We start from the raw sequence: 66665 nt of genomic DNA on the forward strand, positions 1-66665 counted from the left end.
CCATCATCAACCCTGACTGGAACTTTGAGAAGATGGGCATTGGAGGTTTGGACAAGGAATTTTCTGATATTTTTAGACGAGCCTTTGCTTCAAGGGTCTTCCCTCCAGAGATTGTGGAGCAAATGGGTAAGTCTTGTAGATCAGGAGACTTCTATAAATGAGGATAATATATGAATTGTTGAAAATTACTGTATTTGTTTCTGTATCATTTTGTGTATAAGATAAAGATGTACAGGTTACGTGTAATACGTTGCTGTGATATTCTGATATCTCAAAAGTGGAACTGAATCTTCAAAATAAAAAAAAATTGTATAAATTCATAATTTTTACTTGTGGGACTATAGTTCCATTTTAAACGGTGCCCTAATAGAGAAGAAAATGCAGTCTAGTATTGTGGTCAAGGTGGCTCTGTTCCTGTCCTGGAAAAGGTATAATCTACCCTACTTATATCCAGGTAATGGATCCAGTGTATCTTTCACTCCTGACTGGAGTCCGAACTTGTACTTGCTTATTATTATTATTATTATTAATAATAATAATAATAATAATAAACAGGATTTATATAACGCCAACATATTGAGACTGAACTTTTCTTTACAATTACCACTAACACGAGTTGGTGTCCTTTACACTTTGCTCAGCCACCAATACCAAAGTTAGAGAAATAAATCGTGCACTGCTCGCTAAACACTCTCCAAAATACACCTACCTCTCCATGAAACCCAAATAGCTGATCTCCTCCTCTATGCCTCCCTTTCCTAGATTGTGGAGCGCAGGTTACTTTTCCTGACCACCAGCTGCCCCTTTATTTTCTCCCAACTGTGTCTTCCACATTTGTGTGCCAGATATCTAAATCTGCAAGGGAAGGAGAGCCATCGAGGACACAGGCAGGGCCTGTGTTAGGGCCCTCCCTGTCCCTGGGATCCTTCACTCCCTGGCAGCTGCTAAGGAAATTATTATGCCCCGGAAACTGTTACCTGTAAAGAAAAGTGTAAATACTCTTTTGCTGCCAATGTCTTTGTTTCAAAAGTATCATCCCCCAATTTCTGCTGGGAAACAAAATTTTGAGAATGTTGATCTAATTTGTTCCCTATTTGAATGTTTGATTGCTTCCTTATATCCAAGAAGTGGAGGAAAATCTGCTCAAAGGATAGCAGACGGCAAGAAAAAGACATCGTTTTAGCTATTCTAAAAACAATGTCTGAGGAGTGAAAAAGTTTTGGCTTTTGATGCACTAATTAGTTTTAAATGCAAATATTTCTTATATAAATGTTGGGATCTAAGATAGGGGTCCTGTGTGTAGTGCATCTGATATATGCAGTATAACACGCTGTGAAATCTTTAACCCTTTCACTTTATTTTAAGTAGACGTTAAATGACTTTCCCAAGCCATGCTGAGCAATCGGGTCTTGTATTGTAGATTTTATCCCCTTCTTTGTGTTTTTTAAACAACACCTGTGTGCAAGGGAAAGGTCACAATCTACCAGGATTAGACTGGGATGACAGGCAGCTCCTTCTACCAAAACACACCTGTCAGCACAGCTCGGTATTAAAATGCCCATAGTGCATGGATGGCAGCTTCTCTTCCCTATCAAAGTTCATCAGACTTTGCAGACCATAGAACAGTGTGTAATTCTTATCAGTTATAAAAAATAAAACAACAAAGTATTTTGCAAAACAAAGAGGTTGTGTTCTTTTTAGTCTCTCTGCACATCTGAAGTGTCCCTCTCCTGAGTTTGTTTGGTCATTGGTTACTGGTTTTCAACATTACCATGGGCAGCACAGTGGCTCAGAGGTACGTGTCCTGGCAGTGCTAGGTCCCAGGTTCAAATCTCGGTCAGGAGACTATCTGCATGGCATTTGCAAGTTCTTCTTGTGTTTGCATGGATTTTCTCCCTCATCCCAAAAACATGCAGTTCGGTTAATTGGCTTCCCCCAAAATTTACCTTAGCCTGTATTAAAAAAGACTGAGGTAGGTACATTAGATTGTGAGCTTCTTTGGAGGACAGCTAGTGACACGACAATGGACTTTGAACAGCCCTGCGTAATATGATGGCTCTATATAAATACTGTGTAATAATAACAATTACTAGACTGATTATACATTGGGAGATGTAATTGTTAACTTAGTTTAGCCTTACCCTTATCTTGACTACTGCCTAGTAGGCCACTGACCTGGAACAAGGTCATTGCGGCTGCAATCTGAACTTTAATCCTGCTTGTTCCTGGTCAGTGGCCTGATAGCCAGGATGGAAGCTCTAGAGCCTGCACCTGTAGGTGTAAAGGTCCATATAGACTAGATTTTTGTCATGGTCATTTCGGGTCATTCACAATTCCATTTGATCAGCACTTCCATATCACTTATTAAAAGACCATTGACAGGAACAGTTTTAGTACCTGAAGGGGACAGCCCTGGCTTGTTCTATTGTTCTTCATCTTCAAATAATGCAACATCGTGCTTGGAGAGGACCAGAAGTATGGGAAAATCACAGGGAATCTTATTTCTTGGCAAATGAAAAATATGACCAAAGTTTTGCTTGTTATAAACTTTTTGGAGAAAATAATGATTTGTATTCAGTGTAGGCTGATGTTATGCTTTGTCCTATAGGGTGCAAACACGTGAAAGGCATCCTTCTCTTTGGACCTCCTGGTTGTGGTAAGACCCTCATGGCTCGACAGATTGGCAAAATGCTGAATGCTCGTGAACCTAAAGTTGTCAATGGCCCTGAAATTCTAAACAAGTATGTCGGAGAATCTGAGGCTAATATCCGAAAACTGTTTGCTGACGCTGAAGAGGAACAAAGGAGAGTGAGTACCATTCTCACTGACTAATGCTAAATGAAATTCAAGTAAACCCTAAGCTTTGTTTCTAATATTTATTTCATATCTTCTCCATTTTTGGACTTTAAATATTCCATTTATGATTTTTTGTCACATCTATAAAAATCTGTTGATCCTTTCCAAACTGTAGTACAAGTTAACACTGTTTACTTTTATAGTCTATGCCTGTTCTAATTTGTAATATCTATACATTGTTATTGTTAACGTTCTTCTTAGCTATCTATATGAACTCCTCCCAGACTCCTCCCTTCTCTAGAATGGGGTAGGGCCATGGCTACAGGTATGTAAAAGTAGAAGTAGTATTAGACTGCTATATATGTAAAATGTATAAGTGAACATAAGTACAATGATATCTTAGTGGTAATTTAAGCTTTATATACTGAGGTAGCTATTATATAACATAAACTGTCCAGCAGGCAGAGTGGGGGTCCCTCATAATGACCACAACCCCATGAATGCCATAGAATGCAGGGATCCCACAAATACTTCCCCGATATAGCCAATAAACTGCCAGGTGATTTAACTCTTCAGAATCTCATTTGCCAAACACTAAAATATAAAAATACAGCATAATATAAATAATGAGTTTGTTTTAGAGCCGAAAATGGCTACTTTAATTTTCAGTACAAGCATATCGCTGATTAAAGCTTAAGTCATTAATAAACGTGTGTTTCTGATCCACTTTTATTTGCTTACAGCTTGGTGCCAACAGTGGGCTGCACATTATTATCTTTGATGAAATAGATGCCATATGTAAGCAGAGAGGCAGCATGGCAGGCAGCACCGGCGTTCATGACACTGTGGTTAACCAACTGCTATCTAAGATAGACGGTGTGGAGCAACTTAATAACATCCTGGTTATAGGTAAGATTGAAGTTAGTAGAAAGTGGCATCTCTTTCAGGACTGTGGCAGTTTTATCTCTATCATTCTTCTTCTGTGTGCCCTGTACAGGCATGACCAACAGGCCGGACCTGATAGATGAGGCTCTCCTGAGACCTGGCAGGCTGGAGGTCAAAATGGAGATTGGTGGGTGTGATTTTTTTATTTATTTTTATTGGGGATTGAACCCTTCCTCTGTTTCCCCATTCACATGTCTGTGCTTTCTGGTCTTTTCTAGGACTGCCCGATGAGAAAGGTCGCCTGCAGATTCTCCATATCCACACCGCTCGCATGAAAGAACACGGTCTACTAGCCGTGGATGTGGAAATTCCCGAGCTGGCCCAGGAGACCAAGAACTTCAGTGGAGCTGAGTTGGAAGGACTTGTCAGAGCAGCCCAGTCCACTGCCATGAATCGGCATATTAAGGTGGGACATGATCTGTGACTTGTTTTGTTGTGTATTGACATTTGTATTAGCCATATTCATAAACAAGAAGCCAGCCCTTGCCCCTCTGTTTAGAAATAAATAGTTAAAGTAAACATCTGAGGGGTTGCTAGGGTTTCTACAATCTTGGTCCCATATGACATTGCCACAGATATGATTTGCATCCACCTGATTAGCAAATATTGCGTTTTTTTTACTAACAGAATATTTTTTGGATATTGAAGTTTTGTTTCTCAACAATAATTAAAATGATAAAACAATATTAAACATTTGTGCTATACATACTTCCAGAAGATAGATTTCCAGAAGTGGATTTTGGTGTGTCTTCATATAACAACTGTACATTTCAGCAGTGTGGCCAGTAAAAGCTTTCATCATGGGAGAAGAGGATAGGTGGATAGTAAGCCTTATGGTGTGGCATAAGGGAGAAAAACAAAGCTCCTAATGTGTCAGGCACCTCCCAGTGCCAGCTGCATGGAGACCCAATACTCTAATATTATTAATATTAATAAACAGGATTTTTATAGCACCAACATATTACACAGTGCTGTACAATAAATAGGAGTTGCAAATGACAGACAGATACAGACAGTGATACAGGTGGAGGAGAGGTTACCTTGTCGCAAAGACTGGCAAAACTTATCCTGCTTTAGCCAATCAAGATATTTTGTGATGTTTGTTTACATTACAGTAAGGCCAAGCATATTTATCCAGCACATACTGAATGTAGATTTGTAGAAACAAGTGCACCAGAGATATAATTACTATTCAGAAAAACAGTTTACCTTGGTCCGGTTCCTGGCACATTTCTGCTTGTCTGTGTAGCTTTGTATGAGGGATGAAGTGGCGGTAAATTAATTTTGCTAATTAAATTATAGTTGTGTAATTAAAAAATTAAGGTTGAATTTAATGTTGGCATTTAGAAAGCGCTTTCGGAGCGGCAAGGTTTACTAATACTGCCCCAGTCTCTTCCACACTCTTAATCTTCCCAATATTTCAACACCTGACAATATCTACCCACCGTGTGGGATGTGTAACCACTTGTTTGACCTTAATAGCTGGCATGGAGTCTGTCTGCGTCTCTTCTGTTCCAGATATGATTCTCAGTCTTTTTTTTTCTGTAGAATAGGGAACACAGTGCAAAATCTCCACTTAGTCAGCTACCTGCAGCATATTGTAGGTATAGTGGATTCCAACCAGCTCTTGCTCTGTAGATATCAAACTTGGTAACACCCCGTGCTCTAAACAGGAAGTGCTTTCCTCCCTATATATCCTTATTAGACATGTAGGGCGCTTAGCTTAGTTTGTTTTCCTTTTCTTTTTAATATTACTACTTGCAAGATTTACCCATTTTATTTTCGTCCTGAGATGATTTAACGTCACGACAAGCACCTCTATTGACTGGTTCATTACAAATGTCCCCTCTCTTCCTAGGCTACCAACAAAGTTGAAGTTGACATGGAGAAGGCAGAACGCCTGCAAGTAACAAGGGGAGACTTCTTAACATCTCTGGAGAATGACATAAAGCCTGTAAGTGTACTTTAGACTTGAATTCTGATCGGTTCCCCCCATTAATAAGCAAGACAATTTCCCTTATTTATTTGCTTGATGTGCCATTATACTCCTTTTTAGGCCTTTGGAACCAACCAAGAGGACTATGCAAGCTATATCATGAATGGTATCATTAAGTGGGGAGACCCTGTCACCCGTGTTTTGGAGGACGGAGAACTGCTTGTTCAACAGACAAAGAACAGCGACCGCACACCACTTGTCAGTGTCCTGCTTGAAGGTATTCACAACTTTATTTGAAGGTACCGTGTGTGATCATGTATGTAATTGGCAATAAATGTTGTTCATTTTGCTGACCTCTGTTTGTTCTTTGGTAGGTCCTCCTCATAGTGGCAAAACTGCACTAGCTGCTAAGATCTCTGAGGAATCCTGTTTCCCCTTTATCAAGATCTGCTCACCAGAGAAGATGATTGGCTTCTCAGAGACCGCCAAGTGTCAAGCTATCAAAAAAGTAATTAGCCTCATCTTGTGATTTTGGAGTGCATTGAAGTTTTTACCTAAAAAGATGAAATGAGTATAAAGAAGATGATTTACTTAAGAAGAAGTGATTCTTTGCTTTAAATATCCAATATTGCATGACCATAAAAATAAAATAACTGTCCTTTCCTTCACTTTGTAACATATTATACATTATTAATTAATTCATGTGGTAATATTTATTATGTTTTTTTTTTTTTTTTATTTCTTCCCAGATATTTGATGATGCTTACAAGTCCCAGCTGAGTTGCGTTGTTGTAGATGACATAGAAAGGCTGCTAGGTAAAACTGTTTGCACCCTTCATTCTTTCAAAACACAACATCAGTGAACTCTTTTGGTTTAATATTTACCGATCCTTTATTGTAGATTATGTGCCGATTGGTCCACGTTTCTCCAATCTGGTGCTTCAGGCTCTGCTTGTGCTCTTGAAGAAAGCCCCTCCTCAAGTATGTGGATACTCAGAGAAAGATTTCCATGCAATGTTGCCATTATTTAGTTGTTGCTACAATTGAGCTAACTATTGTATTGTCCTCAGGGTCGTAAACTACTGATCATCGGCACCACCAGCCGAAAGGACGTCCTTCAAGAGATGGAGATGTTGGATGCTTTTAGTACAACCATCCAAGTTCCAAATATCTGCACAGGAGTGCAGCTTATGGAAGCTCTGGAGGTACGCATATCTGGGGTAGCCTGGGCAAGTTCAGATTGAGGATTGCAAAGGGCTGGGAGGACATCCAGAAAGTATTAACACACAGCAGTCAATCAGGTTTTAATTTACTGGAGTTTCCTATCTTTGCACTTCCCTAGATAACCCCCAAAACAGAAAATGATTAACTTTAGTTCCTGAAGGAGCTTACAATCAATTCTCCCTGCCTTCATCAAACACAGTTTTTTCCTAGTTTCCGGTTAATATATCTGTGTGATCATTAGAGGATATCTCATCACTTTTATTAAGAGAATGTAAAATCAACTTTATATTAATTTTAGTGGAATCTGAACTCAGGACTAGGAATGATACCTTAGTTTGGATTCTTCATGGCTTGGTGTACCTAATCAAAGTCATTGGAAGAAAAATCTTGCAATTTGATTCTGGACATTTTTGGGAAGTAGACAAACTAGTAGTGACTTATTCTATTGAAGGAACTCATGTTGGAGTCACCTTCTCAAAGTTCCACATTTTCTTCTGAATTTTGGAATGGTGGCAGAAGCTTTGTCATTTTTCCCCTGTATCTAGATAAGTAAATAAATGATCACCTAATAGTGGCCCCTGTTCCTGATAACCTGAATTCTGGGGTCTGGAGTCTATTGGAGCTTAAAAGAAACCAATTCACACAGACTGCCTACATCACAGAAGACCCCACCTGTTTGCCATTGATGGAGACAGTGTTGTCCTCCCTTATCTTACCCCATCAAAATACAACAACTTTTGGAGAGGCAAAACCATCCCTCTGGATCTTGGCGGGTTTTCTTTTTCTCACTGCCAGCAACTGTTACCAGCCTTGTATTCATCCTGAGCCTCTTGCAGCTCCTGCTTCTAGGTGTGAAGAACTGAATCATTGCTGCTTCTTCATCACAACTTTCCTCCTCCCCGTATAGTAGCACCCACAGATGGTCTACTTCCTCACATTACTTGTTCCCAGTTTCTGGAATGTCATTGCCTTTTTTTCTTCTTCCTGCTTCATGTTATCCCTATCTCTCTCTTTGGTCATTGCAATTTTTTACCCACTTAAGTTGAGCATGAGTCTAATCATCCTGCATTCAGTCAATGATTTTATTATCAAATAATTTGCGCTGACTTCACATACAGTTTGCAGAGCTAAATCTAGACTTAGTAAAGAAAGGCCACACTGGGGAGAAAAGAAAGGCGGACAGGTCCTGCTTCTAGTTGGTGAGGCCCGACCATTTATCCTGCAAAAACTGCTCTTTCCGCATGCAGGGTTTTACATATCAGGACAATTACTTTTTGTATTATCTGCTGCTTAGAAGGTTCTAAGATTATTTAAATCTGACACCAGATGTAAAACAACAGATTCCACCATAGCATTATTTACAAAACTGAAGAGAGATGGAGAGGAAATGTGTGAAAAACTCAGTAGACCCCATGCTTTTAATAGCTTGTAGAATCACCTTTAGCAGCAATATATTGAAGTTATCATATTTTGTATGCTATTATCAGTCTCTCTGACATCATTGTGGAGGAATTTTGGCCCACTCTTCAGTTCATTGAGCCTTTGGGCATTTTTAAATGCACAGCTCTCCTAAGGTCCCACCACAGTAATTATATTGGGTTGATGCATGAACTTTAACTGGGCTATTACATCACCTTGCAACATTCTTTTCTTTTTAGCATTTTGTTGTAGATTTGCTGATGTGATTGGGATCCTTGTCTTGTTGCATGACCCAGTTCCGGCCAGGTTTTAGTTTTTATTCATATTGCCTGACATTTGAATATTTTGGTATAATAAGGAGTTCATGGTCCACTAACCACTTGACGGTTGGTATGAGGGGTTTGTGTTGATATGCTGTGCATTATGGCCAAATGACAGTTTTAGAAGTCTTGTAGTTTGTTCAGATGTAAATTTGCTTACTTGAGCCATGCTGCCATGTTCTCCCGGTAACCCCCTCCAAATAATCTATACTTGTTCAGTCTTTTTCTGATTGTTCTGTAATGAACTTTTACTATATTTACTGAGGCCTGTAGTGAACAGCTATTTACAATTTTTCTGAGCATTGCACGTGGGGTGAATTTCCTGGGATGTCCACTGCTGGGAAAATTGGCAACCTACTTGAACATTTCCACTTCTGAAAATTCCACCCTACTGTAAAATGATAGACTTTAAATTGTTTGGAAATGGTCTTTTACTCTTCTCAGATTTATGGGCAGCAACAATTCAGATTGTCGAACTCCAAAAACATTGGCTTTTATAGAGGGGGTCACACTTACTCTTGGTCAATAATCAAATGCGTTTGCATTACTTACCCTCCTAATACCCATTATGGAAGTGGTAGGGGTGTACTTTATTTTTTTTTTGCATATTTCTCCTGCATTTTGACTTTGTTTTTGTTAACTAAATAATGACAAGGGGCAATGTGTTGTTGTGGTATTTACTTAACTTTAAGTCTAATTACTAGATTTGTTTTTCTATTCTGTCCTGATTTGCAAAAACATAGAATTGGAAAAAAAAAAGGATGTACAGTGGTACCTTGGTATAAGTCCTTAATTAGTTCCAGGTCCTTGGAAATAAAGGAAAATGATGAATCTGTTCCCATTTAAAAAAATCCTATTGTTATTGGCATATTATACTTTGGCGGCTGTATAAAATAATTTAAACACTGCTTAATACTAAAATACAAAAACAATTAGATGAAATAAATGAAAATTTACCCTCACTTTACCTTGCTGAGAAGCGTCGAGTGCCTACTAGGATGGTGCTGAGAAGGGAGGAGGAGATGCTTATACCGAGGTACCACTGTACTTTCATTGTGTGTGTGTGTGTAATATAAGTCAATCGGTCATAGCTAGTGTAGATGTCAGAATTCATATTTGTAATTTGGCTGGATTTAGTGTTCTAAAAGCTGACTCTTGAAATTGTAAAAAAAAGACAACCCCTTCACTTTCCTTGTTCTTCTGTCCAATCCTTCCAAGTCTTTGGCAGAGGTTTGGTTTTTATTGTTGTACTGATTGGTGATTACAATATGGCACCATTCAGTGCAGTGATCTTCTGAGTCCAGGCTGTGTGATGATGCTGCATGGCTCTGTGAATGATGCGGGATGTCATTCAGCCCTAAAGACTAAGGACACTTAATGGTAGCAAAATCCTATATATTATGGTATTTTATTTGCTGAGGTTTTAACAATTACCTTTGTTAATTTCAGCTCCTGGGTAGTTTCAAGGACAGCGAACGCTCCGTTATTGCACAACATGTGAAGGGAAAAAAAGTTTACATTGGAATCAAAAAGCTGCTAATGTTAATTGAAATGTCCATGCAGGTAAGCGTACACAGAGAATGCTGCTATATAGTATAGTCAATGACAGAACATAATAGGATAATGCCATCTAGTGGCCAAATATTTTATTAACAGATATATGTATGCTACCTGCACTTATAATATTATAATCTCTTTGTTCTTCTTTAGATGGACCCAGAGTATCGTGTTAGCAAATTCCTTGCCCTCTTAAAAGAAGAAGCTTCGTAAGTATACAGGCTGGAATATGTGAAAGAGTGAATTGTTGTATAAATCAGAAATTGTGTATTTTTTATTTCAATCTGTTTGGGAGGTAAAATTACCAGTGTGCTGTGCTTTTGTCTTTAGCATACATTCTGTGTGTTTTATAGTGCATTAGGACAACATACGGATGTAAAAGGAGCCTGCCTACCGCTCCACACCATGCTGTAAGCTTCTTTTGTAGCCTGAAGTGCCTTTCTATATCCAAGGTTGTTGCTGCAATTTCTATCTTGTTTATTTGCTTTATCTCATTTGTACAAATGACAGGAAAGACTTAGAGTGAATTATTGTGCTTTATTTTAAATGTAATGATGAGCAGGCCTTTTCTTCTCAAAGTTCTTAACAGATACCCTGCTCACCTTTCCAGCGATACCCCAATATTTTCCCTTCATTGCAGCTGGGACTATAATGTTGGGGTTAAGTCATGTGACAATGCTTGAGGCCAGGTGATTGGTAGACACAATAGCGCTCCCATAGCTGGATGCACCCTGTATTGTCACTGGCTGGAATCGAGGAGGAAGTAGTGCTGAATGTTTTCTGATCCTGTGATTTTGTTCTGCATGGTGACATTGTCAGTTTAAAGGAACTTTGTTCTGTGAAGTCTGCTATTTCTAAAATTGTTCAATACCTGACTTTGCTTTCTGAGTAGCAAATGATAAATCCATATACAAATAATTGGGTGTGATCTGCATAATATTTGGTGACTAGAGAGTATTGAAGCCATTGGATTAGCAGCGTTTGTAGAGGTCTGTACTCAGTTGTTTTTTGTTATTCCAGAGATCCGAGCCATCGTGATTACGCCTAACTGGACATCCTATCGTTGTGGCAAAAGCACTAGAGGACGTCACTCCTTCAGAACCAGTAACATTCCACCCCCCTACCGTCTGTTCCTGGGAAGGTTAAAATCATGAAGCACACCACGGGCTCCCTTATTACTGGGACATGCATGTAACTAAGAAAGCTTTTTCAAAATGTTAAACCATCTCAGCCTCGCACATCCATTCTGCTACCAAATAATTTGAATGCACAAGGCAGCCACACCGAACCATTCGCTTGTCAGAGCTCTCCAGGGTATGTACTCTGTATTCTTTATTATGTTATAGTGGGATGGATGGACAAGGTGACCTTCTACCATGAAGTCATTTTATTCCATTTTTATTTCTGATGACTTCCATGTTATAGCTGTCGGATGTTTTTATGCACAAAACAAACCACCTTTCAGCAGCCATATTGGAACCCATGTACTTGAACCCACCTGTGGTCAATATGACTTTCCAGAGGTCACCGCAGTGGCACATATCCTTGATGTTTAATTACCTTGTGTTATTCACGCAGGGTTTATTTGTTAAAGAAGTGTCCAGACTGTACAGCTTCTAGATTTATTGGTGTTTTTGATCCGTGGCACTGTGTATTGAATGCAGAGTGTGTGAATATTTATTAAAAATGGCCAAAGCAAAAGCCATCACAACATATCATTGTCTTTAGTTCCTGCTGCAGTGGTTCTGAAAACGGTTCAGCCCCCCAGCTTGTACAGACAAAGGCTATTATTTTTAGGTTTATATTAAGTAATTTGTGTTAAAGTGTGACCATCACATGGGCTGTCATTTTATGCTCTGCTTTAGATAAGACTCCATAGTGATGGACACACTTTAAGTACTTGTTAGGATCTAAACTTACTTCGAGGTGTTGTGGGGTTGTTGTCTCACATTGCATGTTTCTATGGACTGAATATGCTCAAGTGGGGTGTAAATATGCTGTGCTGGATTCCCTTAGCCCGCTCAGATCCACCTTCCTCTCTCTCTGTGTCATCCCTCTCTCCCTTCTGTATTTCCCCTCTTTTATGGTAACTTGTGATGTGACCCTGTGGCTGTTCCCTCCCAACCCCGCTGCTTTACAGACACGTTTTATCCTCCGTGCCACAGTATGTGTATATTTTATTGTGGATTTAAGTTGAAATTATTATTCTGTGGGGTTATTAATGCTAAACAATCATTGCAATAAAGAGATTATTTATCGGATGTTGTGGTTTACAGTTTAGTGTTGTACGCCATGTTTTTGGAACAAAATGGAGTCTTGTATCATGGTAGCTGTGCTGGAAATGGTGGTGGTAGTAGCCTGAGCCTTTAAAGTGACTGCGCCATAAAAACAGTATGGGGGTCATTAAATATGTGGGGTCAGACCCATAACTATCCTGCTGTGAATAAGTGCCAGAACAGCTTCTCTAAATTTGCTTTAGGTCTTAAAACTTTTATAAAATAATAATTAAAATATGAGAGGTTAACAATGGCAGCCCCCATATATTGGCAGAAGCACTTTAAATGCAGGGTTTAGCATTTGAAATCAAGCAGTGACTTCTGACATTTCTGTTTTGGATAAACATTGCAAGGTGTTATTTGGTCCCTATTAGGGACAGCAGAATTGAGGTTTCTGGACTTCATTGTCCCCTCTGGCTTGTCTCTCCCTGTTGATATGAATTATAGGGAGGACAGCTGTAGGATGGAGAAGTTTTGGGTGGTTGAAGCGCCAGAAATTCTCGATTCAGCCTATTAGAATCTCTTTGCAAGTGAAAAATATTTTTGGTGGATAAAGCCTGCATACAGTACCAGATATTGCTGCTGGAATTTTCCACAGGTTGCTTAGATTACTTTAGGTTTAATGCCAATGTATGATTTCACAATTTGTTTTGGATATAGCAGAGAGTTTTTATTTTGGATATAGCAGAGAAGAGTTATAATCTCTCAGGTTAATATTTTTGGACAATTAGGGAAATTTCCCTTCCCTCATCTGAAAAGATAACTCTCAGATTTTGCATTTCTCTTTACTTTTTGTCATTCATCTCCCCAGTGGGGATTAAGCCATAAACACCTGATAGAGGATCTAATTCTTTCACATTATATCCAAAACTGAAAAAAATTCTGCCTCGTTTATATATTATAAGTAAACCTTCATAGCTATTACTAGGCTCTAGGTTTTAGCAAATATAGCAGAGTGGGAATCAATAATCTTAAGATTGAACATTAGGAACTTTGCTGCTTTTTTCAGGCCCATGCAACAGAAACTTCCCAACTCTCCAAATTCCTGAGTGCTGGGGTAGTGAATGTTGCTGCGCCGGTCCTAAGGATCCAAGACGGGTGAGGATTGTACAGTGCAGCACTCCTATGGATCCCTAAAACCATAACGCAAGTCCCCTTCACTTCCATTTATTGCAAGGAAAATAGGGGAACTCCCTGCCATAGAACTACACAATCACATAAATATTTCATGTAAAAAGCCAAAACAAAATGGCAAAATAATTGAAACAAAAGATCAAAAACCAGAAATCTGTAAATAAACGTTTACTATAATACAGATCTAAGTAACAGTAGAAAGGACAAATATTTTGTTTCCAAATATATATATATTTATAATATATTATATATCATTTCAGTTACCTCATATAGGATATATACACAATGTATAATAAATAACAAATATAAAAATGATTCTGTATATAAAATCTAAGACTATTTGACATATAGGAGGCTGTATAGTGTCATGTTTTGCTGTATTGCAGATTTTATTCCAATAACTCTCCTCAGCAGTATTTGTCAGTGACTTTCTATTCACATAGATTTGTGTTAAATCAGACTGAAATGTGATTGTCTCTCTGACATTTTGTATTCTGATGTTGTCTGATCCATTCACAGCGGATGATAACCTTTGTGAGGGACTACAAATCCCAGCCACAAAGGTTTACAGTAAGGTAACCACTTTAAAAAGGTGACTGAGTGTCCCCTTAAATTATCTCCAGTCTACTTTTTATACATAATGTTATCCTTATCTCAATTTAGCTTAAATTGCTGTGACCTCACTGGAGAAACTTACCCCTCACCTATTTGTCATATGAAGACAAAAAAATAGATAACACGTGTCACTGGGACAGGAAGAGCAAAACAAAACTCCCAGGAGTTCCAGGTAAGTCAAAGGTTAGAGGAAGAGAAAGGAGGCTTTTTTGGCCAGGTAAATTTAAAAATGTATATAATATTTTTATATCCAAAAGAAAATTTTAAAACCTAAAAAATACATGGACGTACTACTATGCTAGTTCCTTAGCTAGACATAGTTCCCCTATATTTGTTGGTATATCTTAGGCCCGTGTTAGAATAGCACACAGGGTCATAGTAGCATTAACAAAAATATTTTTTTGTCTCTTTTCCAGACGTTTTTCGCCCTGAGGCTTCTTTTGAGGGATTTTGAGACCAGAATTTATAGCCAAATAGTGGTTGGATTACTTGTAAGGAGGTAGGTGAAATGGAGGTTTCACTACTAAGGTGCTCAACTGTAGAAAACTTGAGTGATTGAAAATATTAAACATATTTAAAGCTGGCTGACGACATCCTGCTCGCTATCCACCAACGTTATTATCTTCAAACCTCATTTGAGACAATATTACCCTCATGGTATTTTTTGGACTCCTAAGGCATCTAGAGAACCTTTGGTGTAGACTATTCTCTACATCCCTACAACGGCTCATACTTTAAATGTTCCCACTCTGAGCTATAGCTCCCCTTTATACTAATGGATTTTTCCTATCCCACCTCTAATATTCTAGAAGTCAAAAAAAGAAGTTTAACCACAATTTACCATACAAAAATTAGAACAAAACCAACAGTGCAGTCTGTGAGTAGCAGCCAACTTTACAAATGTTTATTATTTTTAATCACTTAAGTTTTCTACAGCTGAGCACTGAGTAGTTGAACCTCCATTTCACCTACCTCCTTACAAGTAATCCAACCACTATTTGGATATTGCCTCAGGGCGAAACGCCTTGGGAAGAGACAAAAGATTCTTTTTGCGAATGCTACTATGACCCCATGTCGTATTTTAACACGGGGCTAAGATATACCAACAAATATAGGAGAACTATGTCTAGCTAAGGAACTAGCATAGTAAGTCGATGTTGTATTTAGGTTTTAATATTTTCTTTTGGATATAAAATATTATACACACGCAGTGCTCAACCCAGAAATTTTTTTAAGCCGGGTGGGAAGAAGATGTCGGTGGGTGGCAGCCCCTGTATTGTGACCAAACTCTTTAGTAACCACCCAAAAACAGCCGGGTGGGTGCTGAAAAGTGCCGGGTGGTGCACCCAGCTAAAAGGGCCTGGGGAGAACCCTGACATGTTTAATTTACCTTGCCAAAAAATTCCGCTTTCTCTTCCCTCTAACCTTTGATTTATCAATAATTTCAGGCTTGGCAATTACATTTGATGACTATTCTTTTGGTAATAATCTACCATTTCCCAACTGCTGGAATTTTTTGGTTTTGCCTTTGTAAATATTTTTCTAGCCTTCTCTATCAGCACTAGGACAGCGTGTAAAGGGAACTCTTCCCAGTCTGGACACAGCAATAAAAAAAAAAAAAGTTCTAAACTTTAGTTCCTCTATCCAAAACTTGGATCCAAGTTTTTGAAAGGTTGCTGGGAGTTTACTATAGAAATAAAGCCCTTCTGCACCACTCTGGACCCATTGAAATGATAAGACATTTCTGTAACAAGGTGACAAATCTACCATTGTTTTCTGGGACCAGCACCACACATTAGGGCTTTGGCCTATTTTTATCTAAAGCTGCTCTTACACTTGCTCATATAAAATTACACATATTCTCCCTACAGATAAAGATCACATAAGACTGGAGTATGATAGTTAAGGCTCCCATCAAGGTCTAATCTTTAGTTTTGTTTTCATGCTATTTCTCTATTACTATCACAGCGAGGTGAATTCAGGATCTGAAAGGCAGCCAATGTATATAGTGCACAATGCATTCCTTAGTGTAAACCACCAATCTGTGCTTGATGTATGCTGTTATTAGTATGTATTCATCCCAATTATTATGTCCTGTGCTGTACAGGTTTCTTCATTTTAGAAAGACACCTGTAAGAACAGAAATATAGACACTGCCATTGCTGCTTCTAAAAATGTTATTGGGCCCAACAGAGGTACATAAGGGAAAGTCAAAACATCTGCACATTGTACTTGTTGAATCCAATGCAGGATTCCTGTATTTATACCAAACGTGCTTATGTTATGTTTCAATTGGAGAAATCTGGCTAGTACAACAAAGTGTAGATGGAGCCTAAAGTACACAAATTCTAAATAATAATTGGTTTATTTGCAAACAAACATTTTTTTTTTTTACATAACAGGGTCAATACCCTTGGGACTTTAGAAGGCATACATTCATTCACAATCCTTTTGGTTTTTAAATATTGGTTTTATATACTATTTAGGTTTTCATGCTTAATGTATGCATGTATTTGAGATGTAAATATGTATTCATTCCAATGATTATGTTCTGTACTGCACAAGTCTCTTCATTTTAGAAAGACACGTGTGTAAGAACAGAAATACGGATACTGCTATTACCATGGCAGGGCAGTTAAACATACATTATGAAAGAGAATGATTGAATGCTGATTGATGCACAGCGCTATAGCCAACAGCATACTTTTCTTTAAATCAAATTGTTGTTACCTTTTGCCATCCTTTATTACAGTTTAGTGCTGCTGATCTTCAGCATCCACTTGCTGTCTACATGTACTCCAGCAACGGCATTTCTTAGTGTTTCCCTATGGTGACAACAGTTGGGGTATGCTAAAATGGCCATGTACAACAGGAGCCCATATAACAAGGTGAACAACTGGGAAGTGTCTGTGCAAGCAAACCTTACTGGAGGGAATGTAGACAGTTACTTACTGTAGCACAATGCGGATGGGATTGAAGGTGAAAACCTACATAGTATATAAAACCAATTATTTAAAAGCCAAAAGGATTGTGAATTAATATTTGCCTTTTAAAGTCCTAAGGGTATTGACCATGTTATGTAAAAAAAAATGTTTGTTTGCAAATAAAACCAATTAATATTTAGAATTTGTGTACTCCATCTACATTTCATTGTACTAGTCAGATTTCTCCAATTGAAACTTAACATAAGCATGTTTGGTATAATTACAAGATTACAGAAATCTTGGATTGGATTTAACAAGTACAATGTGCAGATTTGACTTTCCCTTATGTACCTCTGTTGGGCCAACACCATTTTTAGAAGCAGCAATGGCAGTGTCTATAATTCTGTTCCTACATGTATCTTTCTAAAATGAAGGGACCTGTACAGCACAGGACATAATAATTGGGATGAATACATACTAATTAACAGCATACATCAAGCACAGATTGGTGGTTTACACTAAGGAATGCATTGTGCACTATAGGATATGAAAGGCAGCCAATGTATAAATTCACCTTACCGTGAAAGTAATAGAGAAATAGCATGAAAACATACAGGATCTTTACAGCTGAAAATAAAAAATCTGCAACATGGAGAAAAAAAATATAACTAATCACCTCCAAGGAACTTGTGGCAATGTAATGCAGACACTTACATCTGCTGCTAAAGTTTGGAAGTTGTCCTGTCATTGATTTGGTTGAGAGTACTGACCAATAATGAGGCCCAAAAGACTGAAAAGCTCCTGACCAGAAGTCACAGCTAGGATAACAAACTGCCATCAGTTTTGGGATTCCCAGAATGGTCACTAAAATGCATCTCATTCACATTATCAGTTTAGCTTTGGGTGAAAAAAATTCTAAAATGTTCTTTAGTGGAACAACAAATGTGTATTCTGTCTCACCAATTGTAATTACAGCTGCTCTTAACAATATTGAGGCATTTTGTGGGTTAGGTCACCTTGGAGGAATGTAGAAAACAATCCAGGGTCCAGAATTCAGTTCTGAAGAAATAAAGACAAAGCTGCATTCAGCGATTCCTTCTCTCTTCTGTACGTCTAAAGATGATTGAAGAGTTCCTCTATAATCTGTGCCTGTGAACAACAGAAGATCCACATTAACATTGATAGATTTTCGTTTCACCAATACATTTATACAATTGTGTGATTGGTCACAGATAATCAGAGAACAAGACTGCTGAAAAGTAAAAGATGTATCATGCTGCATCATGTATTCCTGATCACATGAACGTATCATAGACAAGCAGATACAATATAAATCTGTGCTCTGTGAAGGAAGCAGCCATTCTGCCATCGCTTACACTGAAGTATATAATAAACCCAATCAGACTATATGTGCTGTGATGAAAGGTAGTGGTAGGAAGCTGTATCTGGTTATATGACCTCACTGGCCCAGGAGGACATTTGTACATGAAATATAATTAGTTTCACACATAGTTGTTACCTGTGTCACTTGCAGGTATGAACATCATAGATGCGCACACATTCCTGGCAGCTCACGTAGCAGCACCAGTGGAAGATGCAGTGGCATTTCTCTTTGCGTTTCTCAGTCCGAGTATTGTGGCCTCTTCCACAGCACAGCAGATCACAGCCATCTATTCCATGAGAGGTCACATTACAGGAACGTCCCCGTGTCCCGAAGGAGCCAGTCTCTGGATTGGGTTCACAGAAGTTTGGGGAGGTTTCATAGTAGACAAGGTCCCGCTCAGTGGGGGGTTTGAACAGAGAATATTTTGCCCGCAGGGTTTCTACCCATCCTCGTGCTTCTCGATGTTTCTCCACAGCCATCTCGGAGGCACTGTCGTACTTATCCTTCAAATGGTCGCCAATGGCTCGGAAATCTGGCTGGGACCACCAACAGGTCTTTACCTCACAGCTGCCAGATAAACCATGGCATTTGCATTTCAGGTGCATGTGGTCCAGGATGGTCTGTAAAAAGCAAAAATACCAGCACAAAATAGTAAATCTAAAAGAAAAAACAAATCCTGCTTGCCGATTCTAAAGCCAGATTTATTCTACATTCTATGCAGGTAATGAAACATGCGTGTTGTCTTCCTGCATGCACCCCAATGCATTCTAAACAAGGTATCTTGAAGTTTATATTTATTTATTACATTTTATAATGTTGTGTTTCTCTTACCGCCCTTCCTGCCTCGTTATTGTGCCTATTCATGGCAGATCTGGCGTCGGGTCTGTTCTCTCTGGCATCAGCAAATTCTCGAGACACCAAGATCCCAAAGTCTGCATCTTCACTGCAGCCGCCCCACTTCCAGCCGTCCCCCGATGAGCCTTTGTGGTGGGAGTCACAGCCGCAGATGGTGGAGCTGCCCTCAGCACAGGACCGGGTCACAGCAAAGGCCACTCCGGCTGAAGCAATGGCGTGAACAAAGGCCGACTCTCGTGTGGCTTCAGGAGACAAATACAATGCACATACAGTCACACATGAATGCCATCATATTTACATCACTTTTAGTTTACAATCACACTAGAAAATATTACAGAGTGACACCCATGAAGCAAAGTTTTACTGTAATAGTGTACTTACCTTGTAATGAGAGCAGGTAAGGGCTCAGGACCTGACACGGTCACAAACTTACCCTGTCTACTGCAGGACATCTTATATAAATCAGAATGCTAGTAGTTTTTTTTCTTTATGTCTTAATCATGTCCTGCTCAATTGTTGTATTATTTCTAAACCTGACCCTATTAGTACGTTTCACAGAACACCGTCCATAAAATGATTTGGACCAGGTCACTGACACTCTAGATTGAAGGACCCATGGACACTAGAGGGTGACATGCAACCAACAATCCCACCACCTTCATACACCTGTGCAGGTCTGACTATAGGCAAGGTGACTCCAATTCCACCTGTACAGGCACAGCAAGGTTCGGGTTGTAATATGATTCAAAGTGTATGTATAGCCAAAATTTATTTTCCCTTGAGTAGAGTTGATGAACATTACAACCCCGGTCAGATTGTTATTTCTGTCAACCTCCCTGCTTAGTAAATACAATAGCGCTGTTCACCTAAGAGAGCAAAAATGATGAAAAATCCTACATTTTTAAAGTGTCCCCAGAACGAAGAATAGAGGGAGAATCTTCCAATGGGGACACTTGTAAATTTCCTGTTTCTTTTTGTTTTGTCTCCAGAATGGTGACTATAGAGAAGTCACCCCAAAGAGACTCACAAAAGGAATAAAGTGATGGGTTTGAACTCTTCTCTGTTCTACAGAAAAATAATGGTATGGTAACATATTTTGATTCATCCCTGAACACAATATTGTAAACCTGTCCGCTATCGTTCCATTTTTTCTGAAGCTTTTCAATGCACTGGGCATAAAACACATCAAAGCATGAGCCATGTAAGGGAAGAAAAACCCCAAACCAGCTCATCTTTTAATCTGTATTGATTCCCTCCTGCACTATCCAGACCCCTCTTCTTGTCTGGTTCACACATGGAATCAGTAATAAATCATTTTTTAACAACTATGGTGACAGAGAAAAGGATACCACATAATTTACAAAGAAGCAAACTTTGGCAACAGAAAGTTTGATTTAATTTGTGTCTACCTAAAACTATCTCAGCAATTCTTCTTGCGGTTATGGGCCTGCTATGTCCCAGTGAGTTTACATTTCTCAGTCTGGAGCTGGACCAGAGCAGTCTGGGTATCACGGTGCAGATCTGTAGATCACGCAGTAAAGGGATTAATCCTCTTATTAAAAAGATCTCCCTCCTCTTCCCAGTGCGGCCAGTTACCTGCTGGGACGCTCAATCCCCTTTTGTGTTCTGGTGTCACAGTGTATTAGTGACATAATGATGGACGTCCCTGGGACCCGCGTGTGACCAGACTGCCATTTCTCTGCCGATCCGTAGCAACAGGCAACTCTGCGCAGACTGCTCGCTGTCCTCTGCTTGTGGGGGGAGCAGCGAAAGGGCGTGTGAATGGTCCTGGAGTCCTGCTGGGCCCAGAGCCCCTCTCAGCCTCTCAGTGGGGAGGAGGCTTAAACTCCTTTCATTCTGCACTAAGCCCATTTCACTCATTCAGCAAGTGTTACCGAGCCGCCAGCCTCCGTGAGAGCAAAAACCTGCATACCGCCATCTCTGGGAACCTTCTCGCCTGTACAGAAGAAGAGCTCATCTCTGGGCTGGTACACAAACGTATATATCAATGACAGCACTCCTATTCTGTAACGTGGCTTTTCAAAACCCCAATATATAAGGGAGACTGAAAAATCCAATGATCATCTGTATTTAAAGTATGAATAAAGTTTACATAAAAATTGCCTGTAGTTTTGTACAAAAAAAGTTCTAGTCACTGTGCAAAAACCATACACTTCCTACATTCACTCATCTGTATGTGATGTTTAAATAATGTTTATGGCAGGTAATGCAAATTTAACTTCCTTTGGATCATCTGCAACAGACCTACAAAACTGCAATTTTCCATTACTATCCATTATTGCCAAAAACTATGTGTTAGTGAAATTAAAATATTGCACAACAGATTTAGCACCTATAAACTAGCAGGGACAGTTTATCTGCATCGGTTAGCAAAAGGCACAGCATGTATGTATTGGCTTTTCAATCTGATTGGGTGAAGGCTGGCAGCATGGCTTTGGTTAGAACATTGGGCAGTACCTTTATCCAGCACTGGTCCAAAGATGGCAAGACTGTCGTGGATTGTGGTGCAGTTCCAACGCCTCCCTCTGAACTGGTGTTGGCACTCCTGGATCCCCAGCTTGACCCCTTCTGCCACACTTGGCATGATCTCGATATAATTTCGGCAGAATCGCATTTGCTTGGGCACCAGTCCTGGTATGGATCCACAAAGAATGGGCTGTGAGCTGAGGGAACTGTACTGCTGCCCCAGTGCCAAAGACCTGTGGGGAAGACAATGAATAACATACAGGTAAGGGGTAGATTGGACCAGATGTATGGTGCCTGTACAACTTCCCATTACAGAACTGTCCTTATCCTTATCACTGGGGCCATTATGGATGACTTTCCATTCTGAACATACTATAAGCCTGGCTGTCACAAAACAAGCATTCAGATCAGTAATGTCACAAGTCCTTATTACTCATGGTAGTAACTGCTGGTAGTCAGACCATTAGCATTTTAGAAAAGAAGTCATCAGTTACAGTTTCCATATTCTTTTCATAACAATTTTCCCTTAATTTCTAATTCAGTGTCCTCAGTTCTCACTCACAGTAATAGGGGACTTATATGAGTGATTGTAGTCTAAGCAATAAAGTGCACAAATATCATTAAACTGTGGCCTGTTCCCCATTTCCTCTGGTCTCATACAGCAGCATTCACCTGGGACTTGTTCCCTATTGTCCCTGATCTCCTTAAAGGTTCCAAAATCATTGAGTCAAGACCTGATCCCCAACGTCTCTGGTCTTATATGAGTGTTTAAATGACAAAGAACAGAAACGTGTTCCCAGTTATCTGTGGTCACATAAAGGTGCTGCTACTGCATTGTCTCTTCCTTATTATTTCCCCTGATGTTCCAAGTTTTTTTTTGTTTTTTTTATTACTTAGAGGTTTTACTCTGTAATGTTAAGTAACAAAATATAGTAATAATATTTCAAAATTACATTCAAGGTAGTGCTCTTCAATAGACCATAGACAACAAAAAACCTGCTGGAGTGTTATCAGTGCACCGTATGGAAAAATATTTCTCCAATGGACCACAGCGAGCAATTAAAACCTGACAAGATGCCGCTGGTACAGGATAAGAAGACAGAGATGTACAATGGTGCATAGACAGCAAATCACTCCAATGGAAAGTGAAGAAGAAAAACACCTGTTAAAGTGCTACTGGGACCTGAATTCCAAGTAAACTTCTTCAATAAAAGATCAATCTTTCTCCAAACGGCAATACATATTTTCATATCTATTGGAGAGATGTCCTGGACTTACTTCCTGTATAGGTAATGGTGAACAAAACTTGAGGAGAACCCCCACCCCATATCTGACCTATAGATCCCCCTTTATTGCCATTTGTAGATCTCCCAGCTTTAGTTCCCCAAGAGATGTGCCTGCTTACTGGTCAGACAAAACTAAACTTACAAAGGGTTGTCACTCATGGCTCAGTCTTCACACTAAGTGCTCTAATATTATTGTATTCAGATCTGCTCCCCAATGGTCTTCAGATTACACCCTGGACATTGATGTTCCAAGACTATCCTTGCAATAAATAACTATGAGGATTTGTGTTTGTCCTCCATAAAACTTCTCAAGGAAGCGGACACACTCCATGCATTAGTGAGCCTCCTCTTGTGTTCCTCGGGGAGACCTCATTACAAAGGGCTTAAGACCCCCATATCCTCATCACCGCTCACCCAGACAGAGCCATAGCAGACAATACTGCTCATCCTATGGCCTAATCCTCAAACAATACAAGAGATTAAGATGCCCCGGATATTACCTAGTGGTAAGTTATTCCAGGTCCTCCAGCTGGGTACCAGCGTAATCCTCCCCGGGTAGACAAATGTCATTGGGCCAGGGTGCTACAATGACTCAAACACTGCCCTGATATTCAAGATATTGGTGAGAAAAAACACATTACAACTTTATTTCAATGTAGCAACCATGGCTACCTAATCCATACAGCAAGCACTCTTTTTAGAGGAGGACAATGGTAAGTCGATCAAACATATTAATATCTATTCTGACTTCCGATTCAATTCAGAACTCAATTGGGATTGGGATTAAACAAAACAGCAAAAAAGAATAGAGAAAGAATGAAAATACACAAAGAATTCACTTTTCAGTCACTATTTTTTTCCTTGGCTTTCTGTTCAACACTTTAAGCACTGGGCCTATCCACTCTCTGACTGCTTTGTTGTGCACTTATTTAACATATTTACCACTATGGGTGACCAAATAATGCCAGACGTATAATACATAAATATTTCACAAGTCTGATATTTGGGGGGGATATTCACAAGAACTTCTAATAAATCTTTGCAACTTGCTCTCTGGTCTGCTATCAATTTAAAGTGTATGGCCAGCCCACACATTTGTTTTTTATTTTAGGATAGAATGGGAGGATAAGAACCCCTGGCTGATTTTTAACAGGTATGTTCATTTTGCATATTTGCATTTACTTCCTGTCCAGCGAATCTGTTATGTCCTCTACACAGGAAGTGAGGGATAGCAGCCAACACCTAGCAGGGATTGTAATCCTTTCTCCACTATATCCACAACTACAAGAAATATTTTGGTGGAACTTTAGGAACCTAATAGTGCACCATGCTGTAAATATTCCTGAATTGTCTGCCAACTTCACGGGGATACCTGTTCTGGGGACAACTCTCTAACATTTTTTTTTGGGGGGGAAATATTCTCTTATTTCCCATTGCATCTTTAGAGAAGTAAAATGAAATCTCTCTTCAGGTTGAATGGATGCAACAGGTTCTCATAGGGGAAATCTCTGCAGCTTGTTTCCTCACCTGCCATCATCACTATGAATCCAGTTCTCCTCCTTGCATGAATTTTACCCCACTGGAGGTATGATAGTGCTTATACTGCACCAGGAAGAATGAGAATCCAGTGGGATCACCTGATCTTGGTGTAAAACAGAGAATTCTAATCTTACTGGTAAAATTAAGAACATAAATAAGAATCCATTATAGGTTACAGGACAGAAATTCCAGTAATAAGTTAAATGACTTTAGGGTCAGTCCTCTGTAGTTATAGGTGGAACAAGATCTAAATGTCAGAAATCCTAACACTATTCTGCTCCAGCAGGGAGTTGTTTTCAGTAATATACAACCCCTTATAATTGCCAAAACAGGTATGCAGAATAGAATGCACCTAGAATGCTGCATGCTATAATTTATTTATTGCAGTGAACAGTTTGTTTACATCTGAGCGCCGCAATGCATTCTGTTGGGGTTTTAAAAAAATTACAACACAACACACTGCACTGCAATACATGGGACACTCTGCTTTTGCCATTCACACACTGCAGTACATGCTTTTTACTGTGTGGTAACAGAACACACAAGTGTGAAGGGGATCTATGGAACCATAAGGAGGTTTAATGCCCCGGCATCAACTAAATACTGAAATGTCAGCTTTGGATGTTCGGGTGTTTTTTAACATTTACAAAAAGTCAAGGAAATTAATAAATACTATTAGATAAAATCTTTCACACTGATCAACAAGTGTAAATCATGGTATCTCTATGTGCAAACATATTCATTCTTCATGAATCTACAGAACGTAATTTATACAGGGACAGGAAAACAAACTCATTTTGTCTACACAATGCAAAGCAGATTGCTCTGTGTAGGGACAAAAAATTTCCAAGAATAGCTGATGCTTTGCATTGGGAAAAAATAGACAGGGAGAACAATCTATTTACCACTGCCTGGGGGGAAACATAAACACTAATAAAACATTAGGAATATACAGTTATTGCTCCCAGTGTGAATTTTGAGTGAGTGAAACAGACATTTCCATGTAAACAGGAGACACAAAGAGGAAGACAATCACCCGTATATTGAATATATTCTAATAATATTCTGGAATAGATTGGTGTTTGAATACTAGAAATATCCAATAACAGCCATTACACATATACTCTGGGGATGCTAAAATCTCACCATCCAATAACTTATATACTAGTGCTTTATATACATAGTCATAGAATTACGTTCATAAATTCTATTTTCAAAAATACTTATTTGTTTTACTGTGAATTTAAATGCCAGCCAAGTTGTTTCAAAAAAGTAACAGGAGCTGGTACAAGCTAACGCTGTCGGGGAGGGGGTACAGTTTTAGTACAATGTCTTATTCCATGTTCTTTTTTAAATATCCACAGCTAATGATACATACAATCAAAAGAGAATATAAAAATTATGGAAGCGAATCCTGCAGACTTTTTATTGCGGATTAAAAAGGATTCACATATATTGGAAATTCACTATCCCACCATATCTATATTTAAATGAGTTGACGTTTTCAGGACCAGTGTTTTATAGAAAGCTGTGGCCTATAAGACAAAAACCTAAGAAGCGCCGGACTGAATTATATGTACACAAATAAAAAAACACCAATTTCCTGGGGAGGTGCAGCAGAAAAATTACATGCCTTTCTGGATTTTATTGGAGATGGATTACAACAAATCTCCAGGTTTTTATATATTACCATCCTATGTGTGTCGCCTATTGACAAAGCCTAAAGTGTGCAGAATTATTGCCAATGGACCCCAAAGGCCTGCAAACACAACTGCAAAAAAATAAGCTCCTTGTGAGCCATTGCATTATGTCTAAAGTGCCCCCCAGTTTAAAAACAATGGACTATATATATAATAAAATATAATAAATGCATATTCTCAATGTATTTCAGCAAGGCAAATTACCCTTTAAAAGACATGGGACTACTATTGGGAAAATAAGCATTAGAAATAGTCGGTGATCTCTTACCACCAAATAGGGTATCCAGCCAAGACGGGGGTAGCAGTAAAAAACCACAGGAAGTGCAGAATGTGGAGCCTGCCCATGGGGGGAGCGCGGTATGTATTGGGGGAGTCAGGAGACCTTGATGGAGAAGTAGGGGGCATCCCATGAGAAGCACTGTTTGTCCTCTTGCTGACTTTCTATTTGGGGGGGACAGAAGGTTTTGGCTACTTTATACCCTGCCTGCTGATCATGACAAGGAGAGGGAAGCTAGATGTCACCAGACAACCAATCCCAGAACCATGAGCCAAGGTAAGAGAATCCTCCCTACAGGGAGCAGTCAATCAAAGTGCCCCCTCCCTCTCCAACAAGACTCCTTTATCCAGCCTCCTACTTATCTCTCCTCTATGCCCTTTCATGTCTCCAAATCTCACACTGTCACATCTTTCAGGCTAAAGTCAGAGCAAAGAGCAAAAGTAATGAGAAACAAATGCCGTAACCCAGAGAACCCAATCACACATAACCTTTCATAAGCTGTGTATGAGATTTCACACAATGGTAGCTTGGTGCAATCACTGGGTAGAACTGATCACAATGTCTCCTTGCTGCCGTTCGGTCATATGAAGAAAAAAAACTTATATTTTGAAATGTCATATCTGTAGGTTACAGGCTACAAATTATAATACAGACTACATATGGCCCCTAAACATTATGCTTTTAATTTCCCAATGATTTCCATAGAGCAGAGAAGGGTTAGAGCCCCTTCATGTTTATATCGTTTTCTGCCCCAACTGCAGAACAATAGGAAGTGCAAATTTATTCAATGAAAACCAGAAATGTTTGCCTGATGAAGGGGGAGCCTCCATGGCCCCAAAATATTCAATGTAGCTTCCACTAGTGACTTAGTGTTCTGGTAATATGGAAGCTATCTATATCATTGCTACTGTCAGGGGCAAATCTTTAGATCTCCCCTCATCTTAAGGAGGGAATATAGAGGTTCAGAAACTAGCAGGGCTTCTACAATCAATCACTCCAAGTCCCCAGGCTTCCCCCATGACCCCAGTGATATTTACAAGTTACAGTATACAAATATGGTACAGTAACACACACCTACCTGAGTCAGACATTTGTTACACAGCCAGGAATTGCGCATGCACCAGCACAAAATAATTGGTGCTTCAACAAAGATGGCTCCATCCTGTAAAAATAAAAAATGATAAAATGTAAAGACATGAGAACTAGTGAGATAAATAGCTCCAAAGCCAACTACATGCATTGTGACAACTTATTTACCAGTGTTTTATTGAGTGCAACCATAATACATTGTAACATGTTTTTATATGTACGTTGCCATCATTTTGTATGGCACACCAAGGTACACATACATTAAGTAAAAATGCACCTGCAATATAGTACAGAGCACCCAAGTACTGATGTGAATGTTCTAGGTTAGTGGTGTATGGTTTTGCCAAAAAAGTGCTGGTGTTTTATTTTATACATTGAGGCTTACTGATCAATTAGAATGGACTATAGTACTGTAATGTGAGTGCCTTAACATGTAAGTCCAAAAGAATAGGGGGAGGAGTATACCCCAAATGTTCAATAAAGGAATGACATTATAAGGAATCTACATGATAGATTACAAACCGCAATAAGAAAAAGATCCAGGCATCCCCATTTAAAATGAGAAGAATTTGTCTGAGTTTTATAAAATACCTGTGCACAACATACAATGAATGGAAATCAACCCAGGTCAATATAAGAAAACTGTATACCACCATGATCAGTCAATGCAGCGATAAAAACAGCTATAGTTATATGCAAACTGACTTTCTGAAAAAGTTAGGCAACACTCCAACCCCTAAAGCCACCCTAATGATCCTTCAATATGATTGACAACTTCACTGATTAAAAGGGAGACACAGAGGGTGTCATGGCCAAGTTTGGATTTTTTATAGCAGTGAATACGATGAAAATTAAGACATGTATGAGTCTCTATTATAGGACACGATTATGTCTTTTCCAATATAGGGATGACGGGGTGTGTGAGGTCAGAAGGGAAAAGCAAGAAGAGCTGCACTACTATAATAATTTCAACCAAATCCTATTCTGCTATTTCCTTTCATACAGAATATTTGGTTGCTTAAAGGTATTTTAGGGATTCCCGGTGGAACCAGACACAGTGAACTTGCATAACTTTGCACACCGATTATCAGAATACTCTCAACTTTGCGCTGTCATACATTTTAAGTTTTCCCAGGAAAAAAATACCAAAAGTTTTCAGCAGCAATAGTATTTTCGTACAGTTGCCAATTAGATCCAAGTCTTTCCTATAAAATGACATTTGGAAATGAAAGGATGATCCTGATTGGTTTCTGCCAGGCAGCAAAACACAAGGAGTACAAATCTGCACGTCTCTGGACTAACTGAAGTCTTTCACACTCAGCCATTTACAGTTTGGCACCAGTGAGGCAGATGGATATGGAGCTATTTTCAGGAAGATTGTGAAATTAAACCATTCCCCTAAGTCTAAGTGAAAAGCCCCCTGCAGGGAGCGTCTCCAGGGAGACCCAAAACTGCAGGACAACCAGCCAGGAGAGAGACACAGGAGCGAGAATTAGGGGGGAACGTCTCATTAACCCCTAAACTGCAACCTAAACACCAAGGAGAGCCACCGGTACTGATAGAAAAAAAAACGATCCCTCGGCATAAATGGAACACCAAGACATCAAACATGAACATGGTCATTTGGTCAGCAAAAAGGCTGTGGCCCCAAATATATCGCTGCTATTAAAGATTATAACCCATAAGGGGATTGGAGCTTTCAGGAAGAGTTATGGGCTTGCCAAGAGTTTTGGTCAGTAGATAGCAACCCTGACAAGTTCTTAATATAATGTGTGTCCCCACGGGGAAAGGGACTGAAAGCCGTGGGGACATTTTCACATGAGGATCTTGTGGGGACAAGTAAGGATTTATTTCATGTGTCTAGGGAACCGGAAGTGAAAGAAGATCCCCCAATACAACATTACATTTCCTGCTCCTGAAAACAGATTTGGCCCAGACATTCAGACACTGGAAATTTATACACAAAAATGACTAACATTCTAATGAATGTTTTTTAGACATATTTGTTTAAACAAATATCTTGAGTATTGGGAAAGGATTTTCTATACATCATACATTGAGGGCTGGAAGCCAAATCCTACTGCCTATAACAAAATCACACATAATATTTATTACAGTTCTTATCAAATACACCTTTTAAAACAAGTTTTCAAACATCAAGTTACATTGTCAAACATCAAAATGCAACAAATAAATCCATAGCATTAACGGGGTCACTATATATGGGCTGGTATCCACAGATGCTGATGCGTTTCACAATATTTATTCGCTTCTTCAGACCATACCATAATGCCCAAAAGATGTATTGACTCCACTGTATAAAACATTAAAATAATAATCCTTGGATGTAGCTAACATTCCATATGCTTTTATTGGTTGGTGACAACAGGGTCATATACCAAGCAAACGAGTCTATAAGAACTCTTCTTTTCAACTATAAAGAGACAGAAGATCCAGCAAGTGTAGCCTTAAAGTGTATGTGTATACCCTATGTATACCAAAGTCTTTTTTTTAACTTTTTGATTTAGTATGAAAAGGGTAAAACCCTAAGTTTTAATCTATTAACATCTAATCCAAAATAATAAAACATCTGTATCACTTTATGGTAAATGCCACCTGCAAGGTCCTTCAGCTAAGTGCACCTATAAGACTTTGTTTCGTGTAAAAGGTGCTTTATATTCTTTAAAGAGTAAGATAGGGAATATATGAGCCCTATAATGATGAAGTTCCTTTGAAGGGGCAGCAATGGTCTACAGATGACAAATGCTGTGTAAGCAGGCAGCACACCTCCACATAGCATGTAACCCAATGCTTGCTGACAAGTCATCACTATATCTATGTGCATACTGCCCTCTTGTGTCATAAAAGTAAACTGTCACTGCATGACATTCAGAAGAGATGTCACTAGTTATTATTACCAAACATAAAAGCGCCAACATATTCAGCAGTGCTGTACATTAAATAGGGTTTTTAATGACAAACCTGCATAATAGAGAAGCAGAAACAATGACACGGGAGGAGGGGAGGACCCTGCCCCATACAGCTTACAATCTAAGAGGTGGGGGATTTAAAGATTTTGGACACAATATAATGCAAAATGTTTGATTTACCCTAAAGACTAAAGGGCAAATTTATAACTGGGGATCTTTCTCTAAATATTGTGATCATCCAATTCCTAATAGTGGTGAGCTGCTGATCTATCTCTTCACAGAAATCTTTATTATTGCTGGTATATTGATTAAACAGCAATTAGACCCCAACACAAATTTATCAGAGCCTAAAGATGGCAACATTGAACAGACAACCATCAGGGAACTTTTATACTGGGCCCAGATCAATGAAACTTGACTTTTGCAATGCTGGAACTTTTAAATATGGTGGAAGGTGTCTAGGAATCATAACTAGTATGGAGCCCAAACATTTCTGATGGTGGCCCCGATTATGGCGATCACTAAGTAAATGGAGCCAGTTTAGTATAATAGTTGTGCACTTCTATGCTTGTTTGAAAATCCTGATGACCAGGGAATAAAACCCATGCCGATGAGGATTTTATCAATAGGGAAAAAGCAAAAACTTATAAACAGACCCCCTTGGACCTATTTTCAGGTACCTTGAGGTGCTTGAATTCTGCCTGACCTTTATGTGATGTCGGTCCTTCTCATCACTATTACATGTAATAGGACACCAACTACAAATAACAAAGAATGCTGATAGGATCTGTGTCAGACATCCCTACTCTGTTTTATGTTCACACTTCAGCAGCCAATCAATCCATCTAATTTGACATTTCAGTTGCTGATACTAAGGGAATGTAGTACAAGAAGAGTTGTATTTCTTTGCATGTTATTGCTAATTAATTAAAACATTTTGTGTGGCACGGTGGGTAGCACTCTGACCTTTGCAGCGCTGGAACTTGGTCAGGACTCTATCTGCATAGACAGAGAGACATTAAATTGTGAGTCCCCTTGAGGGACAGTTAGTGATAAGACTATGGACTTTGTAAAGCTGTCAGCACTATACATTTATTTATATAGGTTAAAATAATTTATAGTCAATGAGCTACTGAAAGAATACACACCTGGCTTTTGCTGCATCAGCTCTGATAAAACATTGTATAACTCTGCAGTGTCTTAAAGATAAAATCCAACCTTTCCCTATTCTTCCTCTCCTCTGCTGTAAATCATACTTTTTCCATAAATGCTAAACGCTCCACTTTAAATCTATGATTTGCAACCACAAAATTGAGGTCTTAAATTTTTGTCTTGAACAGAACAAAGTTTTTATGTTCTCCCTATGTTCGCTTAGATTTTCTCTGGGTACTATGGCATCTCCCACATTCTCAAAAACATGCAGTTAGATTATTGGCGCCCACAGAAATTGTTCTTGGTATGTGTGGAACAAATTAGCAGCAAAAACCACAGCAAAATAGGGGCTGTCAGGCTGCTGTGTGGGGTATAGATGTGCAATAAAAAAAATAAAATAAAAAAAGCACTTTGGAAGTAGATCATTTCCAAGTAACATTGTAATTGTTCTCTGACAATAGAAGAAAAGTGAGGCCTCTGGCTATGAATTTCAGTACAAACAGTAAGCAAACAATGTCTCCCTCTGCTGGCAGCTTGTTAGTATTACATGTGTGGTAATGATTGATGTCCTCTGCTTGTTTTGTTTTTTGGATTGTGTTGGGCAAATACTTGTTTGTGTGTGGATGGGGACAATTGGTTGGCCCTGGGGTTATCTGAGGTCAGTGTAATCAGATTTCCAGGCTGTCAAAATACCTGTTTCTCTTGTCAGAAATAAAGGAAGGATGTGAAGTGTAAAGTGCAGCCACCCAACATCACTGGCATACACTGTATTTTCAGGAAGTTATAATGCTAACCACTGACAAGTGGACCTGTCATCACATATTACACAGGTATGGGTATTTCAGTGTCTGATCTCCATCAGGAAACCCATTATAGGAAATACCATGTGGTCATGGCTGGAGTACATGTAAACAGGAAGTTGCAGTAAAGGGATGCAGGAAATCGGCAGTATTGAAAAACAATAATTGATATAAAAGGTAAAAACTAATATGGTCATTGATTATGATACACATTTGGATGGAAATTAAAGTTAGGGTTTAGGTTTCTTTTTCTGTAAAGGAAATGTAAATAATAGGTTGTTTAAACACTGGGGCCACATTTTTTTTAGTTTTGTTAAATATCCAAGTATTTTGGTTTTACATTTTTTTTACCCATAATTTCATACTAGCCTTGATGATCTGCAGCAATGTTCAGTCCATACTGTATAAAATCTCACATGCCAATGTCAAGCTTAGTAGAGATATGGAGTCCCTGCATAGGAACAAGAACCGCCCAAAGAGAGGAGCCTAGGCTATGGAGAGGAAGTGGCACCCAAATGGTGAAGGTTAGGGGACATGGGGCTGCTACAACCCACCATTACATCAGAGATAACTGGACGAGATCACAAATCTGCATAGACTGCTTCATGCATGGTGCCCAGGTGATGGTCTGTGTTAGAGTTTCTCATTCAGGGTTTCTTGGAGCCCCAGGGTTTCTTCAGAGATTGCTAGGAGTACCTTGAACAATCAGAAATTTGTACTCTCAGGACCATGACACCATTGTACTGTGAGCTGTGACAATTAATATATAATAATTATAGAAAGCGTTCCCTAAAGACCTGAAAGTTATTTCATGGTTTCCCCCCAGGATATAAAGGTCAACAAACACTGGTCTAGTGACTGGACACCATGCAGGGGACTCAAATGATAAACAAATAAAATGGTTCTAATGGGTAATAGATTATTCCTATACATTATTGAAGTAATAGGCCAAAGGGCCAAAGTACAGAGTCAGAGGAAACTCAGGCTAAGTCGGGTGCCCAGAACTGCTGGATATGCCCCATTGCGAGCTGACGGGCCTCAGTGAAATCTCTGGCATCCTCCAAATTCTGTAGTCATGAAGGTAGATAAAGGTGTGCCCACAGGGCAAGGGTAGGTACAGATGGGAGGGACAGACAATTGTCCTGAAGAAAACAGTCATTGGCTGGAAACTCATAAAAGACAGTGAGATCTGATAACATGGAAATAGTTGGTCCACCTGCAATTCAGTGACTTCAGGGCTTGCTGGGATACCCATGGTAACATAGAAGTAGGATGAATGGAGACACTTAGACCATTGCAGACCAGACTGGAGACGCAGGAGCAAGAGAAGAAGAGACGGCTGGACTAACTCACCTTAGTTTTGTTAGAGGAGATGCCTTAGAGGAGTCACGCAGCTCACCAGGCCTCAATAGATCTGTGATGATGGGATCCGGAAGAATCCTGGATGGGTTCTGTTCACAAGTGCATGTCCTCTTCAGGTGAGATCATCTCTAACATGAGACTACTGGTGTCATCCCCATGTTGTCCCAGCCTGCTTTTGGCGACTACAGTTTTGTAGGGAGCATATACTGCATCCTATTAAGATAAGCTTTCCTTCTGTCATCTAGGCATAGCTGACAAGCGTGTGTTCCGTGGTCCAAGGGTGAGATTTCCTCAGGAAGTGGCAGGAACTTAGATGGAACGTGTGCTCAGGCCACCTTATCCAGGCCAGGCCCTCATTCAGGTAATACTCGTAATTTGCAGATTTAAATATGACTAAACCAACATTTTATAAAGTTTTACATCTTCTTTCATGTATTTTATTCTGTATGAAAAGTAGTTTGTGACAAATGTATTTTAATATTGGAATAAACTAGAATTACAAGTCACCTAGAACACCGCCATGGCCTGAAAATATAAGCCCAAACTAATTGTTTTTACACGGTTTTCCACCTCTGTGATGGCCATACAGGATTGGAAGGAGATTTCCATAACAATGACACAGCAATACATACCTAAACATAATTTTAATATAGGTTGCGATCATAAAATCACAGAAAACATTGACATGATGGGGACAGACACAATACGTTATGTAGAAGTCTACTGGTAGCTCCCATAAATATCTCACCACTTGCAGAATCTGGACACTTCCTCCGTCACATAACCCTTCACACTCCTCCCAAAGCCATTTCTGTTTTACTAAAATCTAAAGGAAACCTCATTACTTGTTATTAAAAAAAAAAAAAATCTTCACTCCACTCTGGAAAAGGAGTTTTAACATTTCAGGAAATCATAGACCATGGAGCTTTACCTGCAGATATGAATCCAATTACAGCCCCCTGTGAAGACAGGAGCAGTAACAGCGGCCTGAGGCCAAGGGAGAAATTGTACACTGACATCCAGAAACCGCATGGAATGAACTGGATTCAAATCTGTTTGAACTGCAGGTCAAGCTCCTTGGTCTGCATGCTTTTGATAGGAGAGGTGGACTAAAGAATGTGCTCCCTGCACAAAAGGAAGCTGCGTCTGCTAGTTTTTGTATTCCTGCATGTTTGTGCTGGGAGCAATTAATGTATTTTGAGGTCATGCGAGCTGCATCTACCTATCAGGACCCCCACACTGACCAGATGGACTGACTGCCAGACAGGTAGGTCTCGTATGAGGTGGGCAAATTAGAAATCTTCAATCTTTTAGCAAGCAAAGTCTGATTATGGAAAAGCTTGTCTGAGATTTTTATAGGACAATCCCCCCATTACTAAACTAGAATAATAAAACTATCTTCGGATGACAACATAATAATGATAACAAATAACTGCACACATGCTATATGTGCATACATTAAGTGCACTCAAATCTAACAATAAAAAGATAAAAATGTTTTGCAGTTTACCAAATATTACCTTGTAAAAGTATGGGTCTCATGATCTGCGGGCTGAACAGAATTTGTGCAGAGGACAGGGCTGTGTTAGGGGTCCGGCGTAACCACCTGATACAGACTGCCTGAAGAAAACTATATATATGTGGGTGGTGGTGGGGGGGGGTGTATATATATATATATATATATATATATATATATATATATTTATATTTATTATATATATAACCGATCGCCCTGCATAGGAAGATATAGCAGCAGTGACAACAGGAAACTTTTCCACAGGCCACAGACTTGGATTACAAAAAGCACAATAAGATTCAAGTACAGAACCACAGCCTCTTGTATTCAGACAATATTTGTTCATCCCAGAAAAAGAAGCTAAAAGAGCATTGGATTTATGGTGGTGGAATCAACCAGTACCTTTCCTATATTTACAGAAAATGTCATCAATATAGGGTGAAAGTAAAAACTAAGGACTGGTAAACTGCAATGCATTCCATTTTTATTATCTGGTTAAAAAAACACTTTAAATACTGGGATAAGATTTCTAAGAAGTTTTTGCATTATGTGCAAATGGCAACGATGTAAATATAAAATGTCAACTGCATTTTTCAAACTCAACATCACATAAAGCAGAAAGAAAAAAAAATCAATCAAATAGAATTTAAATACAATACACAGAGAGATGGAGGGATACAGCAATGGACAGATCTCTAAACACAGAGACAGAAGGGTATATACAGCAATACAAAGACAGATAAATATAACAACAGAAAGTAAAAGGAGAGAGGGAGAAGACAGCAATACCTACACATATAGGTATACCAACAGAAATGGGGAAAAAAAAAAGAATAGAAAGAAAAAAAATGGGAGAAAGAAAGAAAGTGAAATGTGTACATCTAGGCATAATAGTAGAGAGGGGAAAATGGAGGAAAGAAAAAAAAGAGGAAAGAAAGAAAAAAAAAAAAGGAAAGAAAGAAAAAAGAGAGGAAAGAAAAAGCAATATATAAAGATATAGGTATAACAGCAGAATTGGAGAAAGAAAAGCAATACCTACACATATAGGTATAACAGCATAAAGGGGCAAGAAAAAAAAAGAAAACGGGAGAAGGAAAGAAAGCAATATATACACAGATAGGTATAACGAGAAACAGATAACAGATAGGTAGAAAAGAAAGAAAGAAAAAAAAAAAAAAAGAGGAAAGAAAAAGGGAGGAACAGAAGTGATATAAGCATGCTATATAAGTGATAGATATAACATCAGAAAGGGAAAGAAAAGACAATGAACGAAAGTAATATATACACATATGGATATAACAGAGAAATAAAATTAAATGAAAGAAAGAGAAGTATAAAGAGGTAAAGGAAAAAAAGAACTGGTTGTTACATGTTTATGGCTTTTTCAAAAAATAAACCTCTACAAAATGCCTCTATAGTAAAATAAGAACTAGCCATGCTGTTTCCTATAATTGTTTCTTTATAATAATAGGAGAAGCAGCATGTGTATCACCCATGCTTTCATCCCTCATTAGGATAGTACACATCAGCCAGTGTCTCCCCATCATTGCACCACCTGTCAATCAATCTCTGGACCATTAAAGTGAGGGATAAGCCCCGCCCTCTCGCTGCACACCTTGACAGGACAGCCAGGGTGTGTCCGCTCCCAGCCAATCAGGGACGAGGTGTTTCCCGTCTCTTTATACTGTAGCAGTGAGCAGCGGAGCAGTGCTGAGCTCCAGGGAGAGAGATGAGGAGCAGAGCCGGGTCTGCACAATGCCAGCCGGCTTCCACCTATCCCTGGCAGCCCTGTGCCTGCACCTCCTGCCCATCACCATCCTCCTGTCCATCACCATCCTGCTGCCAGCCGATGCCTACTTCGGGTCAGTCATTGCTTTTTTATGATAACCTTGGGGGGACTCGGGCTTTCCCTGTCCTGCTTTGCTTGTTCATTTATACATAGATTTTATTTATAGGGATTCTGATGTTTGGGATTCAGCACTGAGCATATCATCTGTTGGTGTCCTAGTCCGATAATTGGTGATTACTAAGCCCCACCGTGATCACTTTGTGGATAATGATCTTCTGGTATTACCTGTAATCCAGGTGTCTGTATGATTTTATCTTTCTGTATCCAGTTCTTATCTGTCCTTGCTCTGTCTCCCCCCCCCCCTTTCCCAGTCCATAGTCTGCTATGGTCCCTCTATATCAGAGTTCCTCCAATCTTTAGGCATTCTTCCCATTGACCATCATTCGAATCTATTTGAGCTCTATATTGTATCTATATGATGTCTATACTATATCTATATGAGCTGTATATTTTATCTATATGAGCTCTATATTTTATCTATATGAGCTCCGTATTGTATCTATATGAGCTCCGTATTGTATCTATATGAGCTCTATAATATATCTAGATGAGCTTTAAATTGTAGCTGCCATCAAACCAACCAAAGACATATTTCATAGTAAAAGCAGATTACCCTAATTAAAAGATTATCTAGAACTCTTTCATCTGCTGTCACAGGGAACACAACAAAGATCATATTAAAACATAAACGTCACTAAAGACAAAACATGAGTTTTCAATAGGAAACCATCAATGTACATGTAAGGGATCACAAGTGTTCTCACACATCTGTATGGATGTAAAAAAAAAAAATGTAACAAAAAGAAAAAGCAAATTTGCGTATGTAGAGATAAAAACTGGGAATAATTTTAGAATGACAAAGCTTGTTATAAATAGGATGAAAATGGCTAATAAAGAAATGATAACCAAATATATTTATACTATTAGAAAGTCAGAAATGTTCTTTTAGTGTATATTTAATCTAGTAAAACTTTAGAATTAAATCACTTTCCCCAGATACAAAATAGAATTAAATCTAATATTGTATTGTTAAAAAAAATGTTTCCACTATGTTTTTAGCACTATAATCATATAAAGTAGATCCATGTAAAGTTATTTGGAAAATACAGTGATTTTTTTATATTGATATACTATTTATACTAAATATCTATGTACTAAACATACTATACATCCAAATGTATATATGTATTTAGAGCTACATTTATAAACCAGAAAATACGACATTCATCAAACATTCTCAGGTGGTTTCTCATTCTTTTAAACTTGTGTATCAAGCAGATTAAGTGTGAATGCCACACTTATCTCCGTAAGTGATTATGTAGTTTTTTTCTCTATATCATACATGCATGTTTCTGTGTATTATTTTAGCTATGTTGGTTGCAGAAGTGAGGGCAACTATTGGGTTGGACCATGCCCACTGCACAATTTTCGCATATTGGGCATGTGGTTGGTCACCTGGCTATATATATATATATATATATATATATATATATATTTATTTATATTTATTTTTTTACCCCCCACTCAAGCACAGGCAAAGGGTTAAGCCCATTTGATAAATACCTGTTTTTCATCTTCTTTTCTCACCCTTCTTTCAGGCAGATTTCCCTTTCCTGTTTTCTCACAGTCCGCTCCCTGTCCCCTCCCTGCGTATCTCTCTCTCAGTATTTGTGTACACTATTTTGTGCTGAGTCCCAGACCTTGAAATGAAGATATTTTCTCCAAATATTTACATTCATCAGATCACATAATATGGGTAAAACGGCAGGTGATGGCAGGGAGGAACGGATAGATTTATCCACCGAAGATACACAATGCGCCAGCAAAGGGAATGATAAAACAGAAATCCTTGGCTCCCAAATATTCTCAGTTACACTCCCAGATTTATTTGTCTTTATAACTAAACAAAATATGTCATTTACGGAATAAAGCTAGAATGTACATACAATATCAGAAGACTGCTATAATAAAATTCTGCAAAAAGTACCAAACATCCATACTTTTATATCTGTAGATTTTATTAGACAGGATGCAAGAAAACTCTGACAGTATGAACTTTTAAAATTTACAAGTTTGGGAAATCACTCCAAACCTAATAGCAATATTCCTCAAAATTGCAGAATAACAGAAGGTTAATATTTTGGAAGAAATGGGTTCTTCCAAAATATGGGTTCTTCCAAAATATTATTAATGTAGGATATACCTATGCTCCCAGCTTCAAATGTAGAAAACGAGAGCTTATTAAAGCCAGGGTAACACAAGCCTAAAGATTCACATCAATAGTAGCTATAGGATAAAACTGGGTTTACCAATAATTAAATGAATGAGTAACCATATGATCATATTATCATAAAATTATTATATACTGTTGGATTTTATTACTTGACCGTCTCTTCTAAAATTTACCAACAGTAGCCGTTTTGACACATATGTGTCCTAGTACAAAAATCTGATCAAACTTTAACCAAGCCAGCCTTTTCAATGTGTTAAAGTGCCTTTGAAATTATTAAATTTGAGATCCATATTAAAAAAAAAAGGTTATAGCTAGCATAGGAAAAAATAAAGGACATAATTTAATGGTAGACCCCAAACAAATGTTAGAAATATAAGCCATAATATATTCTAGATCAATCAGTATGATGGGCATAAGCAATACCAATACCAACAGAAAACTATATAACAAATATATATTTTTTTATTATTATGCAATACTTGTTATAATTAGGAAGGGAGGTTTTACGTTTGGTATGGACTTACAGTTTTATAATTACCTTTCTACAATTAATTTTATTATTCCCCTCTAAGGCAATGTGTCACATTGTTCTTAGGTGTTTTACCTAATTTATAATGTAATATTAATACTCATTTACAACAGTTTTTCCTATGGAACCCCTGCTGTAATTACTATATTCACAGCTCACAGCACATTAGTGTGGTGATCAGTGGGAAAAACATCCTCTTATTTTGCTGGCCAGTGGGTAAAATGTCACCCCTTACAGAGAACCAAAAAGATAATTGGTGTCACTGACCTGAGAGTCACAAATTGCTTATTGCTCAAGGAACCCCTAGCAACCTCTGAAGGAACCCTGGTTGAAATTTACAATCTAATGCTTAGGAGTGATTCACTCACAGTATTGCACACTATCATGATGTGGCATGACCAGGCTTCTAACTAACCAACAATGTCACATTGCACAGTATATATCTGTGATCTTTTGACTGTAGTAAACAAGGAACCACCACTGGACCTGGGGTCTTATGATTTACAAACACAGGACAGTGTCCTTACCATGCATAAAGGACAGTGTGTCAAGGCTTTGTTTCCTGCATTATTTTCATAACAAAAACTTTAAAGCTTAAAAAAACAACAAGCAAACAAACAAATAAAAGCCTCACCAAAACTAAATATATATAAAAACAAATATAAAACCAATTGATGTGGCCTTTACCAAATGTATGCATGTTATATGAATGATTCAAATGCATTCTATATGGACTATATAAACTGGATGAATTCAGGGAACTCGAGTAGCAAGTAATTTTTTTTTTTTTTTTTAAATATGAACATTTGGATTTTTTTAAACTATGGACATTCAGGCAATCACAAATTATAAATAATAAGATCAACACTCCAATACCACCTCAAATAACTCCACACCTCAACACATCAAATAAATCTCCCATCACATATTGATAAGAGGCAGAAAGTAGCAGCTGGCCCAAAAAAGATACAATTTGCAAATTCTGCGTGGATCCTATTTTTTTTTCCTTGAGAAAATGCACCAATTCACCAGGACCTGTAATGTAACAGATATAGTTTTTTTTTTTTTAATTTGTGTTATATTTAGTCATCAGTCTTTTTGATTTTTTTTTTTTTTTTTTAGCAGGGAGTGTATATTTCTGCACTTCAAAAAGTAGGACAATTCAGAGTAAATATAGATAAGTAAAAAAAAATATAACAAAAGAAAAATGATATCATGTAAAAATATATGTACACAATTGTGTTTAATTTTATATTATGTTGCATGACATATTAAAAAAAATATTCTGGCAAAATAATGCAGCAAGTTTACATATAAAGATATTTAAGAATTTCATTGGTCCAGACAGTGCTGGTGATGTGTCAATGCTCAGTGGTGATTGTAGATACAAAGAAACACCAAATACTTTTTACAAAAGGCACTTTAAAAAGATTAGTCAGGAGGAGACACCACGCTAGAGGACTAATTGCCCACCAGAGTTTCTCTAGGGATTTGAAATATTAAAAGAAAGACCACTAGTGTCTATGCGTTGTATGGATATAGCAAGCAATAGCTAGGAGACAAAAGCAATTAAATAAATCATAAAAACTATTAGAAACAGATTAAAATTCTACTTAGGGAGAGTAATTGTTATAAGTTATTATACCTTTGTCTGCAATGTTCATACATTACATATAATAATGTTATTATGTATACATTTATATAGTCCCCATCTGGTAATACTTGCTGTACTGGTATTAAAAATTGGAGTGCTACAAACAGTTCACTAGACAAAATGTCTATGACAGGTGGGTCATACAGGATTTATTAATGATTACATTTGGGTGTCATGTTCATTATTGCTTGCTGGGTTTCTACATTATTGCATATTGCTTTCCTACGCCTATCAGAACATGCCTTTAATGCTTTTTTTTTTTTTTCTTCTTTTTGGCTTTTACAGGCTAACAAGCAAGGAGTCCCTGTCCCACTACACATCACTGTCTCCTGCAACCGGCAGCACCCACAGTCGACCCCACCTAAAACAGTGTGATCTGCTGCCTTTAACCCGCCGCCAGAGGAGATTGTGCAGGAAGGAGCCTGGCCTGGCAGAAGCATTAAAAGAAGCCGTAAGACTGGGCATTGTGGAGTGCCAATTTCAACTGCGCAGTGAACGTTGGAACTGCAGCTTGCAGGGAAGGGGAAGCCTCCTGAAAAGAGGTAAGACAGTTGGCTTAACAATGGCTCCTCAACTATCAAAATGATAACAATAAATTTATCCTAAGCTAAGCAGCCAAACCCAAGTGTTAGGAGTGAGACACATTGCCTAGTAAAATACAAAAGAGGATATGGAGAATACCTATCTATAGCTTTGTCACTTATATATGGTGTTCCTAAAAAGCAGTTATGGATAAAGCTTATCACATACCACCCTTGTATTACCGTACGTAAGTAGTTCAGACGTCTTGCTAGCGGTTATCTCTTCTTTGCAAAATACATTTAAATAAACAACTTTTTGCAATAATACCACCAATAATAATAGAAATCTATGATATTTCTGTTACAGGATTTAAGGAAACAGCATTCCTGTATGCAGTGTCGGCTGCAGCACTGACTCACTCACTGGCCAAGGCCTGTAGCGGAGGCAAAATGGAGCGCTGTACATGTGACGACTCTCCCGGCCTGGAGAGTCAGCGGGCCTGGCAGTGGGGGGTGTGTGGGGATAACCTACGACACAGCACTCGTTTTCTGCAGAACTTTTTGGGCCAGAAAAAGGGGGGAAGAGACACAAGAGCAAGAGTGGACCTACATAATACTCATGCTGGCATCAAGGTGAGTGGACAACATTACACACAGAGAACCCTGGCCTAAACTATTTATTTAAACACAAAAGAAAATTTGTCAGTATATTAAACATAAGTAGGAAGAAGACAATCCCTTCATATACCAGAAGATGTTGTAGTTATAAAATAATGTCTCCCTGTACACATCTGTGCAGCAAATGCATTAAAAGAATGCACAACAGAAACGTGTTTGAATTTCATTTTACAGATGGCACAAGTTGACATAATCCAAAACTACAAACACAAAAACATCATACAGAACTAAATATTTCTATTAAGAATACTGGCAGAACACGGCAGTCAGAGGGTTTCATGTTTGCATTCTAATTGGGATCAGATGCAGTGAACTTCATATATGTCAACCCACTGACTGTGCCCAAGTAATGTGCCAGACTGATTGATATTTCTGCCTTTCAATTGCTTGTGATACACCAGGAATAGGTGAATGGTTGGGTACTTCCGCTACATGCATTTAAAGAATAAAACAAATACAAAGCTGCGTTATTTACGTCTTTATATCTGCCTTTAGATGAAATATCCAGTTATTGACAAACATTTTTAATATGAACATTTTTGATTACTTTTTGTTAGATCCTAAATGTTTTGTGTTTGTTCTTAGGCTGTAAAGAGCGGGTTAAAGACGACATGCAAGTGTCATGGAGTTTCTGGGTCCTGTGCAGTCCGCACCTGTTGGAAACAGCTTTCCCCCTTCCATGAGACGGGTGCGCTACTCAAAGCAAAGTATGACAATGCAGTCAAAGTCCTAGGAGCAACAAATGAGGCAGTGGGGGGCCACGAGTCTCTGGCACATTCCTTGGTTGGCCGTGCCATACGTTCTACAGATTTGGTTTACTTAGAGGACTCTCCAAGCTTCTGCCGCGCCAGTCGATTTTCTCCTGGGACTGCAGGCAGAGTGTGCTCAAAAGAGACTACATGTGACAGTCTGTGTTGTGGGAGAGGCTACAACACCCAAAGTCGAATGGTCACATTTTCTTGCCACTGTCAAGTTCACTGGTGCTGCCACGTTGAGTGTCAGAAGTGCGTTCAGCAGCAGGACACCTATACCTGCAAACAGTAACGGCAACATGGACTGTGCACTAAAGACTGCAAAGGGAGCTACTTTTGTCTCCTAATAGAAAGGGGTACATCATGTGACTGGTCCAGAAAAAAATGAACTGCTGAGAAAGTACTGGACTTAGTTACAAATTTCAATGCTTTATGTTGACATGGGGTATACGTCATTCAGCATTACAATATATGTCTAAATATAACTATTCTGAGATATTTTTCCACATACCAAACAGCCACCACCACTTACATACACTTTAAATCACTGCCCAATGTATGCTGCAGCTTTTGATGTCAGATTATTTTGTAATAATTGGATCTGCCTAATCGGTAGCCACTAATGCTGGTCACATGATTGGTTTAACACATAGTTCTCAATTATGGCTGTACTTATGCCATATATTTCATTCCGATCTACAAATAAGTTCACAAAAATCACAGACAGGGCACGCGTAATTATTTAGATCAACAATTGTTTCCTGTATGTAAATGTCTTATGTACTTGTAAATGTATAATAGAGACATACAAATCCTAAAGCCACCACTGCAGTCCTGCAATCACCAGGTGTAATGATAAAGAGACCTCAAAGTCTATGGTGACTGCATGTGCCAACAGATACATTTGTGTGGTGTTTAAAGTAATGCAAGAAGCGATCATTTTATTTGTATCTTCTTTAAGACATGCAAATGTATACAGACACAAGCAGTCTCTATGAAAATATAATAATGTGTGGGGACCACAGTTTGAGGACACTGTTTTACAAAGCAATATGGGGAGTATTCATATTTTCATATATTTATGTCCAGACCATGCTTACCTCTGTAAGAGAACCCAATGCTTCATGCCCTGACTACAGCACAACTTCCAACCACCAGCTTGTGCCCTTAATATGTCTAGAGCATTAACCTTTAAATGTCTCAAAAATCTTGTGACAAATCTTGTGAGCATTGATCAAAGGTGTTGATCCACAGCTAGTGTACACCAACTATAGAATACTAAAGATGGGGAACAATTCCTTCCACTGGCACCAAGGATGGGACCTACTCCCACTTACAGGAAAGTAAGTCATTTGTTACTTCCATTGGCCACCAAGACTGGCTTCATTTTACTCCGACTAACCACGATCTGCCCCTCCCTATGTCTGAAGAACCTTAAACTGGTCCTTTACTTGGAAATATGAAGACCCCTGTACAGCCATAGACATGTAAGAAATCACATTTACAAGGTCATGGCTTTAATTCTGTGGGTTTGAATAAAATTAGGTCTTCTAGCAAACTGAAATACAAAAATGCTGCCACCTAGCACTGGCACCCAGCAAAGTTCTTTCCATACTGGTTCTTTTCCATATTATTATGTTTCTTCTGAAACAACCCCTTACACATACATTGGCTTATTTAAAAGGTAATAGAAAATATGAAAGGGATAGTTGACCAGCAGTAAACTATAGCAACTAGTCAAAATTCAGAAAATTGGCCTAATGGCGCCTTACCACATTAAAAATTGCAACATACTGGGCCCATACCGTCTACCTCATGTGTACAGCAATTAGGAACAGTCAAACAAATAAAATCTATACTTATTTAAGTTATTTAAATCTGCAGTATACCCACTGCATTAAAAGAAATTCTTGCCTGCTTAGAGAGATGTATATAGGTATTGGTAAAGCAATATATATTTATATTTTTGCCACTGTGTACATAGAATACACTGCACTTCAAATATGTTTATATACTGCTCTGTTATAAAAAGTTTTTTTGTAAAAACTTTTCTTGTGTGTTTTACTTGTATATTTATATGTATGATTTTGTTATCCTGCCTCCTAATCCCATTGAAAACTAATTGAAAACTTACACCAACTTCTACATCATTGTTATAGTTGGCATAAAAAAAAAAAAAACAAAAAACAACATGAAAAAAAAAAAGAAGTCATATCCTAACTACCTTCATTATGTCAAGCAACAATTACAGCATGTATAGAAAATAATTATTCTGTTGTTTTGCATGATATACAAAAAAGTCCAGCTGTAGTTACTTAATACAATTTAAAATATCTAAGTGAAAGACTTAATAGCAACAGTTTGCTGAGATGGATAATGAACTAACTAAACTAACTACATGTGTCAGTAATTTCTAAAACCACATATGTTCTTTAATTACAGTGGTACATGTAATTAAATACTTCTCTATCAAGTGCACATTCAGACCTTGCAACATTTTCCCACTCTTCTTCCTATTGTATGATGACAATTAGTGGGCTGAAATCTTTTCAATAGGGTGTCTGAGCTCTGACTGGGCCATACAGGGATAATCAAATTTTTTTCTTCCCGTCACCGTGTGGTTAATTTTACTGCATGCTTGGGGTCATTGTCATGTTAAAAGATTAACCTTCTTCCCATTGAGAACTTTCTTGCACAGGGCAGCAAGTCTTCCTGAAGAGTTATACAAGTGCCCCAGAGAAGAACACACCCAATAGGATGCTATAACCTCCATGTTTTACTGTAGATATTATCTTTGGATTGTGAGTGGTATTGGATGTACAGTTTGGTGTTGAGGCCAAATTATGTTATTTTGGTCACATCTGACACATTTTCCCCATATGACCTTATAACCTTCAAGTCACATTTGACAGTCACACACTGATCACTCTCTGCTATAGATTTCTGTAATAGATTCAAAGTTGCCATAAGCCTCTTGGCAGCCTCTCTGACAGGATTCCTCCTCTCTGGTCCATCCGGTTTCAAAGCATGACCATATCTAGGGAGGGTCCTAGTAACACCAAGCATTTTCCACTTCTTAAAATTAGCCTTTTCTGTTTTCTGAGATTGATAAAGTCTTTCAAATGTTTTCTCTATTCTCCCTACTTGTCCGTCAGCAACTTTATCCCAGAGAACTTTTACCAGTGCCTTACCTCTCATAGTCGGCTGTTTGCGTTCAGCTGCACTACAAAGAACGCTCCAACAATAGTACTTTTATGCTGAACTAACCACAATTATTACAACTGATCCCAGGAAATTAACAAGGCGATTAAGTACACCCAATTAAGTTTTAGTATTTTATATTTTATTATATTTTTTAGTAGGGGGTGAACTCTTAATCGCAGTGATTCATTTTTTTATGTTTTTCTGAACTGTTGCCATTATAGCTTTCACTTGGATCATTTAAGTTGCATTGAGTAAATACAGTAGAATACTTTATATATTTTTGTGTGCGTCTTTATTTCAGGTTGCAAAACAACAAAATGTTCTGAAAGGGTGATTCTTTTCTAAACCCACTGTAGCTTGTCAATCTAAATCAAATTTTACAGTGGCCGTTCTCATCTTCAAGAGAGCAAGGAAAAAGAAAAAGATTATCCACTACTGGAAATTTGTTTTACAGGTAACAGCCAGTGCGCCTCTTCTAAAAAGTGTAATATTAAGTGTACTCCTTTAAAAGAAGAATATATTATATATTTTATATACACACATATACACACATACATACATACATACATACACAGAAAAAAAGAAAAAAAAAGAAAAGATTTGTTCACAGAATTTGTCCATAAAATTTCTAGGATTTTCTTGACCGGGTCTTTAAAACACATTTTCATATTCATGAACTGAAAAATCCAATCTAGGAGATAATATATGAATACACATATCACAATATGAAGTCCTATTCTGTGAAGGGGACTACTTTTAGAACTGCAGGAAAGAATATAAAGTTTTCTGGATCAGTCAATTCCCCTCAGCAGATTTCTTTAAAGACTGATAAACTGACAATGTGTGTACCCGCTTACTCTGCAGGACTCTGTACTACCAAATATGGACCAAGAATTCTGCAAGTTCTTCACTGAACCCAAGAGTACCATGAGTAGTGTTCAATAGTTTATGGGTTTCCTCTGTGAGGGTCCCAAATTGGTGATTTGAGCGAGTACCTGAGAGAGTAGAAAAGAGACCTCAAAGCAATGGATAAGCTGTTGGGGGTAAGGAGCATATTTGTAAGCATATTCACATCCAGCAAAACCTAGCTATGCAATCCAACAGATTTAATAGCGCTTGGAACATGAGGAAATATTATATAGGGAGGCTCCTATTATATAGGGAGATAACTATCACTACCCTTTAGGTGGCCAAAAAGGGGTTACTTGACAATCTCTCCAGTATCGTATATTAGAACTGTTTCACTATACCAGTCGTGTGACACACTTCTAAATACTCAAATGCGACATAGGTCATTTAAACAATTAAATACAATTTACCTGAGACAATTTAAAATTTGACATTAAGTAGGATAATAATAAAAAAAATACAATTACATTACAACATACTTCATTTAAATTGTGACATTTTTATATTGTGGAAATTTCAGAACTGTCTGCTCAACAGGGGATCTAATGGATGCATGTCTAATCCACTTGTGGTGGCTTGAGAGTTGATGGAAACACCCCACTTACTCAACTAGTCATACACTATTAATGCATTCTTATGGTGTCAGTCACTAGACAGATACCCAAGCATGAAAGTAGCTAGAATTTTTACTGGAACATAGGAAAATCAAGTCTCAGCACTTTCGGCCCAATGATCATGGAACCCCTGGCAACTTCTTGAGGAACCCTGACTGAGAAACACGGCTAAGGTATAAACCACCCAGATTTCCTGCCAGTATTGTAGCTATCACAGGAATTAACAATTAAATTGCCACAATGTAGTTGGTAACACAGTAGACCCTTTCTTGTAGACCCAGCTATGACGGCCACTGTCTGGAATGCTAAACCCACATCCTCTCATTTTTGTGCTGGTTGCTGTAATGCTCACCTTGGGTTTGCATTAAAGCACTGTTGGGTCTTATCTTTGTAATGAATTTGAACTTAAATGTCTTCTTCAAAACTGTGCACAATTACAGTGTTCTCCCCAGCCCATTTTAGCCGGGTGTACCACCCAGCACTTTTCAGTGGCCACCTGGCTGTTTTTGGGTGGTTACTGAAAAGTTGGGTCACAATATAGCCTAAAGCTTCTTCCCACCAAGCTTTAAAAAAAAAAAAAAAATCTTTGACATTAGCCTTGTGGTTCAGGCAATGGATGTGATATTTCTAGAAACACATTTTCTCCACACAAAACCTAACTCTAAATAAGTCATGTGTACCATTCATAGTTAGTTAAAAACTTCCACAGATAATACATTATGCCCCCTGACACAGTTTTATCTGCTTTTCTTTCCTGTAGACATAAGCCATCGTTGTTTAGGCATCATTTTGTGTTAGTATCTACCGGTACTTCCTGGAGGGTCAAGCAGGCTTATTACAATTCTATAAATGGTGACTGTGCAGATTTTGGTTTTGTTTTTAAAATTAAAGGATTTTAGAAAATTTTATAAAAGTGAGTTCAAAGGTAAGTTTTGGTTCCAGTAGATTTCCCTGTTCAAATTAAAGATCTGCCAGTTTTTTCCTCCTACAGCTACACTTGAAAAAGTCATGGGCTGCCTTCATTCTCCAACAGTTGTTATATAAACATAAATTCCACCAAATTCCTGCATTGTTCTTTAAAAAAAACTAATAATATTAAAAAAAACGAGTCGAGTCGAGACTACAATGTAGCAGATGATTTTCAAAACTGTTCAGGATAACAAAAGTGCTGTCCAAATACATAAAATGAAGAACCAAATAGAAGAATAGCAGGGGATGTCAGTGCCAGTGACGGGAGTGCAAACTGCAGGACAGTAAGCTAGAAAATATGTATACATTATGGCAAAAATCTATTCACCCAACCTGATAAAGTTGTGGGCCTAAACTGTGAAAGCATCACATTAAGAATTCTGATATAACTTTATATTGCATTACCATGTGAAAGCCTATATGACTTTTTAATGATTAGGTTGACATCCACTTGAATTATTACCATGATTAAAAAAGTTTGCTGCTGTTGTACATATGACATTTATTATATCTTACATTGCGTGCCTTTCACAAACAATTTCAGCATTGGCAGCCATTGTTGTGTGGTTTTAGAAGTACATGTCACTGAGATTAAAGTATATTATGTTTATTATACTTTTACATATATATTTATAAGTATGCATAGGAGTATTTACACAAATGTGGGTGCATGAATCACATCTGACTGTGTCTCTGTAAAGGTGGTGCATGAATTTCTACATGTGGTGTGCATCATGCAGCAGTGTTAGGAGTGCAGGTGCAGTACAGACAGACCGACAGATCAGTCTCAGGGGCAAGTGCACCCTAAGGGAGGACAATGAGATAACAGGAGACTGGGAGGTGGGGGGCATAAACATTACTGAGTACTATGCAGCCCTTAGGACAGTCATCTATACTCCTCTCAATTCCAAGAATGTGAAACTGAACTACAGGGAAAATGGTAAAAACACACACGAAATGCACATATAAAGTAGTTTTTCCTGCCAACACACTATAGCAGATTACACCAGTTTTCTGTTCCAGATTGCAAATGGCGCACAGTATTCATGGCTCCCCACCAACTTTTCCATTTTTAATCAGATATGAATTTTTATAATTGGGTACAGCTACCATGTTTGCCTTGGTGTTAAATCACACGAAGACACTGTGGACGTAAAGGCAGGAAAGAGCAACTTTCTTGTTCAGATGATATGATTCAATACCTCTTTATGTGTCCTATTGATTGGTTTACATGTGAATTATTTATATATTCAGTTGGTAATTTTTTTAAATTGGATCTGGTTCTGTGTAGTCTACATTTTAATGTAGCTGAGAAAAGTTATAGGTGAATATTATAGGTGTTCTTTAATTCACAGAAACCAATACCAGATGCATCTAAAAAATAAAAGGTAAATTGAAGCTTGATTGGTTGTTAGGGTTTGTTTTTATTGCCGGTATACCCTTATTAAATTATCCTATATATGAAAAAAAAGTACAATGTAGTCAATGCAAGGAATAAATGAAGTTTTGAAATAAAGTAAGAAAAGACAGAAGAAGGAAGATACTGGAGAGGAAATATAGAGATATAGAAGAAATTGGGACTTACATGAGAGGCAGTTATGGAAGTGAAAAAAATAAGTAAAAAAGTCACTAATTAAATTTTTAATACAAAGAAGGGACACAAGGGAATACAAAGACATTATGATGATTCCAAGATGTTGATTAAACCGTCAACAGATATACAGATTTGTGTAGAGATCACCTATAGTGCTATGCAGACATCCTTCAAGGAGGTCCCTTTAGAAACCCCACTCAGACTGGTCTGACCCAATAACGCTTTCGAGTCTACCGAACAGCTTCCATTGTCAGGGGTAAACAAGGTCTGTCAGCTCTGATTCACGTGCTGTTCGACTCATTCCTGTCTCTGGGAAAGGAATGTGCTGCGGAAAATTCCAAGAGCCTCATCAAAATTCCAGTTGGATTAATAATGTCCCAGCTACAGGGAGGAGACCTGGTCAAGATGTCCATGGTGAAAGTCTCTAGCTAAAACTTTTCTAATAATGAACCCCAATATTTTGGATAATTTAAATATGGTTACATAATGGGTAAATGGACCTTCTTTGGATCTCCCCTCTTATGTCATTATATTTAGCAAAGAGGATGCAACTGCTCCTGGACCCATGAGATCTGAGGTCCCAGTCATAATTTTGACTTCCTCAACAACTAAATACAAAAAGTCGTGGTACACAAATAACTTCAGCCATTTACAGTTATTCAGCCTTCTCTGTTGTACTAAAAGTGCTTTGTCTGATTTCAGTGGACACATTCAGCTTCTTCCATTGTGAATTACAAGCTACAGTAGGTTGGATAGAGCCGGACCCATTTACTGGTCGAAGGATCCCCAGCATCATCAGACCCTTTACTACCCTGCCTTACTGTTCCTTTATCACTAAGCATTCACCAGGCCTGAGAAGCAAGGGGACAACCTTCTAAGTTCTCTAGAAGTTTTGGCTTTTAGAAACTCATAACTCTCATAACTGGTTCTCCATCAGTATCATGGAGTCTTCTTTCCCTAGTCTGTCCATACACCAAAACATGTAAGAGATAGTCTTCCTTTTTCTAACTTCTTCTATGAGTTGTCCTCATAAGTATTGCTTCTACAGTCTATTGGATTTAAAGCTATTTGGTGTGACCATTCATGTCCTTTTTATTTTTCTGTTTTAGACTTTAGATCCATTTTAAAATATACCATCCATAAAACTACAAGGACCTGCACATACCTTTAGGCTTCCTTTTGAGTGCTATTAAAGCTGCTAAATCCAATAATGCAAATAATGACTTGAGCTATATCAGAACAGGGGTGCACAGCAGACACAGAAGCAAGAAATTCCAAACTGAAAAGATATTTGGATGAGTGAATACTTTCAAAGCTCCTGGGGCACTAACTGCAGAAGTTTCGTTTTACATACAAACCAATTCATTAAATCCCTGATGGCAGTTCTCTATAATTTAAGTTTACTTTAGTTGCTTTGTGTGCAGTTTTTATTTCATATTATCTTTTTTTTTTGCAACCAATGACCATTGTAGGTGTCAGTAAATTGAACAATATCCATATTGTGTGTGCAAGGTGTTTATGGTTTGCTTACTACTCTCTGAATTTTTTTTTTTATTATGAACAAGACTGTGGAAAGTCGAGTTCATTTAAAAGAAAGTTTTTCTTGGGGTCCAACTATTCCATTGCAGTCCGGTCTATCCTAGCATGGAGTACAATACAACAGACAGACAGACGGTGCTGTTTGGTCAACCTCAAATTCCTGGCATCCTCTCTCACTTATGTCTCGAAAAATATTACACATTAGAACACGGTGAAAACAACGATGAAACCCATTGTAATCACATGACCTTGGAGCAAGCTGTATGACCTTGTTGAGGAGTTACATTTAAATAAAAGGAAATATCAGTAATACCATAAAAATCTATAGGCATTGTGTTTCCTGATGACATGCTAGATAGGGAAACCAGTGGGAGAAACATTGTTATAAAGTTATGTATTAAACTAGGAATATGTTCCTGGCCATGTTTTAGTATGCCAGACTGCTTCGTCAGAAAGGGATTCCTGTCAGCAGAAGTCATTATCGCTGAAGCCGGATATATAGACGCACAGGTGCTCCAGTGCAAGGAACCTTTTAACCAAGATATTAAAAGACAGGTTTAACCGCACCATGACCATTTCATCTGTGATATTATGAAATTCCTCTCTTCAGCTATGTTCTCACTGGTCCCCCGTTACTGGTAAACAAATTCTGATTTTCTGCTGGGAAATCTGGCTTCATTTTATTTTCCTATTTTTAATCAATGGCAGACAGAATTTCCACCCAAATTCTCTCTAGTACGACATATTTCATATGGCTGCATAACTGACAAATACGAAGTCCAACACTAGAATAAACACAACAGTTAAGCCACGTACACACGTGCAATTTTTGTCGTTGGAAAGGATCTTTCACGATCATTTCCAACGACAAAGGACTACACGATGCATGAACGGTGCTGCTCTGTGGAGGGGAGGGGGAGAGGGACGGAGCGGCACCCTGCTGCGCGCTCTCCCCCTTCCCTTGCATTAGGATCGGTTGTCGTCCATCGTCCGTGGATCCGCCAGGACGGTCGTTCGGACGATGGACGACACCGACTGTACACACAGCAGATTTTCGCCCGATATCTGGCCCATGCCGATTATCGGGCGATAAAAATCTGACGTGTGTACGCAGCTTTACTTCTGTAGCAAAGATTTATTGCCTGTTGATTCTACCAACTGCGAAAGGCAATGTCATGCAAACATTTCTTGAAGGCATGGATATCATGGAATATGCCATGGATAGTATGGACTGCACATCCTATTAGAAAAAGTGAAATTACTTCGGGGAACCTCTTGAAATATTTTTCAGGTCTTCAGGGAACCCCCTGCTATAGTTACTATATCCACAGTTTACAGTACAATAACATGGTGATCAGTGAGAAGAATGCCACCCTTACAGACAGCCAAAAAGACCTGAGAGGCACAAATTGCTCAAAGAACTCTTAGCAATCCCTGGAGGAACCCTGGTTGAGAAACACTGAACTAAAATATAGAATACATGTGAGAAAAAGGATAGAAATAACGTTAGAAGTTAGTCTTCATTCTCTAGACAGATCCACTTTATACAGTTTCACCTACATACCAATCACTTGTGGTTACACCTTTTTTTTAAAAGGGAAAAACAAGTCCTTCCCTTCCTTCTCATACTGCACTTTGCTAAGGGGGCCTCCACCCCACCATCACAAACTTTTTCTAGGAACAATATAGAATTCTCACAATTCGCATTTAGATGTAATGACACAAACAACATCTCTTTTATATACATTTCCCACCCTATAATCACTTAATCTCCTTATTTCACACAATAACCTGAACGCTGTAATATTTAAAAGGATGGAACTCATGTCATGGATCGACTCACATATCTTTAGGGCAGAAACATCCCAGTTATTAAAACTCTATAATAAAAGGGAAAAAAGCATTTGAGGTTTGTGTTTAACCTGTAAATTCCCATCATCAGTGTCAACTAAAACATAATTCTCAAAACCCTTTAGCTGTAAAAAAAAAAAAAAAAAAAAATACAATGGATAGGACCTGCTGAATGGTTTGTAGTATGGGATTCCTATAGTGAAAAGTTGTAAGGGAGCAAAATGAGAGGTGATGTCAGTACAAATAAAAGTGGACCATGTTTTAATATACAACAAAATAAAAAAAATTATGTCACCTTTTATCATAAATAGCGCTTGATAGTGCCAACATAAACCTTTTGCTTGAAATGTCAATTCCAAACCAAGCATCGATGAGATAAAAATCAGAAAGCGGGGACTACCTACTACTTTCTTTTCCATATACCAAGTCTTGTCCATACCCACTTGACTGGCCATTTTGAGTTTCTGGCCACTGACTCCTCCTATGAATCATTTTCTGTTTCTGCCCGTTTGATATGTAATAAGTTATTTTTTGGGCATTCTAAGAAAGATCGTCTATGCTTTGTCTCTTGGTTATGTATTTCCCCCGTTTATGTTATCTGTATTTGCCAAGGTTTTGTTTGATACATAAAGAATGGGGAATAATTATATATATATATATATATATATATATATATATATATATATATATATATATATATATATATATATATATATATAAGGTTTCAAAGGCTCCATATGTGATTATGGTGTGCAAAAGTGCAGAGTCAAACAAAGTAATGGTTATTCTAGGATAAATACCAATACTATGGGAAATGTAAAATCAAGGTTTTTTTCCTTTCCAAAGAAAGTAAAGTTTTCCTTTAGATTTTTATAAACCAATCCTATTTGTGCACATCTCTTGCCAGTAATTGGCAAGCTTCAGTGTATTAGCTGTCCATGATTAATCTGGTTTAAAATGAAGGCAGATGACAATCATGTCAGATGATTGCTAAAATGAGGGGCATTATCCCACCCTTCACAGCCTTTAAAATGAGTACCTGTCACTCTCATTCTCCTATGTTTGATGTAATAAGCCAAGTAAAACACTTATTTTTGGGAGAAAAAGAGAAAACTAATTTATGGCAAAAGAGCATCTCTCCTATTCTCAGGTATCTATTCTTCAGCTAATGTGACAGCTCGGAGGAGAGAAGCGTCTGAGAGTTCTTGTAAAAACCCATTAAGGACTAAAAGTAAAGCTTGTAATGCCCCGTTTTGAAGGGCTGGGAGGATTAAGCTTCTTTCTCGTGATGTATAGAGTAGCCAGCAGCCAAAAGACAGGCAGACAGAGGAAGCCAAAACACAAAAATACACATTTTTGCTATACAGTAAAATAGAACTTGATGGCAGATAAGAGGAGTCTGTCCCATCCAAAATGACCCCTCTTCCTTCCTGCTTCGAAGTGTCAGATCTGTACGAAGCTGGATCATGGCTTACAGTTTGTGACTTCATATCATGGAGTGTCTTTTTTAAATGGCCCATAGAATCCATATTCCATATCCTACTTTTAAACTGAAATTGAGTTGTTGGCAAAATCACCACGTTCCTACCAAATCTCTCATCACTCTAAAGAGTAATAATGTACACTGAGCCAGGCATTGATAGCTCATTGTACAGATTTAGAGCTGTCTTGAGTTGAAGTAGCTCCTGTGTGCATGCGTCATTCCCACCCAGGCAATGGAAATGATCACAGACCTAGAGGACAACTGGGGAAAAATAATAGTAGCAGATTTACAAAGGATATTGGAGCACTGGAGGGGGGCATGTAGGCAGCAAATTGTGCCTTGTTGAGCATATTTGCGTACAGCAAATTTATGTATACAGGTAGTCCTTGTTTAACAAATTACTCATTTACCAACCGCCCGCACTCTAAAATTATAGTGTACATCCATAAGGTGTCTCCTCTTTGGACTTCTGGGTTCCTTCTGTCTTCCTCGATCCCCCACAATCCCCTTTCTGCAGGCTGTAAGTCACTGACAGGCGCTGCATGCTTACAGTATTTCCTATGCTCCTCAATTAATGATGAATTCAGAACCTGGTCGTTAAAGCAAGGAGCATCTGTATCTCAAAACCCTGGGCACTGCAAGTACAGAGTTCACATTTAACTAGGACCTGACTGAGATTGTATACGTCTTTAAAAGATCCAATTCCCCACCTTTTTTCTACTTGACCCTTATTGCGACTTTTCACATAAAATATTATAAGTAGAAAAGTCCTGGAACACTTAAAGCGTACCTAAACTCAGAATTTTCACTTTACATAAAAGGGTAGCCAACCCTTTTATTTATAGTATATATATATATTTTTTTTTTTTAGTGCAATTTTTTTTTTTTTTAAAACAAAAAATATTGCAGCACTGCCCCCTAATTCATGGCCGCCCGGGGAGTCCAGAATAAATGGGAATGCAAAGCCTCCTGGGATACCTACGTCAGACATCCTGGGAGGCTCTTGGGTGCTCCTTCTGCACATGACCGAGTTGTTTGAGAATTTATTTTATGACGAATAACCTTTTGGCAAACTTCATATACACTTCAAGCAAATAAGGGAGATGTTAATTTGCCATAGAAATTGTTTTTAAGATTTGATTTATTAAGTAACACAAGCAGATGTGTGATAAGTAACATGGCTGGGCCAGAGGGTCTGGTTTGGTGCTGCTTTCTCAAAATGTACATTGTTGCTCAGTCACCCAGGTTTCTCCCTTCTAACAACTTGTTTTTTCCCTTAAGCACTGCAGCACATTTGGCAAGGGATTGCAAGGAGCTCGTACTATGTCAAATTTATGTATTTACAATGCTTGCATTAAAAAAAAAAAAAAAAAAGGAATTGTAATAAAGCATCAATGAATACAGGGCTGCATTATTTATATATCTATATCAATTATAAATCACGTTGTCTAGGATGCCAATAGCTGCAGGATCCTTCATTTAGGTTTTGGAGCAGTAAAATGGCATTTAAAAAGTTTTAGACTGTGTGTGATAGGGCTGAGATGTTGCTGTTAAAGTTCCTGAAAGATTTAGGAGGTCAATGACTGGATGTAAGAGAACCTACCTAAAACATAAATGTGTGCGTTGATTGTGTGTGACTATCCTCTGTGCACAAATGTCTTATTTATTCATCACTCACCAACAGATACGTTGTGGAGATACACCAAGCTATGTCGGTCCTTCTCTCTAAATGCTGCAAAGCTCTGTCATGTGGAATCTATACCCCGAGGCCTTTGGTTTGTTTTGGGCAGGAAGTTTGTGTTTTTGGTAATATTTTAACAACAAACAATGTGGAGTATTCCACTTGTCAGCTATAAACATGATTTGGAATGCTAAAATCATTTATAATCACTCCTGTTTAAGGTTCTAACTAGCAGTATTTTGAGACTTGTACGCCTGCATGGTATTTTAGAGAAAATAAAGACTAGGCGGTCACTTTGATCAAAGAAAATTGGTGACATTTTGCTAATGGGTGCTGTGAACACACAAATTGAGTGCACAAATATGCAATTTGCTCCTTTGTAGATGCATGCTTATTTCTCTTCAGGAGTCAGGATACCTAAATATTGAAAGTGCAACAAATCCTTATATATATGTAATTCAATGTATACATATTTAAAGCAGAACAAAGCATATATGCTTGTCACATTTATATTGGGCCCTTGTGTTTTTATTCTCTGAAATGGATATTAAACAGAGCAATATTGAAGTCTGGAAGAAAATATCTATTAAAAACCTTTTTCACAACATCAGTATTGTAATCTAGGGCTACTACTCATTTGTAACATTTTGGATTTTAAAGTCACCAAAAGCTTTCTCATTTAAGGTTTATTTTTAACATGTAGAAAACCATTCTATTTCTGCTCTGACCTATTTTTGTCTCCTTATCTTTACAAATATTTTGTTTTAGGATATATTCCAAGGCACAGACTCACCTTTCCAGCATTCTCATAGCTGAAGATCGATGCTATTCACCTAGCGGTTAGGGGATCCACAGAAGTGTACGTCCTATTTATAGCATGAGAATGAGGTAGGGCCCGTGTATATATGTATTATAATCCCTGGAAGGATTTCACATACATTAATGCAAATGTGCCCTTTCAGGACAAGGAAACATATTTTCCTGAATATTTTCTGCCACTTCGCCCAGCCTGCCAAAGCCCCAGATGTGCGCTTACCTTAGTCTTTTATTGCAGATATAGGTGTAGCATACCCGTGATACAAAGCTAAAATATCTATTTTTCCTCTCAGTTTTCTCTAAAATGAACAGATTTTTTGTTGGGGAGGAGGGAGGATTAGAATTAGAATTTGCAGTAAGTCAGATAGAGACTGACCCATTGCCTGGCTAAGGACAGCCTGCCTCATATAGCCCTTTTCTCCCCGTTTACTGGCCTGCACCTTCCATAAAAAAATTTGATCCAGCATCAGATGTGCTTATTACTAGGCCCAGTCTGCATGCAAATACAGGCCAGGAATGCCCTCTACACCAGACTGATGCCTGCCCATCTACCCATCAACGGCATTTTAAAATTTGAATAAGTTGGCTCTTGGGCTAGTTGGGGGGCTCTTGACAGAAGTTCTGAGACATAGTGGTGTTATGGTATGTAAGCTATGTACAGAACCCTGTATCCAGAGATACATTATCACTGGGTCTAAAATATAACAAGTGTTGAAAAGGTAAGGTAAACGTAATTTTCATCAGGGGGAAATAAGGAAATATTTTAATTTAAATATAGGCAGATTAAACTCCAGCTTCAATTTAATCATTGACTTCAGCACAAGCTTTTAGGGAAATACCCAATTTTGCTTATCCCTTATTGTAACACACTGCAAAGCATACAAAATAATTTAAAGAGTGACAAAGGCATAAGTGCTAGTACTCGTGAAATGAAGCCTCTAAAATGTAGGCAATATTCATCTAAAATGTAGCAAAGATAATATCTGCAAAACATAACTGCAAATGGCAGATGCCAAAGAACATCCGAAGCTTTCTCCATGGACCACTGGGGGTCCGTGAGAACATTTTGGTGGTTCACAGAAAAATGTGGACATTATTTGCAATGTTTATGTTTTAATAATATTAAAACAAAAATAATATTCTAATAAAGACTCATATTCTGGACATATTTCACAAATTGTACTAGAGACGGAAAAACAAGGGAGGTGTAGCGTGACGTCAGTGTAGTCCTAAAGTGTATGAAGCAACCGAGTCGTACGCTTCAGTTTCCACCATTACAACAGTCACCCCGCTCCGTGAAGACCTATTCTCATCCGTGTTTTTTTTTATTTTTTTCTCAGATGCTCTTTTAGGTAAGGATGACCTTAGCTGTGTATTTTCTTTAACTGTTATGCTTGATGGCATCAAATAGTTTGAATAGATTTGAATGAAATAAACCCATAATGAGTGAGCTGATCAATATATCAGAACCTCAACAGTCCTTGTCAGGCACCATTAGGAAGATCATTATTTTACAAATATATTTATCTTTTTAAAAAAATTCATATTAACGGTCCACTGGATTTGAAATTATGAATGTAGTGTTCCGTGAGGTCCGAAAGGTTGGCAACTGCTGGTCTAGAAACTCTACGATGGGGAGTTAAATAAAGGAACTGAAGATATAGGTTACTAATGCAGCTGGATCTGCTATACATCTGTGTTGTAAACCCTCTTGCAAAGTTGTGAAAATAACCCAGAATAAAATATGGTGTATGGAACAAAAGGACATGTGTTCTGCTATTAAGTGTCCACAAGTTATCTGTCTTCTGAAACCTTCAGATTTATGGAGTGAGAATGATCAGTAACCAGCTAGTGTCCTGAATATGTCACATAGGTCTTGTAGGAGGGTTCACCACCTGTGTGCAAAGGAACTGATAAACAAGGACGTGTTTTCAAATGGATTCACTCCAGCGATCAGCTATTTGGTGAACTCTTTGCCTTTATAGCTAAAAGGTGTACCAGTGCCATTCAGCAGGTCCATACATGTACGAATAATAGGTTTGTTTTTATAGAAATATTCTATGAAGTCAAATCTGATCCTTGTGAAAGAGAGACGTTTCACAGCAATGAATATGGCTAATTCATTCCAACAATCAGTTAAGTGAGGTCCTAAGGGAAGATCTCTAAATGGATCATCTATTAACAATTTCATCTTAGTAATGGGCTAAACACAAGCTAAACACAAGCTGAACACACACACACATACGCACACTACATTTGGATATACAATCTCTGTAAAAAATGCCATGCTTTATTGTACATCAACAATGCATTCAAGCTATATAGAATCAAAAAGACCCTCAAACTAGAAAGTAAATTAAGAAAAAGTAAAAAAGAAGAATGGCCATGTATGTAAAGATACAATCAACAGATAGATATTTTCTTGACTTTACAGCACAAAATGGTTGGTTGAATTAGTAAATGATCTGTTCACTTAGATTCATAAAGATCATTTGAAATTATCTTATTTTTGGCCAGCATAGAAGAACCATACAGTGCAACCAAACTACAATGTGCTTGGCCAAGTTTACCTATCTTTTCAAGATTGTGTGTCAAGGGTCAGAAGTTGCCCAGTGTACGAGAGTTGTTGTCATAGACTCATACAATGTCTCCTAGTTCTACAAAGCGTGTGACATGACAAAACAATATTTACAGAGATATGAAAAAGCAAGACCGTTGCTTTTGGTAAATGCTAGTTCTATGGCTGTTGGTTAATTATTTCCCTTTTCACTTGTGAACCCATTTCAGCCATCAGTGGTTTTCAGATAAAGCCTGAACTGTAGATGTGTATTGAGAAGAGAGGAACAGGAAGGCACAAATACATTGTAACACCACAATGCAGGAACAAGAACCTTCATTTTTTAATAATAATAATAAACAGGATATATATAGCACCAACATATTACTCAGTACTGTACATTAAATAGGGGTTGCAAATGACAGACTGATACAGACAGTGACACAGAAGGAGGAGAGGACCCTGCCCAGAAGAGCTTACAATCTAGGAGGTGGGGGAAGTAACACAGAATAGGAGGGGGATATATAGTGGTGGGAAGTAGTGAGGGTTTCAAAAGACAGAAGACTGGTAGGGAAGTTTGAAAATTTTGATTTTGAGAGCAGAATTGGTTTTAAATGAGCAGAAAGTAGGAGCAAGCCAATAGGACGAGGAAGACCATACCAGAAAGTCAGGGCAGCTCTAGAAAAGTCTTGGAGCCGTGCGTGTGATGGGGTTATGAGTGAGGAAGTCAGTAGTGGGTCATTGGAGGAGCGAAGAGAGCAGCTAGGGGGGTATTTTTTTACCAGGTCAGAAAGGTAGGTGGGACAAGAACTGTGGAGGGATTTGAAAGCAAAGCAAAAGAGCTTTGATTCTAAGGTGAAATGGATGCCAATGAAGAGCAAAAGAGGAGCAGTGGGAAGGATGGATGAGTCTGGCTCATACATTTTTGAGAAAATACAACCTGTACATAGCAACAAAGGAAAATATTAGCACGCTAATATACTTATATAAACACAACAAATTTAAGTATATTCATAAGGCATTTAAAATGCCTACATTCTCCTGCACTTCTAGCCAGACTACCACTTTGCAATAAAAACCTTTTCATTGAGTCTATTTTGGCCCTTTCTAGTTACTCATTTTAGTTTTAGGTCCATTGATCCAGATGCCCTGTCTCTTTAATTCCTTATGTTTCTGTCCTTATTGCATATTGTTATCTTGTTTGTGTTGGCAGCATATCGTATACATTTGCAAAGCTGTTAGTTAATGGATTTATTCTTCTATAATCACTTTCTTTGTTGTTAATGATGTATTTTTTTTTTATTATGTATTACTACATGGTTTCTAAATATTCCCCATTGTATTGTTTACCTCCCTATTTTTTAAAAAGATAAGAAAAGATTTAACATAAATGACTACGTTGTCTAAATTACAAATTCACAACAGGAAAAAGGTAACACAAAATAAGCACTAAAAAGTAATAGGACCACACAAATAAAGTAGCATCTTGAGCCACTGTTATTCAAACTGCAACTTTGGGAAAATAATCATTTGGGCAGCACAAGTGGGGACGTTTGTCACAAACAAACATAAGAGGTGGCAGATCACATATGTCAGCTTCAAACTTCAACGTCTTGTTTACAGGATAAAAGATTCCTACTGGTCGCCCTTAAATACTTGTGGGTTTTTCTGAGGGTGACAACAGTGGATCATGCCTGCTCAATGCTAAAATGACTGTTTGTAGTCTCCAGTGAAAGCCTATGTAACAGGTTGACAATGCAGAAGAGTAGTTGGAAGACATGAACAATGTGTTGTCACACCAAAAAGGAAGTGCCCGAATATAGACCCTAACTGCAGAATCACCTATTTGTATTTTATCCAAGCAGCAGTTTAAGAAATAATTAAAAAAAAGAATGGATATTGCAATATTTTAGTAATTCATTATAAATGTATATATTACAGACATACTTTTGTTTTTGTTAGAGAGTACTAGACATAAATAGCTGCCTATATTCCACAAGGCAGCCATTTTAAAAACAGGGCCGGCGACCTATTTTTGCAAAGGCAAAGGGTTAATTGCCTTCTTTCCACTCAGTCACACACAGGACAGCCACCCTGGAGCAGAGGTGAGTGTGTTACAGACACCTTGTGAGGTCTGTGTTGTGTAAGATGGAGATGTCAGAGTCAGCCTGGAGGGGGGACTGATGACTGTCACTCAGGATAATCTCTCTCTCCGAATCTCTCACTCTTCGCTGCATCACATGCCTGCCCTGGGCAAGTATCGATGATCTACTCTCAGTCTATGAAATGTTGGGACTGTCTCCCCTTCCGCACCCAGACCGCGGGCACAGGTGGGAGCGATTAAAGGTGTTTCAACAAAAGTCAGAGACGTTTACGACACTAGCGGGCAAAAATTACTTTTTACCCTCCTATTGCCTATGTTTAGGCAAAGCCTCGTGCCAACAGGATGTTGTTCTTCCTTTCAAAAACATTACTGTAACACCTGCAAAACTCTTTTAGAGGTCAAAGATATTTTTTACTGTCCCACTGCCCAATATAATGATGCCCAAGTATTGCAGAGTCGCTTGCAGACCTCTCTAACTTAATAGAAGTTAGAAATAGAAGAAACTGAATAAAAAAATTAACACATAGGACGTCATACATGGGATACCAATTGGGTAACATTGATTAAGCAACCAAGGTAATATTTTCACCAGTACAGAGACATTCTCTTATTGCGTTATATAGTACAGGCAAGCATGTGAATAGATCAATGGGTGTGCATGGCACTAAATATCCATCCGCAGAAACACTTACTACCAAAAAAAGAGTAAGAGAAAAGAAGCAGGGAAAGGCTCCATGAAGTGAAGGTGATAGCCAGAAAGGGCAGAGGGGGGCCATGTAATAAAAAGGTGTTGCATCAGCCCAGACAACCCATACCTACTCACATTGCCATAAAGAGCACAGAGGGATATCAAGGTGTTTATGTGAGATCCAAGGATTCCAAATTGCCCAAAATTTCCCATGAGTACCAGACAGGATACGGGTCAGTTTCTCATCTACCACAAACTCATCTAATCTTGTTTCTACTTCTCTGAATAAAACCTAGAAGGACCTCCAGGCTTGCAAAATGACCTGCTTGGCAGCCGAAAAAACACACATAGCAATTTTTGTTGTGAATCGCTAAAAGGGCCATCTGAAAGGTGTAATAAAGGAAGTCAGGGATTTATCTTTACATAGCATGGGAAGAAATCTGAACATGATTAATGCCAGATAAATTATACGATACATAAAACTAGATATAACAGATGGTATAATTGTCACTGTTGTACAATGTTGCATTTATATGCAGCATCCTAAAACGGTTCAGGGGCCGTATATGAGGCCTGCAAAATCAAACTGATGTGGTAGCCTACAGCTTGCTTACATTGAACCACCTAAAGATAGCACGGTGAACGTTCAGAACCTGAAAAGTCAATTCCTCAACTTTACTATCAAGGTTGGAAGCAAAAACCAAAGCAAAGATGATCTTTTTATCATGTTGATGTCCGTGTTCAAGTAGGGGGAAGTTTTTGGACTTTCTGCGGGGTACACCACCAGGAATAAGGCGAGTAGTGCAGAGTAAGCCATCATCCTTTATTAGGGGTTGTACTTTATAGAAAAGCACATTTTAAACACACACCTTAACTCTATTTTACGTACTGAAGCAAATAGGCTTATATACAGGCCAGTATAATCAGTATAAGTAAAAGTAAATAAAGTAAAAAAAGCATCCATATTTGCATCCATAAAAAAAGGCTTCCATATTTCTTGCATGACAAGTCTACAAAATAGTTGTATGCAGCATTTTTTCTTCAAAAATAAATTGAAGAAAAAATTTCTTCAAAAATAAATCTCATATGAATGCTGCAGCCAGACTTAACCATCTTTCCCACCTCTCCACTTCTGCTGCCTCTCTTTTTAGTTCTCTTTATTGGCTTCCATTTCAACTTAGCTTCAAATTCAAGCTCCTGTGCTACAGTTCTTGTTCCACTTACCTTTCTGGCCTGGTAAAAAACTACCCCCCTAGCCACTCTCTCCACTCCTCCAATCACCTACTAATGACTTCCTCACTCATAATCGCATCACACGCATGGCTCCAAGACTTTTATGGAGCTGCCCGACTCTCTGGAATGGTCTTCCTCGTCCTATTGGGCTTGCTTCTACTTTCTGCCTATTAAAATGAGCACTCACAACCCATCTTTTCAAACTTGTCTACCCGTCTTCTTCTGTCTCCTAAACTCTCACTTCTTCCCACCATTACAAATCTCCCTACCTCTTAGATTGTAAGCTCTTCGGGGCAAGGTCCCCTCCTCCTCCTGTGTCTGTCATTTCCAACCCCTATTTATTCTACAACATTGCGTAATATGTTGGCACTATATAAATCCTGTTTATTAATAATAATAATTAAAACAGCCTACTTTTTCATTGGCCCAAAGTTTTTTAACAATTCAAAATGAAAAGTTGAAGTCAAATGACAAAAGTACAGAACCTTTCAGATAAAATTAGTATGAAAAGTTGTTTAAGAAGGATTTATCTATAAGAACATTGCTGACAATAACAGATGATTCAAGTATCAAAGAGGCTTTGTTGTAGAGAGCAGCGTAGTAGATACCTGGAAAGGCATCCAAGCAACTGTGTGGTAGACAGATAAATTCAACAAGACAGGAGGAAAGGCGGACTAGATGGACAAGAGGATATAATCTGCCGTCATGAAACTTGATGTTTCGTGCAAACCATGAAAATTGTTGGCAGCGAAATACCTTCACACTAAACTAAATCGCAAGTCAATTTGACCCTATTAAGAAGGGTTACAACCTCCAATATCCCGCTATCCTGGGAAAATAGATCAGTAATTGCCCCCACACACACAGACGCCACCTTCCCATCACATGCGCAGGTCATTTTGGCAGTGATCACGGCTGGATTTAATCCGCTGACCTGGAAGTAAAGGGATAAGTATATTGGTGCTAATTACGCATAGAAGTACAAGTCAAAAGCCTGACCACTGGAAGGGATATGTGAAGAGGGGCTTCTTTGTACAAGATTAAAGGGGATGAAACAACAAAAAGCCAACAACGCACTGACTGAAAACCAGGTTAAGGATTCAAAGAGAAAAAAAAATAGGAAAAGCTTTCACCTAAAGCAGATATAGACTGTAACTGAATACCATGAAGTTTGCTAAGGCACAGTGTATTATTAGGCTACATTTTATTAAGGTTTTGTTCTAATCTATTTTCATCCATTGTTACATCTCTGTGATGCTGATCCCTGTTATCCTAAATGCCACTTCCTGTCTAAATGTGCTGTGTTGGCTGAATAGTATTTCTCAGTTTCTTGATGGAGACAACAGTGAAACCCGAATGTGTAATAAGACCTGAAGATTGGACACAGTGTTGTCACCCAACAGAAAGGATTTTCATGGCATGATCAACAGGTTTAAGTTTAATGAAAGCTGCAAACTGAACAATATAAATTCATTTTTTTTTTTAGTATAGAGAAGGAATTTCCCATTCGAGACCATTGTCATTAGAACATTGTCCCCATTGGAAGGAGAATTCTCGTACCATGATAACTCCAAAACGTAAAATTTCACATTTACTCTGTGACAATGTCTACTGCGACACAAAGAGTGAATCTTCCCAGTGAGCAACACAAATTGACAAATGGCCTGATAAAACTAATAAAAAA

At 38.3% G+C, this 66665-nt stretch overlaps 3 protein-coding genes across 3 annotated transcripts in view; 2 read left to right on the top strand and 1 right to left on the bottom strand.

Moving 5' to 3' along the window:
* The window catches only part of NSF (N-ethylmaleimide sensitive factor, vesicle fusing ATPase), a 52176-nt gene extending 39718 nt beyond the window's left edge, over window positions 1-12458 (top strand). Inside the window, exons 8-21 of the mRNA XM_072414587.1 lie at window positions 1-126; window positions 2609-2808; window positions 3540-3705; window positions 3794-3868; window positions 3960-4147; window positions 5600-5695; window positions 5798-5954; window positions 6052-6185; window positions 6427-6493; window positions 6579-6658; window positions 6748-6882; window positions 10090-10203; window positions 10351-10406; window positions 11218-12458. The exon at window positions 1-126 is cut by the window's left edge and continues 30 nt beyond it. Coding sequence (XP_072270688.1) covers window positions 1-126; window positions 2609-2808; window positions 3540-3705; window positions 3794-3868; window positions 3960-4147; window positions 5600-5695; window positions 5798-5954; window positions 6052-6185; window positions 6427-6493; window positions 6579-6658; window positions 6748-6882; window positions 10090-10203; window positions 10351-10406; window positions 11218-11245 — 1622 coding nt within the window. The 3' untranslated portion in view covers window positions 11246-12458. The remainder of the gene's footprint in view (window positions 127-2608; window positions 2809-3539; window positions 3706-3793; window positions 3869-3959; window positions 4148-5599; window positions 5696-5797; window positions 5955-6051; window positions 6186-6426; window positions 6494-6578; window positions 6659-6747; window positions 6883-10089; window positions 10204-10350; window positions 10407-11217) is intronic.
* Window positions 12459-17674: 5216 nt separating this feature from the next.
* Window positions 17675-27836, bottom strand: WNT3 (Wnt family member 3). Its single transcript, XM_072414590.1, has 5 exons — window positions 27753-27836; window positions 21864-22105; window positions 19362-19627; window positions 18666-19150; window positions 17675-18295 (listed from the first exon to the last, which is right to left on the bottom strand). The coding sequence occupies exons 2-4, from the start codon at window positions 22018-22020 to the stop codon at window positions 18671-18673; spliced, it is 903 nt and encodes a 300-aa protein (XP_072270691.1). The 5' UTR covers window positions 22021-22105; window positions 27753-27836; the 3' UTR covers window positions 17675-18295; window positions 18666-18670.
* Window positions 27837-37245: 9409 nt separating this feature from the next.
* WNT9B (Wnt family member 9B) lies at window positions 37246-45785 on the top strand. Its single transcript, XM_072414588.1, has 4 exons — window positions 37246-37385; window positions 42074-42330; window positions 42677-42942; window positions 43573-45785. The coding sequence occupies exons 1-4, from the start codon at window positions 37279-37281 to the stop codon at window positions 44029-44031; spliced, it is 1089 nt and encodes a 362-aa protein (XP_072270689.1). The 5' UTR covers window positions 37246-37278; the 3' UTR covers window positions 44032-45785.
* The last annotated feature ends 20880 nt before the right edge of the window (window positions 45786-66665 follow it).

This window comes from Pyxicephalus adspersus, chromosome 6 (assembly GCF_032062135.1).
Source record: "Pyxicephalus adspersus chromosome 6, UCB_Pads_2.0, whole genome shotgun sequence".
Taxonomy (NCBI): Eukaryota; Metazoa; Chordata; class Amphibia; order Anura; family Pyxicephalidae; genus Pyxicephalus; species Pyxicephalus adspersus.

Excerpts from the sequence above, each read along its gene's own strand:
- WNT3 (XM_072414590.1), bottom strand. The coding sequence starts at position 22,020 with ATGCGATTCTGCCGAAATTATATCGAGATCATGCCAAGTGTGGCAGAA. Across the intron at positions 19,628-21,863 it reads TGGACCAGTGCTGGATAAAG|CCACACGAGAGTCGGCCTTT; the intron begins GTACTGCCCAAT and ends TGTCTCCTGAAG. Across the intron at positions 19,151-19,361 it reads ATAACGAGGCAGGAAGGGCG|ACCATCCTGGACCACATGCA; the intron begins GTAAGAGAAACA and ends TGCTTTTTACAG.
- WNT9B (XM_072414588.1), top strand. The coding sequence starts at position 37,279 with ATGCCAGCCGGCTTCCACCTATCCCTGGCAGCCCTGTGCCTGCACCTC. Across the intron at positions 37,386-42,073 it reads CCAGCCGATGCCTACTTCGG|GCTAACAAGCAAGGAGTCCC; the intron begins GTCAGTCATTGC and ends TGGCTTTTACAG. Across the intron at positions 42,943-43,572 it reads ATACTCATGCTGGCATCAAG|GCTGTAAAGAGCGGGTTAAA; the intron begins GTGAGTGGACAA and ends GTTTGTTCTTAG.